This window comes from Talpa occidentalis, unplaced genomic scaffold (genome assembly GCF_014898055.3).
Source record: "Talpa occidentalis isolate TD23 unplaced genomic scaffold, MPIMG_talOcc4v2.1 talOcc4.5, whole genome shotgun sequence".
Taxonomy (NCBI): Eukaryota; Metazoa; Chordata; class Mammalia; order Eulipotyphla; family Talpidae; genus Talpa; species Talpa occidentalis.
Window position 1 is genome coordinate 89,165,135 of NW_023604861.1, and position 62,798 is coordinate 89,227,932.

At 38.5% G+C, this 62,798-nt stretch overlaps 1 pseudogene; it reads right to left on the bottom strand.

Moving 5' to 3' along the window:
- Positions 1-482: 482 nt before the first annotated feature.
- Positions 483-54,473, bottom strand: LOC119258588 (40S ribosomal protein S4-like; annotated as a pseudogene).
- Positions 54,474-62,798: the final 8,325 nt, after the last annotated feature.

The window sequence follows — 62,798 nt, forward strand, 5'->3', positions numbered from 1 at the left end:
CAAAAGCTTCTGGTTTATTCAGTCTGCAGTAGCATCAAGAGTCTGTAATTTTAATAAGCACCATAAAGCAATTTCTTCTTTTGTGTGCCTGTAGGGTAAATGATAACTTCTCAGGATTTTGACTGTGGCTGTTGGACTCTGTGGCTGTCACTTGCAGCCGTGAATGCAGGAGGTGTTTGGGAGCATGAGCTCAGAGTACACGCATGCTTGATGGTGGACACCTGGAGTATGGTGAGGACATGTGTAAGTGGGCACACCTGAGTTGAGATACGGAGTATATAGGGGTGGCGCCACCAAAGAGGGGCCCAGTAGATGGTTGTGTGGCAGGGAGAGGTAAAGGCCAGTGGGGAGACCACTAGAGAACGCCAGAGGGCCCTCCTTTGCCAGCTCTGCTCTACTACCTGCTGCCACTATAGTGCCGTAACAACTTTAAGTATTAAGACTTTCCACCCAGCTATGTCATTTAGAAAACATTTCACCCACTACTGTCTGGCTTCCAATCTCTTGTCTCTCTGCAGCAATGGTGAGGCAAAATACCTTTCTTTTGGGAAAGAAAAATCCAAGGTTTGTTGTTTTTGCCAATAGCAAAAGTGTTGGAGAAGTGGGTGGCAAAGCTGTTCCAACTGGCATCTTTGATATGGGCTGCATCAAAAGAACCAGGGTGTCTGTCTCTCAGTGATCTCACCAAATCTTCACAAGTTATTAGCACCTCCCACCACCACATTCGTGATACCAGTGTTAAATTTGATGAAATCAGAAAACTTGCCAAAGCAATCTGATTGGCATCTTTCCTCTTGATTAAAGGGGTCAGTATAGTGGATGACTGCAACATCCTGGGCCACCAGATGAGTGATTGCTTTGGTACCCATGATGATCTTTTTCACTTTGTACAACTGGTAGTTGGCCCTTCATGTGTAATGAGATGAATAGCAAAATGACACTTAGTGTCACAGATCAGATTTAAAAAAATCTCTCAGGTCTTGTCAATGTTTATTCCATTCGTAAAACCATCAGGGTAAGTTATGAGAGTGGGAACCTTGCCATCAATCTTAATGAATTGCTACTTAACAGATCTTCACCAATCTCCTGTTAGAGCATACTTAAATGACGAGAGGGAGACATTCTCTTAGGTTGTGGGAACTGGTGGCTGGACTAGGAGGAAGTACCCTGGTCAGTTTATCTAGCATCCAATGCTTTGGAGATGCTACACACATCAGATGCTTCTTGGGTCCATGAGGTGTGGCTGCATTAGGTACAGAAAGAGTTACAAGCGATTTTGAAATAAATGGCCTAGCTCTAGATTAATGCTGATGATAGATATTAAAAGTGAAGCTACTTTCTATCTGCAATGAAGCCAAGTGAACTTGGAGACAAGGTCAGGAAGTTAGATGAGATAATTAAATAGGAGAAAGGCAGGTGGTGAAACTCAAAGTTCAAAGCAGGTAATTGGAAAGTTGGAGTCAATCATAAGACAATAAATGGAGCAGGTGAGCAGGCTTTCTTAGTAGAGCACCTGTGTCCTGTATTAAGCTAGTATAGCTAGTGACTTTGATGTACTTTGCTATATGAAATATGTGGGGGAGTCTGATTGTATTTGAAACAAGGGTTGGCACGCTAACCCTAACCCCACATTGAAAAGCACGTGGAGACTTTATAAACACTGATAGGGCCTCCCCGGTGGTGCAGTGGTTGAGCGCTGGTTGCAAAGCTGCCTGCAGCCTCTGCAGCGCCGGTTCTATCCCCGGCTGCTCCCCTGCCACCGGAGGCGGGGTCCCACATGGCGCGCAGACCTCTCCTGCCACCCGCTGCTCCCCTCAGCAGTGTACTTCGGTCGGTCCTTCTGCCTGCTCTGCTCCCCGCTCTGGCTCTGGTGAATTCTCTCACCCTCCCGCGCGCTTCTGACTGTACCCAGTGCATGTATAAACAAAACAACAAACAAATAAATAAATAAAAACATGCCTCTATAAAAAAAATAAATAAAAACACGGATACCCATATGTACATATTCTGATTAATTGACCTGGGGTTTGTCTTAGGTAGATATGTCTAAATCTCTTCAGATGATTCTAATGTGTAGCCAGGCTCTGGTTTAGATCTGTAAGAGTACGAGCAACTCAGTTAAATTATCTTGATGGGCAAACAGTTCAACTGGGGACATTGTCAAAATGCACAGGCTTTTCAGTCAGTGTGCGTGGGAACTGAGAGCCTTTGTTTACCTCCAGCTGATATTGATGCTGTTGCCCCACGGACTGCACATTGAGTAGCAAGGGTAGAGACAATCCCAGTTCTCACTCTGCTTCAGGTGTGGAAACATGTTAATTTCACCTTAGAGCTACCAAATCATAAGCCTTGGGTTGGGGGGGTGCAGCAGGGAAGGTGCTGTGTTGGAATAAGCCCTGCAGGCAGTTCAACTGCATGAAGTTTGGGAACCTCTGCTCAGCTCTACAGCATTACCAGCTGCCACTATTTAACCTGGTCCAAGAACACTGCATTCTCCTAATATGACCTAATCTGTCCCAGTGGGGCATCTAGGATTTTAAAAGGAGAGGTTTTGGTTTTCTTTCTCCATCCTGGTGATTATAAGGGCATTATTCTCCCATTACCCCCAAGTGATAATGAATCAACATACTGCTCTTTGTTAAAGCACTGAGCTGCTCAAGCTCTGTAGAATGAGGGGAATGAATGCCTCTTCAGGGTCATTTCCATTTCTGACAGCCTCTGATCACACTCTCCTCCAGCTAGAGAGATTGTGATGGGTTTTGTGCCATTGTCTCTGGGCTTCCCTCAGACTACCCTGTGCTGTATTCTTTTTATTGTTAAACCCCTTTTTATTTTTTTAAAGATTTATTTATTTATGCATACAAGAGCTGGGGTACAGGCCAGAGGTGTGGGAGGTGAGAGGATTCACCAGAGACAGAGTGGGGAACACAACAGGCAGATTGACCAAAGCACACTGCTGAGGGCAGCAGCAGGCGAGACAGGAGAGGTCTGCCTCATCGTGCAGGTTTCTCTCCGGCTGGCCAGGATTGAACCCATGCTGCAGAGGCTGCGGACAGCTTCACAGTGTGGCGCTTAACCGCCTGTGCCATCGGGGAGGCCCAAGTTTTATTTTCTAATACATTCAGCAGAATGCATAGTAAATCACGTCAATGTGCTTTTAAAATATATTTCTTTTTTATTATTTTTTTAATTATTTTTAAAGATTTATTTATTTATTTATTTATTTATTTATTTATTTATACAAGCACTGGGTACAGTCAGAAGCGTGGGAGGGTGAGAGAATTCACCAGAGCCAGAGCGGGGAGCAGAGCAGGCAGAAGGACCAAAGCACACTGCTGAGGGCAGCAGCGCGAGAGGCAGGAGAGGTCTGCTGCATCATGTGGTTTGCTCCATGGCCGGCCGGGATTGAACTCATACCGCAGAGGCTGCGGACTGCCTCATAGTGCAGTGTTCAACTCCCGTGCGCAACCAGGGAGGCCTGTTAAACCCCTTTTTAAAGAAAGTAGGGCAAATGTCAACTGCAGCAGTCATGCAGTTCTTGCAGAGCCAGTAATTATTAGCAGTTGGAACCAGCTCAAGGTACATGGAGACGCAGAGGCACAAGGCCCCTGGGATACTTGAATTCTCCCTGGGGTCCTTGTTGTCTAAAAGCACCCTGAAACTCAGAGGGATGAGTGCAGGAGAGTCCCTGAGAAGTTATCTTTCCAGCTCCTCAGCCTTTATTTCACCCTGTGAGTTGTCTTTAGTCCAATATTGTTGTAATCTGAGAGCCTAGCATGCATACAACCCTATGCATTAAGATGATCAATCATCTTGGTTTATCAGCAATGTTCTGCTTTTTAGCATTCAAAGTCCTACACCCTGCCAAACACCTCAATCCCTGGAAAAGAGGATTGTAGGCTCCTTTAGATCAGAGTTTAGTAACGTTGACACTAGTGACATTTTGGTATGTGTAATTCTTTCTTGTGAAGATTTATCCTGTGCATTGTAAATGTTTATTAGCACCCTACACTGTGCATTTATTAGCACCCTCTAGTTCACCCCAATGCTCCCCCAGTTACATTAACCAAAAATGTTTTCTTACGTGGACATGTATCCCCTGGATAACAAAATCACCCCCAACTGACAGTCACTGTCCTAAATATAAGTCAGTCTGTAATCCAAATCCTCTCCTAGGAAAAGGACATCTCAAACTTTAGTATACATAAGAACCATGTGGGATTGGGATAGACATTCCTCCAAAGAATACATAAAATGGCCAGGACATACATAAAAAGATACCCAGCATCATTAATAATTAGAGAAGTACAAATTAAAAACAAGAGACCACTCCACATAAACTAGACTTGCTGAAATAAAAGACAATTATAAGTTATTGACAAGGATGTAGAGAAGTAGAAACACTTATATATTGCTAGTGGGATTATTATCTACTGTAGCCACTTTGGAAAATAGGTTGGGAGTATCTTAATGTTAAACATGGGGTTATCATTTGATCCAGCAACCCCACTCCTATGTATATACCTGAGAGAATTCAAAACATATATCCAGACAAAAATCTGTACATAACTACTCACAACATTATTTATAACCAAAAAACAGAAATAATCATAATATCCAACTGCTAACTGGATAAACATGTGTCATAGCAATGTAGTGAAATATTACACAGCCATAAAAAGGAATGATGTACTGATATATAATGTAGCATGGACAAACATTTAAAATCTTATACTGAGTGATAGAAATCAGATACAAAATAAACCATATTATATGACCTCATTTAAAAAATACTTACAGCCAGCAAATTGATAAAAACGGAAAGTAAATTTGTGTTTGCCAAGGCCTAGCAGGATAGAGGGGAATGGTGTATGGCTGCTAATTGGCATGAGATTTCTTTTGAGAATGATGAAAATGTCCTAAAATTAGATTGTGGTGATGGTTGCATACTTATGGAAACATGCTAGAATCTGTTGAATTGTACATTTTGTATGGGTGTCCTATGAATTTCAATAAAGCTATTATTCAAAACAAAGAGCTATTTGAGGATCCTGTTAAAATGTATATTCTGATCAGTAAGTCTATAGTGGGGCTTGATTTTCTGAAGGTCATTCTTGGAGAAACAAAGTGTTAGACCAGGTGTTCTTTATGTATGTTCCCTGACTGGCAACATAAAAATAATCTGTGAACTTCTTTTTTTTAAAGTTATTTTTATTTACTTATGCATACAAGAGCTGGGGCTTAGGACAGAAGTGTGGGGGTAAGAGGATTCAAAGAGTGGGCATTCACAGAGTGGGGAGCAGAACAGGTGATCTATTGAAACACTCTGCTGAGGGGAATAGTGGGACAGGAGAGGTCTGCTGTGCCTTGTGGGTCAGCTACCTGGCCAGGGATTGAATTCATGCTGCAGTGGCTGCTGATGGTTTGATAGTACTGAGACTTTAACCCTTGCACCAGCAGGGAAGCCCATAACCTGTGAACTTCTTAGACATAAAAATGCTCAGACTTGGCCCCAGGCCTACTAAATCAAAAATTCTTGGAACAGGGCCAAGGAATCTGTTTTAACAGGCTTTCTAGGTCATTTTTGTTCTTGACAATGTTTAAGGCCATTCCCACCCTGACTGGCTTTCTTCAGCTTGTATGCAGACATGCTTTGTGATAAATATTTGATATTTACTAAGAAAAAAATATTTAAGTTTATCATGTCATTACTTTAAAGAAATAAGTCTCATAACTGAAGAAACTTTCATATAAAGATGTTTTATCCTGGCATTTGGGGATCCCAAGGTGGCCCCATGACATTTTATTATGTATTACAATGTTTCATTAAAAGGTAAAATCATCTTGGTCAGAGTGCTAAGGCACACATAGCCTTTTTTGCATCTTGATATTCATGATCTAACAACATACATGTGATATTCACTTACAACAAGCTGTTTGGCATGAAGAGGGAAAGGCAACTAGAGAAGAAATTCAGAAAGGAAGAGCAAAGTGGAATTTTGGAGAGATTGAGATCTAGTCTGTCTTTGAGATACAGTCCCATCTCTGGAATCAGTGAACTGGAGAGCCTTCTCTCTCACCTTTTTTCTGCGAGTAATATCTCTGTAATTAAATATTCTTTTTAAGAGAGCTAAAGAGAGTCTCTACTTTTGTTGATAGATACACTGTGATTTTCATTATATAAAGAAAATATTGTTTTGCTTATTTTCTGTTTTCCTAGAGGAAATTGGGGCTATAAAGGCCTAGACCTCAGGGATTCAATTTTGCAGAGCCTAATACACCTAGAATCTCAAATACAGTCATTTATGCACCTATGTGTGTTCATAGTCTAAGCAACAGATCCACTCCATTAAGTCATCCTGAGTTCTTGATTCCTAAAGAGGTTTCCCTGGTCTGAAGAGAGAATGTTCTCCCCTTCATCTCTAATTTATTGCCTGATCAGGGCTAGCTTTAGCTTTGGGAATACCCAGGCACTTCTGCTGTTTATTGACTGACATACAGAATTCGGTAAGGTACAACTCAATGTCTCTGTCAACTGGCTTCATGTCTTTTCTGCCTCTCCTAGGCTCATGGCTTTGCATGGAACACCATGTCTTCTGCTTCACTAAATCACAAATTCCTTAATTCATTAAAACAAATTTTTTATTCAAGTTTATGGCAAGGAGTGGTTTAGTGCTAAGCAATATTTTCCTTAGACCCATTTCTGAGAGAAGATTCAATTCAGAGACCAATTGTTGTAATAGTATTCATACACTCCAGAATGGACCAGTTCACACTTTCTAAGCAATTGCTTTCTTGTCCAGTGAGCTGGTATAATTTAAATACAAGAATGATATTGTCTTAGGGCCTCCTTGGTGGTGCAAGGGGTTAAGTCTCAGCACTAAGAAGCTATCTGCAGCTACTGCAGTGCGAGGTCAATCCCTGGCCAGGGAGCTGACCCACAACCCACATAGCATAGCAGACCTCTCCTCTCTTACCTGCTGCTCCCCTCAGCAGTGTATTTAGTCAACCTGCCTGTTCTGTTCCCCACTCTGTCTCTAGTGAATCCTCTCACCCCGACCCCCCACACCTCTGGCCTGTACCCCAGTTCTTATATGCATAAATAAATAAATCTCTAAAAAATTGCAAAGAATATCAGTCTTCCTATCCTCTATGAGCCATTCATCTCCTCTTTTTAGATGGTGGCTAAGTTCAAATCAAGTTTTTCCCATGCAAAGCCTTTACCTTCACTGTCCCATCTCAATAAAATACCATTCCCATAGTTCTCACATGGCTTCTCGTCTTTCAGGGCTCAGCCTAAAATCTCCCCTTTAGGGGAATCTTCCTTGACCAATTAGCAATTACTTCTTATTCTCTCTCACACTGTACAGTTTTTCTTCATTGTTCTTTACTACAGTCTGCAACTGCTTTAAGTATTTGTTTACTCGTCTACTCTTTTTCCTGATATTAATATACTCTATATAGGAAAAGAGACTTGTCATGTACTTTACTTTTTTTATCTTTGATGATTTTTACAAATAATTATGATGAAATAAGCTTTCAAAAATATGTATTTAAAAATGAATAACTTATTTTTGTTCCCCATAAGCTCTGAAAGACTAGGAGCTGTTCTATATATTGTTCAGTACTCTAAGAGTATATAAGGTGCTGTAACAGGGTGGTCCCCAGGAAAGGGGGAGGTTCCAGGTTTCCTGCCTCACCCAAATGGAGGGTGGAGCTGAGCAGGGAGAGAAGAAGCTGCAGAGGAGACTGAAGAAGGAAGGAAGCAGGATGGAGAGTCAGGAGGAGCCTTGGAGGAGGCACATGGAATGGAGAGACATGTGAAGAAACTGCGCTTGCCTTTTGGTCGTGGTCTGGGTGACACAGATGTGGGTGAGAGACCCATGGGGAGGTGACAATGGCAGCTTTTATCTTGATTTTGATTTTGCTCTTTTCCTTCCAGGCTTGTCTGGTTGTTTCTGATGCTTTTCTGTGGGTCCCCACTGGAAGATGCTTTAGACTTGTGGCAGGCTTTGGGGCCTTGCTCTGGGCCAGTCCCATTTGGATGGAGTTTTACCCATGAGGGGACAGGTAACTTTGGGTGCTTGATTTAGAAACTAGATTCTTTGCCTTTCCTGTATTGTTTCCTAATTGTATTAAAGTTCCTTCCCATTAAAGTCTCATATGTTTTGTGTTGATGCGGCGGATGGCAGAACCCATTTAGAATAGGCAGGTTTGCGGGGTCTGGGCTGCTCCTTTCCCTGCCCTGTAACAGAAGGAAGCAGGATGGAGCCAGAAGGAGCCCTGCAGGAGGCACATGGAGCCCAGAGACACGTGAAGAAACTGTGCTTGCCTTTGGTCATGGACTGGTTGAAACAGATGTGGGGAGGTGACAATGGCAGTCTTTGTCTTGATTTTGATTTTGCTCTTTTCCTTTCAGATTTGTCTGGTTGTTTCTGATCCTTTTCTGTGGGTCCCCACTTGAAGATGCTTTAGACTTGTGGCAGGCTTTGGGGACTTGTTCTGGGCCAATCCTGCTTGGGTGGACTTTTACCCATGAGGGGACAGGTAACTTTGGGTGCTTGATTTAGAAACTATATTCTTTGTCTTTTCTGTATTGTTTTCTAATTTTATTACAGTTCCTTCCCTTTAAAGTCTCATATGTTTTGTGTTGATGTGGCGGATGGCAGAACCTATTTAGAGCAGGCAGATTTTCAGGGTCTGGGCTGCCCCTCTCCCTGCCCTATAACAGTACCACTCATGCAAAACATGCTAATTAATCAACCAACATAAGCATCTCTCCGTGAAGTTGTCTAGGCAATAATATAAAGTTTAATTCTCAAAGCTTGCTCAGTTCTTTGCTCTGCTTTCCCTCTTTTCTGAAAACAGTTACAAAATGGCTTGCTGTGTAGTTTTAAAAATTAATACTAGTTTATCTAACTCTGTCTATGTAGTTAAAATGAAGTAAGTAGTGTCAACATCATACATTTTAAAAAGGGGTCAGGAAACTATTAATGGTAGTAGGCAAAAATATATAACCAACCTTTTTTTTTCATCCTTAATTATAAGGTAAGAGACTCAAAAGGGACATATTTTCAGGGTGAGCATGGCTCATTTATGTAAGTGACAAGCCCTCTGGAACCCTGTTTGCTTTCTTTGAATGCTCGTATTGCTTTGTGTGAGGAATATTGGGAGAGGCTGGATCACTCCTTCTGTTTTATTTACATGTGTGTAACAAGGTGGTTCTCATGGTTTGGGGGTCCTGGGGTGCCCCTCTCCCTGCCCTGTAACATGTGGAATATCAAATACAAAATAAAGGATCAGACAAAACCAAACCAATAACAAACTCTAGAAATTTGACTGTAAAATTGAGGCTACCAGAGGAGGAGGAGACGGAGGGGGACAGCAAAATGAGGAGGCAGCACTGTGGACTGTGGTGGAGGATTGAGGGTAGCTTGGTGGTGGGTGTGGTGTGGTAACATACCCCTGAAGAATGTGATCCACCTCTAAATCATGTATTTTGTTGTAAATCAATATTACCTCAATTAAAAAAAAATAGAAATTACTCCTTCTCTGAAAGTTAATTTGCTTGTTTCTTTTTCCTTGAAGGGACTGAGGAGAAGTTGAACCTTTGAGGTTCTTCTCAAATATCAACTAGATGTACACTACTGTTACCACAGTTTCAGGTTTTCAGGCCTAGTTTCCTAGCCAGAAATGGATCCCAGCCTGCGGGGGCAGCCTGAGCCCCAGCCACTATGCTCACCATGGGTTGGTGTCTCAGGAAGCTGCAGCAGGAACTTCAGGCAAGCAAGTAAAAAGAGGCAGCTTTGTTTAGAGAAATAGATATAAGGAAAAGTTTATTAAGGAGAAAAGGAACAGAAACAAAGTGGGACTACCAGGCCTGGGAGGGCGAAGGAAGCTGAAATGGAGCCCTGCCTCAGGGAATATAGACCTTCTTTGCCTAATAATTCGAAAGCCCTGTCAGTCTCTTTATGATTGGTTAGTTCTCAGTGGTCTCACTCAACTCTGTCTTAAAGTTTCTGTGCCCAGAATTACATTTTGCATCTCAGCCCTTATCTTAGGTCATTTTTCTTTATGGCCCAGTCCTTGTCCTGAAATGTCCTGTTGCCCTTAATCTAAGGGCTGTTTGATTGTCCCCTTTGAAATTTGTTGCCCTTATCTCTGGAGCCTTCCTTATTCCTCCAAGGCATTTTTCTATTCTTTTCTCACCCTAGAAGCTATCTGCTAGCTCTATGACTCACTAGTATTCTACTGGAATAATTTAAGACATTATACTTTGCCAAAGAAAGTGGTAAATTGGTTTTGAATTATTTTTTAATTTTATTGACTTATGCCTAGATTACATAACTATATCATTTTTGATACATGTGTGAATATACCATACTTACCCTCCACCAAAGCTCCAAAATCATAATTCTCTCACCTTCCCTAACCTATCCCCTCCTCCCATGGACCTCATTCCCTCTAATAATCATTATAGTATTCATAGAGTATAAAGATTATTCTTGCAGTTTTGCCAGTTTTTTGTTTGATTATTTATATTATATAAATGAGTGAAGAGCTAGACAGCCACAGTTAACAGATTAATTAAATGTATGGTGGTTTGTCACTTCCATTTCTTTTTTTTTTTTTAAAGAGGATGTATTTTTATTTATTTATTTGTTTGTTTATTTATACATGCGCTGGGTACAGTCAGAAGCACTGGAGGGTGAAAGAATTCACCAGAACAGAGCGGGGAGCAGAGCAGGCAGAAGGACAGAAGTACACTGCTGAGGGGAGCAGCGGGTGGCAGGAGAGGTCTGTGTGGCATGTGGGACCCTCCTCCGGTGGCTGGGGAGCAGCCGGGGATCGAACCTGCGCTGCAGAGGCCGCAGGGAGCTTCGCAACCCAACACTCAACCGCTGCGCCACCGGGGAGGCCCTGTCACTTCCATTTCCACCATGATTCTTTGATACTGTGTCCTCCCCCACCCTCATGTCTTTGGAGAGTAGGGCATTTCCAAAGAGCCTGAAACACAGGTCAGAAAGTTTGAATTTGTATAACACATTTGTATTGGCTTTTCAAAGACTGGGTCAATTTGCAAGATGCATTGTCTGCAAAGCAGAGAAGTCAAAAGGACCCAAGTTTGCAAAGTTCCAATCTCTACTCTGATATTGATTTTTTTACATGGCCTGAAGCCAGATGTTGAACCTCCCACAGTTTCTTCTTCTACTTATCTGTGAAATGGAGATGAAGTTCTGTGCCTCAAAGCAATTCAGAGGGAATTAAATAATAGCTTAAAACCCTTTTGAAATGGTGAAGAGGTGTTTCCTTTTAGCTTCTATCAGATGTTATATAATTTTCCATTTATGGAAAAATTAACTTCAAATATATCAAATGTTAGGTTTGACCTAATCACCTGTTGATTAATGGTTCTGAAAAATCATTGTGGGGTGTCTGAGACAGCAAATATGAGTGGTACCCTGCAAATTCCTATCTGCAGATCACAGTATAAAACTGCCTTTGAGAGCACCTGCCCCCAGCTTTCCTTTCACAACTGCTGTCCTCCCAAGTGGAATGTATATGCAGTTTGACTGAAATATAAAAGACTGTCCTCCTTGTGATTGAATTGTTTCTTGGCCAACATTGACTAGTTATTTTGAAATTTCATTAACAAAAAAATAAAACAAAGGCAATTCTGCCTTCTATTAGCATTTTTCCTCAAATAATTGTTGGACTTACAGTGTTGAATAATTCCTGCCCAGCAGGCCCAAGTAAATTCTTTAGATGCCAGAAAGCAAACCAAAGGCAAAATGAAAACAGCTAGAAAGACTTCCAGAGCAAGTAAGGACTGACATTTCACTTAAAAGCAGCATGACTAGTTAAGCCTCAGGGTTTTGGAATCAGATTCCACTTGAACTTAAGTCTCAGATTGGTCAGTTGCACACAGTGTATACTTGGATAAATGAAACTCATTAATTTTTTTTTTTGGTAGTGTTTCTTCAGGTCAGCAAATGTGCCTCATTTATTGTCATATCTGAAGTGCCTAACACATAATTTGGACTCAGTAAGTATTTACAGATTAGATTAATTAATTTAGGACTGGGTAGCTTCACAATTGTTAGAAAAGAGAGGAGGCCAAGGGTATCAGACTGAAAGGGGCTTATTGAAAGTCCATGAGGGGAAGACTCTGCAGGCCAAGAGTTGCTCCCCAAAATAGGAGTGTGGGTCTTTATAGGGTTAGGCTACTGCCAGAGATTTTGGCTCATGAGAACAGAGGGCAGCAGGGTCTGCTGGGAGAGGGTGTGCTGGGAATTACCGCCAGGGCCAGAGGTCTCTACTGCAGGAGGGGTTTGCTGGAGTATTTACTGCTGTCGGCTTCTCTCTAGTTGAGCTTATCTCTGGGTGCAGGGGCAGTGACAGTTTTACAAGGGGTCTGTGTGTGCTCTCTTCAACAATATTCTTAGAAAAAAGGACAAATTTGTACTCTTAGACTAACACCACACTTAAGCTTGAAAGAGGAAAAGATGGTTCTGAAGTAGATTTTGGAGATGTTGGGTTCAGAGAGTGGGTCCATGGGTTAACTCAGGGGAAACTTTCATCAGAAATACCTTTTCAGCAACACCAGCAAATTAATCAGGTGAGTTTCCCCATGAGACAGAGGCATTAGTTATATTCAAATGGGCAGGTTTAATATAAAAGGAAAGGAAAGTAAGGGTAAAGGACACTTGCATAGACACAAGCAGGCAGAAAGTGATGCCCCCAAAAGGGACAGGTTTTGTAAAAGAGAGGCTTGCATGGTCGCAGGTGGGCAGCCGTGGTAGGAGAGCAGCTCTGCTAAGGAGGTCAGTGAAGAGAAGTACTGTTATGGTCACAGGTCACAGTTGGGCAGGAGGGTTGCTAGTGCAGAAATTGCACTGATGGTCTTTTTCTCTTTGGAAGAGGGCTCATTCCTTTGTGGAGTTAACTCTTATTAATTTTTATTTTTTTATTTTTTACATCATTGTTCATTTTTAAACAATGTTTTCATTACCCGCCCCCCCCCCAGGTTTAGTCTCCATAGAATTTCTTCCCCAATGCACCCGTGCACCATCACCACATTCCCTTGTGTTTATCCCTCCCTCCCTTTGTCCCCTCCCTCTCCTCCTCCTCCCCTGCAGGATGTCTCTGGTTTATAACTGTCTGTTTTTGTTTTGTTGTGTTTTGTATTATTTTTTCCCCTGATATTTTATTGGAGGTTCCCCTATATTTCTCTCCTATAAGTGAAACCATCTGATATTTTCCTTTTCCTTCTGACCTATTGCACTGAGCATAATTCCTTCTAGCTCCATCCATGTTGCTGTGAATGGCATGTGTTTATCTTTTTTGATTGCTGAGTAATATTCCATTGTGTATATGTCCCACATCTTCTTGATCCAGTCATCTATTTTTGGGCACTTGGGTTGTTTCCAGGTAATTGTCAAGGAAAGTGTAGGTTCCAGGTTCCTTCCACCCTATAACATAACTACAATACTGTTAAAATTGTAACAGGGTGGTCCCCAGGAAAGGGGGAGGTTCCAGGTTTCTTGACCCACCCAAAAGGAGGGTGGAGCTGAGCAGAGAGAGAAGAAGCTGCAGAGGACACTGAGGAAGGAAGGAAGCAGGATGGAGAGCCAGAAGGAGACATGGAGGAGGCACATGGAGCCGAGAGACATGTGAAGAAACTGCACTTGCCTTTTGGTTGTGGACTGGGTGACACAGATGTGGGTTAGAGACCTGTGGGGAGGTGACAATGGTGGGTGGCTTTTGTCTTGATTTTGATTTTGCTCTTTTCCTTCCAGACTTGTCTGGTTTTTTCTGATCCTTTTCTGTGGGTCCCCACTGGAAGATGCTTTAGACTTGTAGCAGGCTTTGGGGCCTTGCTCTGTGCCAGTCCTGCTTGGGTGGACTTTTACCCACCAGGGGACGGGTAACTTTGGGTGCTTGATTTAGAAACTAGATTCTTTGCCTTTCCTGTATTGTTTCCTAATTGTATTAAAGTTCCTTCCCATTAAAGTCTCATATGTTTTGTGTTGATATGGCAGATGGCAGAACCTATTTAGAGCAGGTAGGTTTGCAGGGTCTGGGGTGCCCTTCTCCCTGCCCTGTAACACAATGAGCAATCGACTTTCAATATTCAAAGGGACTCTAGTTTTCAGACTAATTCCTATGAATGAGATAGGTTGGAAAGGACAGTGCTCCTTGAAAAGCAAACTCAAAGCTATGATGCTATGGCTGATATAAAAAGTGAACTTAGAATTTTGATCAATTACTGCTAAAGCTGAAACTTTTCTTAAAACCTCTAATCCGGGCCTCCCTGGTGGCTCAAGGGGTTAAGACACAACCTGTGAAGCTATCAGCAGCCTCTGCAGCACAAGTTCAATCCCCAGCTGTCCAGGGAGCAACCCACATGCACTGCAGACCTCTCCTATCTCACCCACTGCTCCCCTCAGCAGTGTACTTCTGTCAATCTGCCTGTTCTGTTCCCCACTCTGTCTGGTGAATCCTCTCAGCCCCTCCACCTCTGGCCTATACTCCAGTTCTTGTATGTATAAATCTTTAAAAAAAAAAAAAAACAAAAAACCTCTAATCCTAAATTATTCCTGTTCGGGGGAAAGGATGTTCTGAGTGAACTCCACAAACACAGGTTTTATGGGCTCCACCCCTAACCCAGACCAAAGACATCCAAGGGACCAAGGACTACAAATCCCATAATGCTATCACCACCGAAGGGAGGATTGCTGGGAACTAAGGGGGGGAGTTAAGCAGCCAGGCTTGGCACATAACCAGAGGCATGTGGGCCTTGGGGGCTGATTGGTTTTCCACAGCCTGAGCGTGCTTTTGGGGCCCAGCTCAGCGAAACTGGTAGGACACATTCACTAATTTATCTTTCTCTCTTTTTCCCTGGGTTAATTCTTTCTCCAGTTCCCCTTTTTGAAAATATTTATTAACCTTTTTGTGTGTATGTCTGCAGTTGAGGCTTAGAAGTCCCTTTTAAATGCATGGGTAAGGGCCCAGGCAACCCATTTCACATTAGGGCTGCCCTGTAACAGTTCTTTACCAAGATTTGGACAATGTTGTCTGATTTTGTTTAATCTACATTTTAAGCTACTTTTAATTTCTTCTCCAAATGCGCTACAGGAAATAACCTGTCCAATGATTTGTTACTAAAATTTTATTCTCTGTCATGGCTTTGAGTAACATTTGCCTGAAAATAGATGCACAGTTTTATTTTTTTTAAGATTTATTTATTTATGCATATAAGAGCTGACTAGCGTGGGACAGAGGTACAGAAGGGTGAGAGGATTTACCAGAGACAGATTGGGGAGCAGAACAGGTGGACTGACTGAAATACACTGCTGAGGGGAGCAGCGGGTGAGACAGGAGAGGTCTGCTGTGCATGTGGGTAGCTCTCTGTCTGGTGATCAAACTCGTGCTGCAGTGGCTGCAGATAGCTTCATAGTGCTGGGTCTTAACCTCTTGCACCACCAGGGAGGCCCCTAAACACACAGTCTTAAATAGGAAAGTCAGAAAGCTACTCATGATTCACTTTTACAAAGAAATAATCTCAAGAAAAAAAATCTCAATGGGCAGTTAAAAGACCCGGGTCTGAGTCCTTCCACTGCCATCATTTAGCTAGAGGTTTTCACGAAGCTCACTGACTTTTCTTTGGGCTTAGATTTCTCATGGGAGAAATAAAGAGGTTAGGCAACCTGAGGTTAGGCCCTGTGAAGGCTGGAAAAAGCATTTCATAGAAAAGTGTTTACACAGTACTCAGCTCACTGGAGAGAGGAGCACATTAGAATCTCAGCGAAGTGGACTTGTTCCCATTACCACATGCAAACCCAATGTGTATTGTAAGAGTTTTCTGAGAGTACTGTTCTAATAGAAGGAGAAGGGAGAAGTTAATCTCTGTTTCAATACCCTTTTTAAATACCAAAAAACTTTAGTCCCAAAGGTCTTGGGCAATTCTTGGGTAGGGGTGGGGGAGGGAGGGGGAAATAAACTGACACTGAAGTCATGAAGCTAAATTTCCAGAAATGGTTGGTGATGAGTATTTCTCTAGGTTTTCTTATAGACAGTATTAATTATTTGCCAGATGTATAAATATAAGATTTCTGGCAATAAAAATAATCTTTAAAATTTTCCAAACAGTTCTGATGAGACCCTAGTAAATCTCATGTAAATCTTTCTGAATTCTGTCGCATTATGGATTGACACTGGAGTCAAGAAAAAATTCTCCATATTTTCATATTGTTATTTCATCTAAGAAAATTTACTATATAATATCTTTTGACTTGGAGTTCTTCAAGTTCTGGTAGACTTCTTTAATTGTATCTTCAGAAAATTTAAAAAGTAGTGATCATTTGAGTATAAACTGTTTTTGATGAATTTATACACTTTAAAACTTTAATAATATTGATAATAGTCTAATCAAAGTTTTTAAGTTCTTTAATTTGTGTGCAAATGATTTAGATTTTATTCAATAATTCAGGTGATTTCAAAATGACATGCTTATCAAGTTAGAAATTGACACAGAGCAGATGGCCCTAAACCTCCAGGATGACTATCAAAATTCAGACTTGTCTGAGTTTGCTTTTAAAAATTGTTGAAGTGGGTGCACTAGAGATCTATGTGCATAAACAATCAAAGGAACTTTTGAAAAATAAATTATCCCAAGAGAGGAGAATAAAAATCCCACACTGACAGTATATTATGACTGAAGCCAAAGGCCCGTTTCAAAACTGAATGATGCATCCTACTCAAGTTGGTTTTCAAGATACTTCCTATGACTCATTACTTAGTCTTATGAGAAAAGATTTCCACCAAAAATAAGTCAATAAAGGATTCTAGAATGAAAGGTCCAGTACACAAAAATCTCTACAGGAAATTGGCAGTATAGGGTGGCAGGATTTTGTGAGCTTGCTAATCAAGTGAAAAGAGAGACCATGAGATCCATTTCCCACTGCAGCGGAAGAGAAAAGATGCAATAAGACATTGAAAGTGTATCACTTTTCAGAATATAAAAGAGGCAGAAGATTTTGTGTATACAGGTAGAAATATTCCCTAAGGAGCTTGGAGTGAATGAGTCACATACAAATAGCAAGAGAAATGACCACACTGAGGAGACCAATCAGTAGCCTGAATGGGTTTATCTTCTAGCATGAGAGAATCTAAGTTGGTCAAAGAAGTCTTTTTCCACAAGTAGCAGACACTCATTCAGAAAAACACAAAGAGAAGGAATGCACTGGCTCCTATGACAGTAATTCATGAAACTTAAAGGAGGATGTGCAACTGACTTTTACTGAGTTGAGGAAATAAGAGACTTAAGGACACAAGGTTCTCAGCTTTTACATTTCTGCTCAGTATACTTGGCTTTCATTCTTTCTTCAAACTGTCCATTTCTGTTTCACCAAAAGGAATATAGAATATGAACACTAACTTGCTGTTGCACATCAGCATCTAGTTCCAGAGACATTAATGCACCAGTATCCTGATGTTTCCAATTAGCAATTCTGAGAGGAAATCTCCTTGTGAGAGCAGATACTTTAACAAGTATTCACCACATAGATATTTCCTATACCACATAGATATTTCCTTTAGTACCAGTTTATTTCCTTTAGTACCAGTTTGGAGAAAATGATGGGGGATGGGAGGGATTGGAAGTTTTGCAATTCTTGGGTGATATCTGAAACTGAACACTAAATATGACACTTATTATGGATATTAGAATGATGCCTTGGAAATAAATGCTACAAAGCTGAAGCCCAGTAAAGGTAGAAAGATCATTATTTTTTTTCCCTTTATTATCATGAATCAAAGAAAAAAGTTGATACCAGTCTTGAAAAAGTGTAATTATTATTTAGACATTAAAAGACTAAAAAAGGGAATGAATACCAGATTTAACATTAAAAAAAATGTCATGGCCCATACAAGTTAAAATAATAAAAAAATGCTCTCTGTATACTTGACAAGCCCTCCAATATTTTATATGAGTGTTCCTTGTCTTTTGTGTGTGAAATCTTATAAATAGAATGAGGGATTGTATTACATAAACATTTTCTGGTATTGGCAAGATTAGGTTTATACTTTTTTTCAGAGTATGTATTTTAAAAAATATTCCTTAAAATAGAGTTTATTTTGCTAAATTTACTTTTCATTTGAATCAAGCCATAATGGACATGATGAAATTATCCTGAAATCATAGAATACTCTGTTGTAGTGACTTATAAGATAATCTCTTAAAGTGATTTCTGAACTTACTCAAATATGAGAACCCCTTTCTCATATTTATATATAAAGACAACCTTACAGATATGTATGCACATGCTGAGAGTTTCAAATGATTGAGAAATTACATTATGAAAACTATTTACTATATTGTGACCAAGAAATGTTTTTAAAAAATGTTTTTGAATGGATTGTGCTAAGCACAATAAGACGTAAGGAGAAAGAAAAATACTGGGTGGTTATACTCATTATGTGGAAAATAGAGAAACAAAACAAAGAGTCAGAGAAAACCAAACCAAAAACAAATCTAAAAATATGACTATAAAGCTGAGACTACTGGAGGGACAGAGGGAAGTTATAGAACTAAGGTGGGAGAGATCTTAATGGACTATGGTGGTGGATGTGGTGTGGTAACATAGCTGAAGAGGTGTGCTCCTATACCTCTTAATCATAGACAGTACTGTAAACCAATAATACCTCATTAAAAAAATTAAAAATGAATATTTTTATTATTGCAATATACTTCCATGTATTATGTTTAAGTGAGTTAATCATTAGACCATTTATAAATAAAACATGGTCCCTACCTAGAATGACAGCATTTTAAAATGTTTCTACAACTCTCAGGAATCTGTGGCCCACAGATTAGTAATCACTGTTTCTTTTTTCTTTTTTAAAGATTTATTTATTTATGCATACAAGAGCTGGGGTACAGGCTAGAGGTGTGGGACGTGAGCGGATTCACCAGAGACATAGTGGGGAAAGGAACAGGCAGATTGACCGAAGTACACTGCTGAGTGGAGTAGCAGGAGAGTCAGGAGAGGTCTGCTGTAACATGTGGGTTGCTCTCTGGCAGGCCGGGGATCGAACTTGTGCTGCAGAGGCTGCGGACATCTTCCTAGGTTGAGTCTTAACCCCTTGCACCACCAGGGAGGCCCTAATCACTGTTTCTTCATACAACCTCATTTTATAGATGAACGTACTGAATAATTTTCCTAAGGTCAAAAATGTAAAAAATGTAAAAAATTAGTGGAAGAACCAGGACTGGAATTAGATTTAGCAGGCAAGCATATCAGTTCCAAGGGTCTTCTACCTGAATCAAATAATAAATTACCTCATTCAATTTATATTTAAGTATCTTTTTTTGGCTTTGATGCTATATATACACACACACTAATTTTATATATGTATATATATACACACATATTTATATATACACATATGTATCAACTACATATATTTGAAAGATACATATTTCAAATACATATGTATATATACACATAAAATTGTGTAACATAGTTGTTTTTTTTTAAAGATTTATTTATTTATGCAAGAACTGGGTACAGGCCAGAGACGCAGGAGGCTGAGAGGATTCACCAGAGGCATCATGGGGAGCAGAACAGGCAAAGGCCCGAAAACACTGCTGAGGGGAGCAGCAGGTGAGACCTCTGCCGCCCTATTTGGGTTTCTCCCTGGCCGGCCAGGAATTGAGCCTACGCTTCAGAGGCTGTGGACAGCTTCACAGCACTGTGCTCAACCCGCTGCGCCACTGGGGGAGGCCTATAACAGTTTTTTACATAATCCAAACTATCATCATTTTCCATTGTACAACATTTAGATACTCTGGTAGGATAATGCTTGCAGGCATGAATAAAACCTCATACTTTGTAAAGGTTGTTTCTTATACCCAGTATCAGGGTTTGATAATGTGATGTATTACAACAAATATATATTTGACCTTCCTCCTGTTTATGGTACTGAGCTCCTAAAACCTTTGGAATTTTCCTAAGTGATTATAATAATAAGAGTGTCTTTTGTTATATTAATGAGGTAACTTTTGGAATGCCCTGGTCACCAAAGGATGGAGACAAGTTGCCAGAGCAACCTTCCAGTAAAGAATTGTAACTTTCAGTCCCACCCTCTGACCTCAGGCAAGGGGAGAGCCACTGAAGTTTGGATCAATTGCCATGGGCTAATGATTTAATCCATTGTGCCTACAGAATGAAGCCTCCATAAAAAACCCCTGAAATCACAGGATTTGGAGAACTTCCAAGTTGGTGAACACATGGAGATTTGGGAAGCATGGCTTACTCAGAATACATGAAAACTTTGCCTTACATCTCTTCTCCCTGGGCATTCCTGAGTTATATATATTCTTATATAATAAATGGATAATCTAGTGAGTAAACAGATTTCCAGAGTGAGTCACTCTAGGAAATTAATCAGATCCAAGGAAGGGATACTTGAAATGCCAACTCCCTAGCCAGGTGACAACCTGGATTTACAAATAACATCTAAAAGGTTGCGGGTGGGGGGGATTGTCTGGTAGGACAGAGTCCTTAACCTGTGGAATAGGATGTTGTCTCCAGGTAGATAATGTCAGAATTGAGTGGAATTGTAGGGTAATCAGGTGATATCTGGAGAATTTGTAGGGGCATGTGAGGGAAGCACACTGAGCTCCTAAAACAAGAATTTGGTGACCAGGGCACCTAAAAGAGGGGCATTTTGAAACTGAGTTTACTTCTAAGAGAGGATAGTTTGTCAGTGTTTCCTACTAATTTCTCTAAATTTATTTTCTCAGGCTAGTTGATAACATTACATTTTAAAAGAAATAGAAGAAAGCAATACAGAAATAATACAAACCCTTATCACTCCACCAAAGAAGTGATTGGGCATTGAGACCTAAGTTTCATGTCATTCTCTAAAAGGGAGATACATACCCCCAGTTTGAAAGAAACTCATTGAGGGGCTTCTTAAAACCTGTTACTAGATGTCCAGCCTCTGCTTGGAGAAAATAAATATCTCAGCCCAAAGTCATATTTTCCTGCCAAAGCACTTACACACTGGTAAAATATAACTATGACACATAATTTATTCTGTTATAGAAATAATTACCTATGATAGCTAGAAGGAATTTTTTTCCTTCTTTCAAAATGAAAGTCAACATCTTGCCCCCCATATTTTTTGCTTCACTGTACTATTTGGAATCAGTTTTGCAAAAGTGCACATCATCATAATCATTTACTTCAGCCTTTGGTGAGTTGCATTAATCTCAGCAGCTTCTTTTAAAAAATAAGCTACATTGAACGGCTTTACTAAATATTATAGAGCTTTCTAACATCTGAAAGGCAGTATGGTGAGGCTCCACTAGATTGAACTGGGCATTCACATCCCATTTATAAAGATTCCTAATGTATTCTTCATTATCATTCCAGTCACTCATTGAGTTCCATTATAACTTTTATTGATTCTATTTTCAGAACGAGTCTGGGGATGAGACAAAGAAGTAATTAAGTAGTTTTTCAAAAGATAACCACTGTCACCTAAAATCTTTAAAGGAGAATAAAATACCTACCAGATTTTACCATATCTAAACAGTTTCATAACTTATCAAAGAATCATTAACATTTGGAAAATCTGGAGAATTTGGAAAATGTACCTCACTGAAACTGTTACAGATCAGGGAGAGGGGCACTCCCGAACCCCCAAACCTGTCTGCTCTAAATTCTGCCATCCACAGCTTTAAGACAAAACATCCTCTAATGTATGAGATCTTTGTGGGACCCTTGCCGGTGGCCGAGGATCAAACTGGTGCTGCAGAGGCTGCGGGCAGCCTTGCAACCCAGCGCTCAACCACTGCGCCACCAGGGGAGGCCCTAATGTATGAGATCTTTAATGGAAAGGAACTTTAATAAAATTAGTGTGCAATAAAGAGAAGGGAAAGAGTAGGTAAAATAGTTTTCAAATCCAGTACCCAAAGTTTCCCATCAACTTATGGTTAAATGCCCAGTCAAACATGGTTGACCCATGAGGGCCACTGAGGTCTCAGGGCCACTGAGACTCGAAATTTGACAGAAGTCTAAGGCATCTCCAGGTGGGGCCCATGGGTATGGGTCAGAAACTGCCAGACAAGTCTAGAAGGAAAAGAACAGAATCAAAATAGATAATATGCTATTAGATAAATAAATGCTGCCATTTGAAACCTCTCCAAAAACCTCTCATCCATGTCTGTTTCAAGTATCTCCTCCCATGTCCCCCAAGTCACTGGTACAAGTCCAAGGTTGAGAAGCAAGCACAGCTTCTTCGCATGTTCCTCTGACTCGTGTGCCTCCTCTGGGTCTCCTTGCTTCCCATCTCTCTATTACCTTTTCCTGTCCCTCTCCAGCTTCTCCTGATCAGCTGCACCCTTCCTTGGGTGGGCAGGGAACCTGGAATCTCCCCTTTCCCTGGGGACCACCCTTTTACAAAACTGATTGTTTTTAGGAATACCTGTATAGTGTGATGATTTGGTGTGAATTCACATCTGTCTCAGATATAGGCTGTATTCTAGAAATAGCTGCACCTCTGTGTCACATCCTTGAAAATGTGTACTTTAAAAATTAATGTCCTATGTAAATACTGTAAGCACTTTGGGCACATTCCTATGATAAAGCATTGTTTTGTTGAAAATTCACATTGATTTTAAAGCATTCAAATAAGTTCAACACAGGGACCAAAAAAGAGAAAAAAATAACTCTGCCTAAAATAAATGGTGAAATAGGTAGTATCTGTTTTAAACAGAAAATTCTAATTCAAATATGACCCTTGGCTCTGGTACTTTAAGTAATTGGCATGCTATACTATAAATGTGGCAATGAAATGTATAAACAGGAGTGGTAAAAATTTACAAGCTATTAAAAGTTGTTTAAAATTATTCAGTCTCTGTAGTGCTACAAAAGGACCTATCTGATTCAAAAGCAAACCTGTTCAGAGCAAATCACATGTGACCCTTTAGTAAATAAGTATGATCGGCTCTCTAGAAGTACTGTGTTTAGATATTTCCCTTCCTGGGGTATAGGTAGTAATTTACTGGACTGACAATGCATTTTATTTTACAAAAGAGGAGGGAGGGTCTCTTTAACTAATCTGTCTGGAGGCAAGTTTAGTTATTTAATCACACTGCCTTAACCTTAATCCCAAGAACAGTATAACTGAAAAAAAAAAAAAATAACAACTCTCAGATTATTGGTGTGTGATTTTCAATCCTATTCATTGGATGTGTGTCAGAGGTAATGGGGGTAGAGATAAGAAAGTGGAAGAACTTAGAATAGATGCCTTTCCTGTACCATTACTCAAACAAGAGCAGTCACCCTAATAGCAGGCTCTGTACAAGATAATAAAGACAGAATGCTGATGTTAAAAACAAGTTTCAAGATCCATTTTCATTATCTATTGATGAAACATTTCAGTCCTGGAAGGAAGAAGTTGATAAGGTCTATTAAGTTATTAGAAATAAAACCAGTGATAGAACAAATCTTAGGTCATACATATGACCGAGGAGGTGAGAGTAAGCTCCTTTCCCTCTATGTCCTGATTGTCTTCATTTGTAGAATTGTCTTTTAACTCAAAGGATCTAGTAATTCCTACCCAAATTCTCCCAATGACCAAAGCTTTCTTTTAAAGTTTGTTTTGTAAATAAATTTAATCTCATATTGCTACAAAAGAGACCGAAGTCTGATTTATCATTCACTATTCATGTAGTTAATAAATTTGAGCAATTTTGTCACCATTATAGTACTCACAATTTAAAATCTCTCACCTTCTTTCTCTCTCTCTCTCTCTTTCACATACACACACATACACACACACTTACAATTTATCATTTTTAATTCTCCGATGGCTCTTTTGTGTTAGTTGATGGCATAATGATCTAAATAAGAAATTAAAAATGTTGGAGAGTGGAAGAAATTACTTGGAAATTTTACACTTTCTCCAAAAAGGCCTCTGAACATGACCAAGAATATCTTAGGGAAATCACCCTGCTCCCGGATCCTTCTCTAGTCTTGAAGTCTCAAAATATCTTCACACTAACTTTAGAGCTATCTTATCGGAATTAGGCTCACATTAACCAAATTCAAATGAAAAATAAGTTTTCTGGAGTTTAAATAACTGAATATATGTGGCCCAACCTATATTTCTTAAATGTAAACTAATAGGAGAACACTTACCTTATTATTTTGCCATTTTATTAATTTAAATAAAAAGAAACAAGTTACTTTGATGGCAGTTTCAAATCTTTTGTATTCAGTCAAATATGTAAAGCAGATACTTTGCAAATACAGGCCTGTGAATATTTGTTCACATCTTTTTTATTGACTATAATATTAAAGAATTCATCTTGTCTACAGGACAGTACAGGGTCAGAGATGGGGTCACATTATCTCCTCATCCACAGACCTAACATATTATCTCAATCATAGATGTGCTCAGCGCTTGTCATCGAATGAGTTGATGGTAGAATAGTTGATGTGAAAGCTATACTTGATTTAAAAGGTAAAGGGGTCACCATATTGAGTGATAATGGAAAGGTCAGAGACTTAAACATAATTATACTTATCATACATTAAAAGACATAACTAAGGGCCTCCCCGGTGGCACAGCGGTTGAGCGCTGGGTTGCAAAGCTGCCCGCAGCCTCTGCAGCGCTCGTTTGATCCCCGGCTGCTCCCCGGCCACTGGAGGAGGGTCCCACATGGCGCGCAGACCTCTCCTGCCGCCCGCTGCTCCCCTCAGCAGTGTACTTCGGTCCTTCTGCCTGCTCTGCTCCCCGCTCTGGCTCTGGTGAATTCTCTCACCCTCCCGTGTTTCTGACTGTACCCAGTGCTTGTATAAATAGATAAAATAAATCTTTAAAAAAAAAGACATAACTAAGAATTTCTGAATCTAAGGCAAAAAATATTCTTTAGGAGGCATATTTACTCCACATACATAGTCAAAATCTAGAACTTGGGAGCTGTGACATTTTCAGATTGGGAAATGTGCTGAATATTTTCTTTAAGTACGTACATACCTGTTCGCCACTATAAGGCACCAGAGCGTCCACGGTTAAGTTCATTCAGTGGAGAGCAAAGGTGATATTTAGAGGAAGGGGACAAATGAGGTCCTTATTTCTATTCCTGCACTCCATCTAGTGTATGTGTGTGAAGGGGGGAAGAGTTGGGGGATTGCTGGCTGTCTTATGCCAACAGTCTCAGTTCCCATCAGGTCACCCTCTTCTAGTCCTATCTCTTTGTTTCCAGGTTCTGGCCAATGCACCCTTGTTCTTCTTTTGGGAAAATGGCAACCGTCCCTGATCAGCTCCAGGGTACTGCACTATTCCTCTTTGTTCTCTATTATCTGCATACGCCTTTTTAAATATTCTTTTCTAGTGCCCAATAAATACAGTTTGTAAATGCCTTCAGCTTCCCACTGAGGTCCCATTCCACTGAGGAATCAAGGAAATAACTACACAAAAAGTCTTGGGTGGTGCTGATAATGGTCATCACTACGCTGGACATTACTTTAGTATGACCCATAAGATTCTCAAGATTTGGTGGATTGTTTTTCCATACATCTATAATATTGTGTACTCTTAGACACTGTGACCTATTTTCTCACTGTCAAACTTTGAAGTTTGGAGAAGTAGGACATACTGGGTTATGAATTATAGATTTGCTAGGGATAATAACCAGGGCATTATTTTAAAGTATGATAACTCAGACCTTGAAATGAAGATTAAAGATGCCTTGGTAAAAGGATTACAATAAAGAGTAACTTTTCCCCTTCAAGTGAGTGAATCACTAAATCAGTCAACTCACAATATCCTCTAAGAATAAAAGACTGAAATTGTCTTTTATTCATAAAGACCTCCCTCTAATGTCTAAGGAAAAGTTGAGATTCTATATCTAGCACAAAAGCTACCCTTTTATGTTTTACTACTGGTCATAATTAACTTTTTTGTATATTCAAAGTTAATGGAATCCTCAAAATGATTTTTATTAAATTTTACAATAATTAAATATGAAACTATTAAATGCAACCACAGATCAAAGGTATTTTATGTGGTTGTGTTAAAGAAGTTCTAAAAATTCCATCTCATTTGTACTATATTAAAATACAGACTAATTGACAATTTTTCTTTTGGGAAAGATTTGACTTTACTCTGTCCAAAGCAACTTGTAGATTCTGTTGTATTTTACAACAGAGACCCTCTTTTGTCACAAATTCTTTTTTCGGTAAAGATTTATTTATTTATGCATACAGAGCTGGGGTATAGGCCAAAGATGTGGGGGGAGAGGTGAGAGGATTCACCAGAGACAGGGTGGGGAGCAGAACAGTCAGATATACTGAAATACACTGCTGAGGGGGCGAGACAGGAGAGGTCTGCTGCACCATGCGGGTCACCTCCCTGCCTGGCTGGGGAATTAAACTCGCACTGCAGTGACTGGCAATAGCTTGATAGCGCTGTCTTTAACCCCTATGCCACCAAGGAGGCCCCTTTTGTCACAAATTCTGGCATGATTTTTGGAAAGATTTTTGCCAACCATGTAACAATTAAAATGCTTAGGAGGTAAAATTGGCAATCCTGTAACCCCAATATCATGGTTCTGTCCATAACATAGCAATCTCAAATTTTGTACTTTTTCTCCATTGTGGGAAAAAGGCAAAGGAAAATCTAAATATATGGAGTGGAACACATGTGATGTTAAAGCATGTGGAAAGCTTCAAAGTGTTAAATAATCAGAATTCAAAGTGTACAGCTAAAAATAAATTTTCACTATAGTGGTGGTGAATGGTGGGTGACTGGTGGTGGGTATACTACAGTGGTGAGTCCTAATGGGGAGGATCCTAATGTTACCTCAGTGAAAAGAGTAAAATAATTTGAAAAAGTAAATATATATATATATACACATATATATATATATATTAAATATTAGCCTCTTGGGAGATCTCAAAGCTTCTTCCTACTTAACTTCATTACCTCTTTCACTGTCTTCCTAAGGGAAAAAAGAAAAGAAAAAAATAGTACAATAGGCTACCATGTTTAAGAACTCTATATGGTCCATTGAATTAATGAGAGACAATTGATGTGAAAGCAATTGATGTAAACCCACTGGCTCACTCTCCTTTCTCCCTCTTTCTCCTCCCTCCCCACCTCTTTTACTCTCAATTAGCATATGATCCCAGGAGCTATTACCCTGACCTTAAAGGGCTTGAAGCATAAGGGCCCAGGCTTGCTCTCACTACACACTACTGGCAAACTGCCTGTGTCTGACACCAGTGCCCTCTCCTCACATTGGGGAGGAATAATCTAAAATACAGTTGTAGGTTTTGTGCAAGATGTAAGCAGAACAAGTACACAGAGCAAATCTTAAGTTCAGATAACACACTTAGCCATTATGGATAAGTTCTCCATGGAGTCAAACATCTTATTAGAGACTGGTTTTAAAGACTAGGGCCAAAGCCTCAGAAGGAAATACCACATTTCTTTCTTTCTTTCTTTTTTTTTTTTGTACAATGTTTGCTTTTTTTTTAAGATTTATTTTTATTTATTTATACAGGCACTGGGTACAGTCAGAAGCGCGGGAGGGTGAGAGAATTCACCAGAGCCAGAGCGGGGAGCAGAACGAACAAGGTAAACTGCTGAGGGGAGCAGCGGGCAGCAGGATAGGTCTGCGCGCCATGTGGGACCCTCCTCTGGTGGCCGGGGAGCAGCCAGGGATCGAACTGGTGCCTCAGAGGCCGCGGGCAGCTTCGCAACCCAGCGCTCAACCGCTGCGCCACCAGGGAGGCCCAGGAGATACCACATTTCTTTACCCTATTATGTAAAGTTCTGTCTTAGATTCTGAGGACTTTGGGATGAGGTAGTTTCTCATTTCTTCATTTTGAATATTCCTGCATTCCTTTGGAAAATACTAAAATAATTTCTTATGAGAATCATGAAATTTGAGACTGCAGATACTTGCGTAAATGAGTGAGTTTTTTTATTAAAAATTTTTGATGTGATATAGCAAAATTCTTCCACTTTTTTTTTTTTTTTTTTTGGTCATGATAAGGTTTGCAAGGGGCTGGTGCCCTCTCAAGTTCAAAAGTCCAAACTTTCTAGGTAAAATGAATTTTGTCTGTAACTTTACTTATTTTATTTTCTATCTCACACCCTGCAACAAATCCACAAAAAAAAAAGTGGGAAATGTTTAGGCTCTCCTCTTGTTGAACTAATTTTTTAAAATCTATTGCACTTTTGCTCAGAAGAAGATTAATAATCAGGTTTTCAAAGTGATGTTACCCACTGTGAAATTTGTTTCCATGCCATTTAAAAAAAAAAAAAAAAAGAATGCATGCAACAGAAAAGTTTCTGCCTGGCTTACAGCTAATTCAGAAAATAATTTTCCTGACACTCCAGTTTGTGCCTGTGAAAAAGAAATGGATGGAAATGGTCGGGTTTTAATGTACAGTTAAATGCATTAACAATACTGGTAAAAGTTGTCAGAATTTTAAAATATAATTACATCCAAAGTATATTCAAGATGAAAATGTCTCACACTGATTCTATTCTAAGCAACATAGAAAAGAAACTGAATAATGAATTTGAGGCACAAAATTTTATATCTCAGAAGTATCTTCAATGATGTAAGTTCAACATCTTAGACAAACAACTTTGCTGCAAATAAAAATAATTTGGTATTATAAACTTCTCATAATTCCAGGAACAGAGAATAACCTAATTTACATTTAAAATCATTGCAAACTTACAATTTTTTTCTTTCCAGAAAAAACTAGTTACCCAGAGAATTGTTTTCCTTTATTCAGAGAAAGCAACATCAGAATATATCCATTTTCTTTAACATGGCTTGAGGGAACAAGGTTTTCCTTGTCTCAGAAATGTGATGTCTATAATTAACTTGGACAAAGTATATATGATTTTTCATACCTTTTGGATGAGTCAGTTTTACTCATGGGAACATTTTGAGAGTGAGAGATCAGAAATATGGTAAGATTTGTTTTAAAATCAGCAATCAGAATGGCAAAGCTAGCATCCCATATGCTTGCCCTGGCAGCTCTTATTGCAAAGGCAGAGCTATTGACCCTTGAATAAAATCGAGAAGAAAATTTACTGATTGTTCAAAACCTTTACTATTGGTCCTTTGAATCTTGGGTCTGTGTTTATTTCTTCTTGCAAATAAATTTCTTGTCTTTATTCAACTCTCAAATTTTAGCATCTTTTAGGAATCTATTCACCTTTCTTTCAACAGCCTCAAATTATATTACTTATGCTTTTGTCTATTTGATTATTGCTATTAGATAGATAAGCTTCCCCAGAATAGGAACCTGGTCTTTATTTTCATTATTGTATTCATTGTGTCTAGGACAGTACTGTAATCTTCGATTGGCTCATTTCCAGGCAATAATACACTGCTGATATCATACCTCATAATATATAACTTCCTGTTAATCATCTCTCTAAAATTCTAGACCCCTATATCCAATAAAACATCCAATTTAATATCTCTACCTGTCAGTCTTATATTTGTTTTAAACATAGTATCTTTGAAGAGAATTAATTATATTCCACATTCAGTCCCTCTTTCAACCTGTTGTCTCAAAATCTTTCCTTTTTCTATATTCCTTTGGATTTCAACATTTAATCTATCACTTAAGACAGAAAATGGAAATTATTATAAACACATTTTGACTATTTCTCCTAAGATCAACTGACTGCTAAATTATTTTCATTAAGTTATCTAAATCTCTCTCTAATTTCTTATGTTTTCTCTATCTACACTGCCAGGACAATAGGTCAATCCCTCACCTAAATTACAGCTTCCTAAACAAGCTTTTTCCTAGTCTTCCTTCATTCTAGCCATTATCTACAGTGTTCCTTGAGGGATTTTTCCCATTCTCTGTGCTTATATCTGAGCAGGCCAATTCCATAAAACATCTTTCATGGAAAAGAATTCATATTCCTCTCTGCTCCACCCATCTCCTGATCACTCCATGGTGTTGTCCCCCACACTAAACACACCAGGGACATTAAGCTGCACCTTTTATAATTTTTTCAATGTGTCTTTTTTGGCACTAGGAACCAGTGATTTTTTTTTTTAATTGAGAATGACCAAATGAACAAATATGGTTTTAAAATATATTCTAAATCCATTTCGAAATTACCATGAAGTTTGTCTATATCACTTAAGATTCAAGAAATGTACTTATTCTAAAAAATGGTTAAAAATAAGTAAAAGGGCAAGTCTCTTTACTGATGATTATGAATTTTATTACTCCCCTGCATTTCACTTGGATACCTCAGGGAAGGAGGGTTTTCCTGGCACCACACAGTTGCCTGTACTTTGATATTGCAGAATCTCATTTTGACTCGGCTGGTATTAATCAATCATTTTAGTGCATGGCATGAGGACTTTGATAAGCTTTCCACCAAAAGCTTGATTTTGGAGCCCTTGAAGAAGAATTGGGAATCAGGTAGCTTCTATACCTACATTGTGTAAATACCTGTGTTCTCAACACCAGTACACATGCATGCTCATTTACTCAAGACTCAGAGAGGTAATCCTGCCATAGTTGAATGACTTAGTTGGGGTCATCACACATAACTGAGGAGTACAAAGAACATACAAAATTTGTCTCTCATCAATAATCATGAATTAACATGTGGCCGTTTGGAGACTAAAGCACAGATGTGAAATTTAAATCTACCCTGAAAAGAACATAAAATCACTGATATAAAGGGAAAATATGATGGAAGAATAAAATATTAAAATACTAAGAATAAGCAAAATAATTTTAAAAGGTAGTTTTTGGACAGTTAACTTAAGAATGAACAATAGTAGATAGAGCAAAGGCAGTATTCAATGTATAGTAGCAAAAAAAAATGTTTAATTAGAAACATTTTTCTAATTCATGGGATGGAGAGACCCACCAATGAAAATGTAGAATTTGTGTATTGTGTGTTGCAATATTTTTAAAATGTCAATGTGAAAGAATCTTACAAACATGAAAGGGAAAATTAATTATAAAAGAGCAAAAAATATATCCTTTTTAAAATTTTCTTGAAAGTACATGTCAGTGGGCCTCCCTGGTGGCTCAAGTGGTTAAGACACAACCTATGAAGCTCGCTGCAACCACTGCAGCATGAGTTATATCCCTGGCCAAGGAAATACCCACATGGTGCATCAGATGTCTCCTGACTCACCCGCTGCTCCCCTCAGCAGTGTATTTCCATCGATCTGCTTGTTCTGTTCCCCACTCTGTCTCTGGTGAATTCTCTCACCCCCTACACCTCTGGCCTGTACCCCAGTTCTTGTATGCATAAATAAATCTTAAAAAAAGTACATGTCAGAAACTGTGGCAAAATACCTATGGATATGTAAAAGACAATAATTACAATTGAAGAATTCTGCATTATGACAACAGAAAAATATCAGATATGGAATAGCTCAAAAAGCATACCACTCAAACATTTCCCTGAAAACACCAACTAGTAACATGAAGAAATGCTTCACAAATCTAGTGCTATCTTCCCAGCAAGAAATTGAAATGGCAAACTTCAGGAACAGTTGATGTACTGTGGTTCACTTGGTCAGTCATTTTTAGAGAACTGAGATACAAATGATGGAAGTCCCCAGTGTACTTGATTCCTCAAAGGATTCTCTGGTTGCACAATATTTTTTCCAATCTAGATTTGAAGAAGCAGTCAAGTAGATGATATGGAAAAATAAACTGTAAGAGAAAAAAAGGTGGGGGTCCAGTTTGTTCATTGTGACAACCCACAACCTAGCACAATAGCTGGTGCCGGTATCTGTTAAATATTTTTGGTTGAATGAATTAAAGAAGGCAAGGGGTGGGGAAAACTGAAGTATATAAACTTTCTAGCAGCAAGTTCTCCTCAGTAGAGCTCAACTAACACATATTTTACATCTACTAGGCATTGGCTGGTGCTGAAAAGGCAATGAATTCAGATGCAGGTTGGTTCATGATGCCCCTGTGTTGCTAATTTGGCTTTGGTTGGCAAGATCACTGCATTGGTAATATTTTTGGTGGAAGTTGGGTGTGTCTTCTGTGGCGACAGCTTCCCCAGTTAGGAAGGACCAGTCTAAAGTTATTAAAGTAGTAAGTATAAAGTTATTAAGTAGTCTTTCCTACATAGAAAATTTTCTGTGTTTTTTCTAGTACACTTAATTTAGAGTTAGGTTGCGTCCCAGGAGGAATACTGTACTAGCATAATGGTGTAACAAATTCTACTCTTGATGTAACTGCAAATATTATGGTTAGGCATTTGACAATTTTATGGATCACCATATCTTGTGGCTGCATCTTTATACCAATCATATATTTGTTCAACTAGCCACCCAGAACATTTTTATTTGGATCTGATCTTATATGAGTAATACCATTATCCTTTCTTCTGGGCTCAGCAGTTCATTTGAATAGGTATGTGAAACCCATTTGCTGGATTGGAGGCAAAGATCTCTGCTATGCTTCAAGAAAGTGATTATTTGGAAAAGGAAACCTGTATTTCTCATTAGACCAAACTGAGGTGTAAGGAATTGAGGGGGTATCTTTGCCAGAATGGCCAGAATCAGTGTGGCTTGTGACAAAAAACCTTAATGTTCCCAATAGTCAAACAGCATAATATCTCCTATCAAGGGACAATTATGCTGTTCTCCAAATAAAGTCAGTATAGAATGGTAGAAATGGAAACATTTTTCATTGTCTTATGCAAAGAGATTATAAGCTCTGAGAAATAATGTTATCACAATACAATGTGGCTGGAATTAAATAGTTCAAGAAATGATTACATCAACATAATAAGTGAATGAACTTCAGGTGATTTGGGAGACAGGTGATATCAAGAAGCAGTAATTTATGATGCAGCATTAGAATATTCTCAAGAAGAAATTATAAATCCAAAGACCAGAGGTAATGGCAAGTTGAGAACCAAAGGAGACTGAGAAATATTTAACAAGGTGAAGGATTCAAGAGTGGAGCTGCTCATATTAAATTTTTGGATGCTTTCTTTAGAGTTGGAGATAATTCTGCATTTCATGTAAGAGACTTTATACAGGAAATTTCTATGTTGAACCAGAATTCTGATTCTCAATGGGTGATAGTTACCAGAATATGGGAGAATTTTTCTAAAATTGCTATGCTCAGTATTTTGCCTTCCTACAAATATAATCAGACTATCAGGGATGAGTAAGAGTGAAGCCTGAGTATTTTGAATTCCTTCTCATTGAGTGACTCTCCTACATCCATTTTTCTTTACCTCTGATTTAAAATCAATGGTAGTGATTGGGCTGGCCATTAGAGCTAGTTGTTATTTCATTCTCATTGACACAGGGCAGTGTTTCTAACATAGTCTCAATGGCATCATTGAGACTTGTTCTTAGGGTTTTAAAATTCTTATAAAATCTTACTTTTTGTGTCTTTGAGTGTTTGCATCTAAAAAGTTAATATAAGTACATTCGTGATGCCACTTCATGAAATACAACCATATACTTTGAGTGTCTGTGATCGTATTAATCTTTAGGATTCATGATAAAAGAATGTTAAATACTATCACAGAATGTTGAAGGATTTAAAACAAATGGGGCCTCCCTGGTGGTGCAAGGGGTTAAGATGCAACCTATGAAGCTACTCGCAGCCACTGAAGCACAAGATCAATCCCCAGCCAGGGAGGTACCCACATGGTGCAGCAGACCTCTCCTGACTCGCCCACTGCTCCCCTCAGCAGTGTACTTCAGTCAGTCTGCCTGTTCTGTTCTCCACTCTGTCTCTGGTGAATCCTCTCAACCCCCACACCTCTGGCCTGCCCCCCAGTTTTTGTATGCATAAATAAATAAATCTTTAAAAAAAACAAATAATGAAGATACTTTTTTTTAAAGACTCACCCATTTATGCATAAAAGAACTGGGGTACAGGCCAGAGGTGTGGGGGGTGAGAGGATTCACCAGAGACAGAGTGAGGAACAGAACAGGCAGATCTACTGAAATACACTGGGTGAGACAGCAGAGGTCTGCTGTGCCATGTGGGCAACTCCCCAACTGGCCAGGGATTGAATTTGTGCTGCAGAGGCTGCTGATAGCTTCATAGTGCTGTGCTTAACCCCTTGTGCCACCAGGGAGGCCCCAAAGATAGATACTTTAATTAAATTCTCATAGACATGCCAATAAATGGGCTAGCCACAGCCTGGGCCACTTTCTTATAGGCTAGACCAGCCAGATCTTCACTTACGAGCCTAATCCACACTTAACCTAAATCATCTTCAAATGTGACAAAGGCTGCTCTGGGATAACAAGATCTGGGAATCTAGACAGAGGCCATAACAGAATAAGATTTTGTGGATCTTAGGAGAAAGGTTGAGTATATTGGCAAGGGGGAGGGATTAATTTTTTTAAGCCAGAGGACAAACTGTGAAAGACTGTATCTTTTCAAGGATTCCTATATAATCATCTCCCATTTTCACAGGATCAACTGCCCTGAGATCTTAAATACCCCTCTATCAAGGGATTAGATTAATTTCTAACCTCTTGAAACCAAGAAGGAACAGTAATATTTTGACCAATAGAATACTGAAGTAATAACAATTTGATAGTTCCAGGCATGGCCTTGAACTGACCGAGCAGCTTCCATTGCCTGCTACATGGAATATAGTTGTTATCTTGTAACAAATGTAACAAATTGCAGCTACATAGTGAACACATTTAGGCACTCAGTTGCACAGAGTGTAAAACACCACCCAGCAGCCCACTGGGCAAGTGTGCTATCATGTGTGTCAAGCCCAGTAGAGCCTTTACATAGCTGGAGTATCAAATGCTATGTGACTATAATCAAGGTATTCCCAAATGAGAACTGCCCAAATCAGTCCAGTCTGCTAACAAAACCATGAAGATATTAGGAAGTGTTTTTAAGTCATTAAATGTGAGGCATTTGTAACTCAACAATATATAAAACAAACATACCATAGTAAAAAATTCTGAAAACCAAAGACTAATAGAAGATTTCTCCAAAAGTTAATAAAGAAAAACATTACCTTGATCAGAGCAACAATAAAGCAGATAGGTAACTTTAAATAGACTAGGAACAACAGTGTGATAACTTTGAAGACTTATAGGAAAATAATCCCAATCTAAAATTCTAAAGCCCATATGGTTCTGGGAAACTTGGATAGTCATATGCAACAACAACAAAATCAAGTAAAATCAGTTCATTATTTGACTCCAAACATAAGAATTAACTCAAAGTGGGTTAAAGTCTTGAATATAAGGCCTGAGACCATAAAATACATATAAGAAAACATAGGTGATACCTTCTGGATATCAACTCTAGAGATGTACTTGGGAATGCAACTTCAATAGGAAGGATAACAAAGCAAAAATAGGTTAAATAGGACTACTCCAAACTAAAAAGAAACCATCACAAAAATGAAGAGGCAAACTGTAGACTGGAGAAAAGATATTTGCACATCACATATCTTACAAGGGGTTGCTTTCTAAAATATATAAAGAACACATACAACTCAACCAATCAAAAAATGAACAGAAGATCTAAATAGACACTTCAAAGAAGACATTCCAGATGGTCTATAATCACATGGAAAAAATACTAATCACCTATTATAAGGAAAATGCAAATCAACACTAAAATGACATATCACCTCACCCCCATAAGAATGGCCCACATCAAAAACTGGAAACAACAAATGTTGGGGAAACTGGGGAGAAAAGGAAACACTTATCCTGTGTTAATGAGAATATAATTTGATGGAGCCTCTGTACAAAACAGTATGAAAATTCCTCCAAAAAATAAAATATGAATCCAATAATAGCATTGCTAAATGTTTACCCAAAGAATATGAAAACTTTAGTATGAAAAGATTTATGCACTTCACTGCTTATAGCAGCATAATTCACAATAGTCAAATCATGGAATCAAGCTAAATTCCCATCAACAGAAGACTGGATAAATAAATTGTGGGATATACACTCACTGGGAATTCTACTCAGCTATTAAAAAAGATGAAAAACTTTCTGGGGAGACAAAATGAATGGATCTTGAAGTGATATTGCTAAGTGAAATAAGTCAGAAAGTGAGATAGTTACCAGTTGTTTTAATTCACTTGTGGAAGATAACCAAAGAAACCAAACTAGAAAAACACAATAAAAATAATTTTTAAACTGTGAAAAATATACTGGTTATTAGAGGGGGTGAGAGGGAGGGGAAAGGGGAGGGGGAAGGAAAACCACAGGGCATTCAGCCTGGAGCTCTGGTGAAGGGTGATTAAAGCATGGGGTGGGGTGAAGATGTACTCCTAAAATTACATAGTTATGTAAATGATTGGCAAATAAATAAAATTTCAAAAATAAATATTTATTGAATGGAAAAATAAAATCCCCTATAATCAACAAAATATTCTTCAGACATATTTAGAAAATGTTTTCCAGGATGGGATATTTTCCCAAATATATTCAGTATAAGAAGGGAATAAAGAAAAAGAAAGGGTATATGGGGGGAAATTGAATGATATTGAGAGTTAAAAACATAATGTCTTTCGGGTTTATGATACATGTGGACTTAAGATAACTGACAGATAACTGACAGAAATTGCACAAAAGGTGAGAATCTGATAAATGGGTAAATATGATTTATACGTTACTTGGATAGTTCAGGATGTGATAAATGTGACAAATTGATAGCAATTCTGAATAAGACAAATGTTACTGTTGCAATCACTAGAATGCCTCTAACAAAAATGCATAATTGACAAGCATATGGAGAAAAATAAATGAAATAGAATAAATAAATGAAAGAAAAAGGGAAACAAGTAGTAATAAGGTATACTTAGATCTAGATATATCAATAATTTAAAGAACTTTAAATAGACTAAATATTCCAACCAAAATTACATATTGTCTAACTGCATTAATGTAAAGCTTACCTACCTATATGCTAATTATATCACATGCTTTAAATATTAGGTGACAAAAAGATTGAAAGTAAAACAATGGAGAAAATTCTTGTTCTGCCTCATCAGTAATCAGGACAATCAAATAAAACCCAAAATGAATTACCGTTTTCCAGTTTCATATTGGCCAACATTTTTAAAAGGAGAATTTTTGTATATTTTATGGTTTCAGGTCTATGTCTAGTTCTTTAATCCATTTTCAGTTGGTTTTTGTGCACGGTGTGAGGTAGTTGTCAAGCTTTATTCTTTTGCATGTAGTGACCCAGTTTTCCCAGCACCATTTATTGAACAAACTTTCTTTGCTTCAGTGCATATTCTTTGCTCCTTTGTCAAAGATTAGTTGACCATATCTGTGAGTTTATTTCTGGGTTTTCTATTCGGTTCCATGGGTCCATGTGTCTGTTCTGGTTCCACCATGCAGTTTTGATTATTATGGCTTTGTAGTATGGTTTGAAATCTGGGAGAGTGATGCCTCCATTCCCTTCTTTATTTTTTCAGGAAGGTTTTGGCTATTCGAGGTTTTCAGTGGCTCCATATGAATTCCATCAATATTTTTTCTATTTCTTTGTAGAATGACATTGAAATTTTAACTGGAATTGTCCCAACCAGCGGGATTTGAGAGGCATGAAAGAGGGGCTGGGGATGAAATGAGAGGCTGACTCTTTTATGTGCTGCAAAGCGGAACCTTTATTTCCTACTGCACCCTGTTTATATACCCTCTGCCGCGCCTGCGCTTTCCCTGTTCCCTCTTTCTGGATGGTGTGGTGCTTTCCTATTTGCTGACTGCCCTCGTGTACACTTTTCATTGGCGGTTGGATAACGATATGCATTTCAAGCTGCGCAACACCTGCCGTGGCCCCGGACAGGAATAGCATTGAATCTGTAAATTGCTTTCGGTAGGATGGCCATTTTGATAATGTTAATTCTTCTGATCCATGAGCAAGGGATGTCTTTCCATTTCTTTGTGTCTACTTCTATTTCTTTTAACAGTGTTTTATAGTTTTATTTGTATAGGTCCTTTACTTCTTTTGTTAGGTTTATTCCCAAGTATTTGATTTTTTTTGTTTCAATAATAAAAGGAATGGTTTTCTTGATTTCTTCTTCTTCAGATTTATTGTTTGTGTATAGGAAGGCTACTGATTTCTGTTCATTGATTTTGTATCCTGCCACTTTACTGAACTGATTGATGAGTTTAATTAGTTTTTCTGTGGAGTTTTTGGGGTTCTCTATGTATATTATCATATCATCCACAAATAGTGATAGTTTGACTTCTTCCTTGCCTATTTGGATTCCTTGTATGAATTTCTCTTGTCTTATTGCTCTGGCTAGGACTTCCAGTATTATGTTGAAAAGCAGTGGTGAGAGTGGACATCCTTCTCTTGTTCCAGATCTTAATGGGAATGCTTTCAGCTTTTCACCAATGAGAATGATATTGGCTGTTGGCTTGTCATAGATGGCCTTTATGATGTTGAGATATGTTCCTTGTATCCTGAGAATTTCAAGGGCCTTTATCATAAATGGGTCTTGTACTTTGTCAAATGCTTTCTCAGCATCTATGGATATTATCATATGTTTTTTATCTTTCTTTTTGTTGATATGTTGGATTACATTGATTGATTTTCGGATGTTGAACCATCCTTGTGTCTCTGGAATAAATCCTACTTGGTCGTGGTGAATTATCTTATGGATGCATTATTGGATTCTGTTGGCAAGGATTTTGTTGAGGATTTTATATCAGTGTTCATTAGGGAGATTGGCCTTTATGATTATATTCATCATAAAGGCCATCTATGACAAGCCCACAGCCAATATCATTCTCAATTTTATTTTTTTGTGTTGTCTTTGTTGGGTTTTTGTATTAGTGTAATGTTGGCTTCATAGAACATATTTGGTAGTATTCCTTCTTTTTCAATTTTTTGAAAGAGTTTGGATAGGCACTAATTCACTGCTGAATGTTTGGTAGAATTCATTTGTGAAGCAGTCTGGGGCTGGGTTTTTGTTTTTGGGGAGTGCTTTGATTACTGCTTCAATTTCGCTGCTTGTAATAGGCGAAACACTATATGATATGCACCTCAAAGACATCTTTACAGACGCATCACCCAAAGCAGTGATAGTGAAGGCAAAGATAAACAGCTGGGACTACATCAAATTAAAGAGCTTCTGCACAGCAAAAGAGACAATAACCAAAACAAAGAGAAACCCCACCAACTGGGAGAACATTTTTGCACACAACACTAATGATAAAGGACTGATCACAAAAATCTACAAAGAGCTGAAGAGACTCAACAAAAACAAAGAAAATAATCCAGTTAAAAAATGGACAGAAGAGCTAAAATGAAACTTCTCAGAAGAGGAAATACAAACGGCCAACAGGCATATGAAAAATTGTTCAACATCGCTTGTAATCAGGGAAATGCAAATCAAAACTACAATGAGATACCATCTCACACCAGTGAGAATGGCACATATTAAAAAAAACTAGCAACAGCAAATTTTGGCGAGGTTGTTGAGAGAAAGGAACTCTCCTGCACTGCTGGTGGGAGTGCAAACTGGTCCAACCAGTATGGAAAGCTGTGTGGAGATTCCTTAAACTAGTAAAGACAGAACTTCCATATGATCCAGCAATTCTACTTCTAGGTATTTACCCAAAGGACACAGAAACATTAATTCCAAAGAGCACCTGCACCCCTATGTTTGTAGCAGCACAATTTACAATAGCTAAGCTTTGAAAACAACCCAAATGCCCAAAAATAGATGACTGGATCAAGAAGATGTTATACATATACACCATGGAATATTACTCAGCATTCAAAAAAGATAAACACATGCAATTTGCAGCAACATGGATGGAGCTGGAAGGGATCATGCTTAGCAAAATAAGTCAGAAAGAAAAAGAAAAATACCGGATGGTCTCACTCATAACAGGAATCTGGAAAACCTAAATATGGATCAGGAAAGAGAATAACTATAAGAAAGAAAAAAATCAAAATCAACAAACAACTATGAACCAGAGACACTCTTGGCAGGGGGTGGGGGGGGAAATGAGGGCTTGGGGTCAAATCGGGGTTGCAATTGTATTGGGAATATAAAAATAAAAAAAATAAAGAAAAAAAGTAAAAAATAAGGGAATTCTAAAAAGAAAAGGAGACTTTTTGGAGCTGCTGAGCATATAGAGTAACTTAACCTTTTATGCTTCAAGCTTATAAAAAATAATAAGGGAAAACTGGCTAATTTGCAAAATTGCAGCTTTTCTTTTTTTACACCAGAGCTGAAGTTGTAGAGTAACCAGACTACCCAATTGGAAAGAAAGACAGGCACTTCTAACATAAACAGGGCACAAATACTTACTTACCTGCAGCAGAGAGGTGAAAACATACAAGTTGGAGGCTGCAGGGGGGCAGAATTCAGGTAAAATTGTAAACAAATGGCTAAATGCCCATATGGCTGGTATAGTTAGGGGGAAAAGGATGTCCCAAAGCTAATTCCATACAGGCTTTGTGGACTCCACCCCCACCCTAGGTCAAAGTCAAAGACACTGGGAACTCCAAATCCCATCACCACCAAAGGGAAGGTGGCTGGGACCTGAGGGTGGGGTTAAGCAGCCAGGTGGATATAAAAGGCAGACACGTGGGCTTTGGAGGATCCCCCATTTTTGGCTCTCCGCCAGCTCGCAGCGTCTGGCCAGCTCTGAGAGTGACTTTGGGTTTCCAGGTCGTCGGATCGGGTAGGACGCATTAAAGACTTTATTTCCCTATTTTCTCCCTGAGTTGTACATTTTCCTTATTTCCTTTTCTCTTGTAAATAAACCTTTTATTAACCTTTTGTGTGTGTCTGTAGTAGAGTATTCATATGTCCCTTTAAAGCGCGCGGGTGAGGACCCACAGCCAGGAACCCGTTTAATATCGGGGCTGCTCTATAACAGTATGACTACAGAACTCCTAGAAGCCCAGATGTGGAGAATTTGCATTCACTCTCAGGCTCCTAAGAAAGACTCAAGGTAGGGTGAGAATTCTACTTTCCAGATTCAGACCTGGAGGTGAGGAGCAAAAGTCATTTGCAAAGTTGGAAGCATTTTTGCCATGTCCCCTATAAACCAAATGTCTTAAAATGCTTAGGACAAGGCAGCAAACCTTGTTATCTGTAGTACAGATACACTGAAGCTGGGCAAAGAGTTACAACTCTCTACTCCCACAAAAGGAGTAGAAATATGTTCTCAAATCAAACCGCTCATTATCACCTACCTCTGGGAGGGGACAGGGTCACCTGGGATGACATACCTCTGAAATCAAGGAATCTTGAGCTCCCTTAAGACTTATGCTGAGGCAGAACAACAAAGAATACCCTTTGTTATTTGTCTGACATAACTAAACTAACAAATTTTGAGTAACAAGTAACAATAATATAATCCTGGAAGAAGATCAAAAGCATGGATGGAGACCTTCTCTGGAATACAGGCACAAAGAGAAAACCAAAATTTGAAGGTGCAACAGAGATTAAGATATACCCTTTTGCAAACCTGCCTCCATCCTAAAGACAAGATATTATTAGAAGAATTTAAAGACTGTGGTGTTCTGAGAGTAACCATAGCAACAACAAAAAATAGTAAATCCAATTCAACTTCTGACTAGTTGGACTCAATCTCCCTCTCTAAGGCCTAGAAAAAGGCAAGGTCAGTTTTGTTTTGTTTTTTTCCCCAGCTGAAAACTAATTATATCTACCAATATCCTACAAAATATTTCTGATTTTCTAAAAAGTTATGAGACACAAAAGTTTTTTAAAAATTCACATTGCTAAGATCCAAGTCAATCAATAGAACCGTATTTAAATATTACTTATATATGGGGCCTATCAAAGGGGGGGTAACTATGATTTTATATTTAATATGTCAAAGACCCTAGTGGAAAAAGATGACCAGGGCCTCCCCAGTGTCCCAGCAGTAGAGTGCTGGGTTGCGAAGCTGCCTGCAGCTTCTGCAGCACCGGTTTGATCCCCTGCTGCTGGGTGAGGGTTCCACATAGCGCGCAGACCTCTCCTGCCGTGCCCGCTGCTGCCCTCAGCAGTGTACTCCGTCAGTCTGCTTGCTCTGCTCTCCTCTCTGCCTCTGGTGAATTCTCTCACCCTCCTGTGCTTCTGACTGTACCCAGTGCTTGTATAAGTAAATAAATAAATAAATCTTAAAAAAAAAAAGAAAAAGATGACCAGAGTGATCAGATAGGAACTTAAGCAGAGAGATAGAAACTACAAGAAAGAAGCAAATTAAAAATTGATACAGATGAATTATGCCTTTGAAAAGTATATCAGAATATTCAACACAACCAAGGGAAAAAAATCAATGAATGTGAAAGTTGACACCAACAGATATTCCCAAAATGAAACACAAATAAAAAAATACTAAACAAGGCATCAACAACTATGGAGTAATATGAAATCATCTATCATACATGTAATTGGAATGTCAGAGGAAAATGAAAAAGAAAGGAAGAGAAAAACTATTTAAGGGGGAAATTGCCAAGAATTTTGAAAAACTAAAAAATTCACCAAAGCACAGATCCCACAAACTCAGAGAATACTAAGCAAGCTTACACATGTCCTATTCACTACTGACAATCAAAATAGATTAAAAATATCTTGAAGGCAGCCACATGCAAAGGATACATTATACACATACAAAAAATAAAAACAAAAATAAGAATAACAGTATATACACATCAGAAATTATATAGACCTTGTTGACATCAGAAATGAAGTAATAAAAATTTCTCAAGTTGCCAAGTATTATATATTTTCTTTTGGTTTGCTCAGTTTGCTACCCGATGTCTCATTTTATTTTTTTTTTATGTCTAGCAGTAGCTTAGAGGCCTAACTAATTTTGCTTTTCTTGAAGTTAGTCCTGTGTTTTTATTTTGATTTAAGTATTTTGGTCATTGCTGGCATCTGTAAGTACTTAGACATGTTTTGCAGCTGATGAGTCAATGGTGGTGGGAGATGACAGGGTGTTATTTGTGTAAATGAATTTGAAATGAAGGGATGCCAGTCTCATGCTTGTGGCACCAATATCTCTCTTTTCTGGGGTTTGACATTGCAGACTTGGCAATCCATGTGCTTTCATTGGGCCTCACGAGGTAGGCACCCATTTTATGTTTCAGAAAAAAGGGTGTGCATGGCAAAGTGCTCGCACTAATGGTTCCTGGTTTCTCAGCCTGTATGAAACACCTCAGTTGCTCCACATGGTTTCCCTCTAGCTCCAATATGGATATATTTGAACTGAATCTGCTCCATCTTCCCCCAAATCCCTGGCTGTGCCAACAGCCCTGCTGGCTGTGTCCCCTGCCTCTGGGCACAGCTTCCTACACTGATCTCCTGTTCAATGAAAAGTGAATCTCCTCAGTGTCACTTCTGTTGAAGTATTCACTGGTCTCTGGCACCAGGAACTGCCACTTCTGCATCTGCCCCATGCCTGCTGTGTCTGCCTCATATTCTAATTTTAATATGTATTAGTGAAATGCCTTTTTTTAATGCTGACAGTGTTTAAGATATAGTTCATTTCCAAAAGGATTATAAATACAGAATCAGAGTGTGGTTTAAAATATTATTTTACGTTTCCACCTAAGTCAATCTATCCATGTAGGTTGGAGATCTACACGTCCCTTCTTTGACAGGATCTCTCCCCTCATACACCCCCAGTTCTCTACATCCCTAATAACAGTGCCTTTATTTTCTCACTAATGGACTCCTACTCCAGAGATCAGGCTCTTTTCACCAGATATGTATGAGGTTCTCCCAGCTTTCCATGAAGAATGATACAGGAAGGAAAATCTTGCCCTACCACATCAAGATCACGGGGCCTTCTTTGTTAACCAACAAGGATGAAAATACGTGAATATTACATTGGGAAAAAGTGACCTTGAAATCTAATATAAGTAAAGAATTTGAGGAATTGCCCCATAAAGAAACTTCTTTTCTTTAGTGTGTCTCAGAGTTTCCCATACATTTTTCCACTTTGAAATTCTTTTTCAACCAACTCTTTTTTTCTTCAGTCTCTGTGGCATACACACAGTCTTACGGAGTGTCCAAGTTGCATTCTTTTCACAAGTTATGTGTAAAGATAAAAACCTCCATTCTCCTACTGGGAGAAAAAAACAGAAGTAAAAATTTATCTTCTAGCTAGAAATAGCTATTTTTTCCCTTTTTTCTAAGTTCAAGACCAGGAAAAAGATGTAAGGCAAGTGGAGGAGGAAGTGATAGAAGTTATTTTCATTTATCCCCCTTAGGAAGCACTATTACTGCCTCCTTGGTGGTCTAGGGGTTAAGTCTTAGCGCTATCATGGCTAAGGCCTGAGTTTGATCCCCGGCCAGGGAGCTGACCCATGTGGCATAGCGACCTCTCCTGTTTTCTCACCTGCTGCTCCCCTCGGCAGTTTATTTCAGTCAATTGCCTGTTCTGCTCCCCACTCTGTCTCTGGTGAATCCTCTCATCCCCCACACTTCTGGCCCCAGTTCTTCTACACAAAAATAAAAAAAAGGAAGCACTATTTAGTATTCCTATTCAATGAACTTTCACTTTGTGCTAACATTGAAATAAAGCAGATATGGTCCCTTTCTTTATGGCAGTTACAGTCTAATAGGAAGCATCTACAAGGAAAATCAAATCAAAATTACAAATTAATATGCATGAGGAAACATTATCATACTATAAAAATTTTCACTCTGAATATTGCCAATATCTTTCAAGTACTCTGATTTTGACCATACCATATTTTTCACATTTGAATATATTTTTAATTGTGTGGGTATTTTAAATTATATTCATCAAAATATGCTGCTTATTCTTATTAAAAAATCTCATTCATCATTATGCATATGTCAAAAATCATCTTGAATCAGAGTGAATATTAGCAGCTCATAATCTACCCTATTTTTCCATGAGTGTACAGGTAGTACTCTATGAGGCTATTGAGATACAGATAGGAATAGCTAAAATATGATAGATGAAGGATACTTGACAAACCCTGATTTGAATGCATTTTCTGAGTTCTATGCAATGGCAAAATCATTTCTATGAAAAAATATCAATAGCTAAGTTTGATAGCAATAGATTCCTGGAATGATGCCATTGACGTTTATGGAATTAGTAACATTGATTTTACCATATTTTTCAAATGTGCAAAGGGAATCAATGAGCAGAAACTAAGTCCAAGATTTCCCAGTGGCAAATCAGAAGAAGCAAAAGTAATGTGATTTGGAAAAATGAAGACAATGATTGGGGTAGCGATGGAGTATCATACACAGGGTCAGAAATTCTATCCAAATAATGCCAAGATGACCAAGAAGAGACCTTAGCTCTTGTGGATTACAAGACAAGACTGTGGTAGAGAAAAAAACCTAAGCATAGCCACAAGCATCTTCTCAGGTTCAGAGACCCACAGAAACAGCAGAGAACTCCTATGCACCCAAGAGAAGTGAGCAGAAGGGAGCCCAAGGTATAAAATTTTCAGGCCACAGGGCATTTCTGAAAGTCATTAGCTTGCGTTTTTATCAGTCTGTTCCAATTCCTGGTCTGTTCAAGTTCCTATAATAAAGATGCTATATATATTGGGTATTGGGTGCTTAACAGTTTTCTTTTTTTTTTTCAAAATTTTGAAGACTAGCAAGTCCATTATGACTGCAGATTCAACATTTAGTAAAGACCTGCTTCTGGATTCATAACACCTATATTCTTTTTTTTAAATATGATATTATTTTTTTATTTTTTACATCATTGTTCATTCTTAAATAATATTTGCTTCCCCCCATCCCCTCAGGTATAGTCCCCATAGAGTTTCCTTCACCAATGCACCCGTACACCATCACTTCAGTCCCTTGTGCTCCTCCCTCCCTCCCTCTGATCCCTCTCCCTCCTCCTCCCCTGCAGGATGTCTCTGGTTTATAATTGTCCATGATATCTTATTTGGTTCCCTTGTATTCCTTCTATAAGTGAAACCATCGGATATTTTTCTTTTTCCTTCTGGCTTATTTCACTGAGCATAATTCCTTCTAGTTCCATCTACATTGCTGTGAATGGCATGAATTTATCTTTTTTGATTGCTGAATAATATTCCATTGTGTATATATGCCACATTTCTTGATCCAGTCATCTATTTTTGGGCATTTGGGTTGTTTCCAGGTTTCACCTATTGTAAATAGTGCTGCAATAAATATAGGTATACAGGTGTTCTTTTGAATCAATGTTAGGTATCACACTTCCAAACTTTAAGCTATACTACAAAGCCATAATAATTAAAACAATTTGGTATCCGAACAAAAACAGACACACAGACCAAAGGAACCGAATAGAGAACCCAGAAATAAAACCACACTTATATGGACAACTGATCTTTGACAAAGGAGCAAAGAATATGCAATGGAACATGGACAGTTTGTTCAATAAATGGTGCTGGGAAAACTGGACCACCACATGCAAAAAAGTAAAACTAGACAATACCTTTCACCATGCACAAAAAATCAACTCAAAATGGATAAAACAACTGGACATAAGACCTGAAACCATAAAATATATAGGAGAAAATAGAGGCAAAACACTACAAGACATACATCACAGTAACATCTTTAAAGACTCATAACACCTATCTTCTTGCTGGAGCCTCATTTGGCAGAAGAGGGAAAAGGGCTCTTGAGTCCCTCTTTTGTAAGTGCACTAATCCCATTCATGAGGGATCCACTTTTGGCATCTAACAACTTCCCAGTGTCCCCCCTCCAAATATCACCACATGTGGGTTAGGTGTCAGCCTATGAATTTGGGAAGAAGGAGGAGTCACAAATATTCAGTCTATAGTACAGGCTTTGTTCATTCATTAACAGTAGCAGTAACAATGAATTTTTCATAACTACAATAAATTACATTTAAATCTAGATCACACAAAGGCTATGGAATGTGGAGAAATAAGTCTACGGTTCTCATGTAGATAAGGAACATATAAAATGCACAGTTCTCCCTTTGCTAATGCCACCAGCTTGACTCCTGCCTCAACTCTAGATCTTCTAAATCTTCAGAGAATAACTTGCATTATGTCCCTGATTTCAGATTGTCACACTTCTCCCTAACATTTCTGTTGCTAGTGTCTCTCTGACTTACACCAAGATAATTTTTCTAGCCACTGGCAGCCTCTCTTGGCTATTTTCTCAACTCATTCAGGTCACATTGTTCTGCTCAACAATACTCTGTGCCTTCTGGAAACACATAGATCTCATGCCTCTCTCATGCCTAGAAACTCCAAGATGTCTTTACTAACCTTGGATACATTTGGCCTTAGGTTCTTTTTCTAGTCTGCTGCCTTCAAAACATACCACCTGAGAACACAGAACAACTTATTATTTTAAACCCTTATCTCTTAAAACAGGGGGAACCTATCATGATGTTCTCTTGACAGATTCATAATAATTATTTCTTTGAGTTGCTTATAGCTCACTTTTTTCACCTCCCAGATCTTTGGGGGGAGGGGAGTGTTTGTGTGTGTGTGTGTGTGTGTGTGTAAAGCAGGAAAGAATAAGACTGTCATAAAAACATGTTGTGTTTGCATTTTCTAGGCACATTATGCTGTCTCACAGCAGGATGGTGCCTTTGGTGGCCCAGAAATCAAGAATCTGTCATCTTTGATCATTGGCCTATGAGCTTACAACTCCCTCTGGAGTTAATTGAAGACACTGGCCTCTAGACTTGAATGGGTATAAGCACAGGGGAGAGGGACAAAATATGCCAGTTACTGTTTCAAGTGAATGAATAAGAATTTATATAACCAGTATGTTAAATTTGTCCAACTGGTGGCATGCAATCACAAGGTAATTTAATCTGCTTTCTCACTCTTCTTTAACTGCTCGTGGGATTAGTTTTACCCTAGCAAAGAAAAGTCTGGCATATTCATGTCATTTATAGTTATTTTTTAAGCACTGTAAAATCCTGAGATTATTTTAGGACACAAATCATAATCTCAAATTGCTGCTTTAAAATGCCTGAACCCATATAGAAGTAAAGAAGTTGCAGTTACTCCCATGTCTTTAACTCAGGACTGCTGCTATTGCAAAGAATGAGGGACAGATATATTTTTGCTCTGTTCTTCAATTCTTTATTCCTCCCCAGTTTCAAACCCTTTGTACCTATAGCTTGGAGGCAGAACATTAGAGAAATCAGTTAGATACTTGTAAGACCCACTTCTTATTTCTGGACAAACCACTATCTTCATCTAGGCAGGCTCATGTGGCTAGATTTCCCTTATAGAATATTAAGTAGAAGTGATGGATCACTGGCAGTCTGAGGCAGGATTATGTTGGGTGGACTTCCCATGCTTTCTTTTATCATGTATTGACCTTATGTAGAAAACCCAGTGGAAAACTCCAAGGCAGAATCAATAAATGAAAGGAGACTGATTTCTCAATCATCAGATGCAAAACTGCCCACTTTAGCCCAACTGAGCTATGATGGGCGTGAGACATTAACCACTATTATATTAAATGATTTGTTAGGTTGGGACAATTTGTTAACACAGCTAATATAAACTATATTAATTAACACTGGAAAGGAGCAAAGATTAGGAAGACAGGAATATTTCTACATGGTTGAAATAAATATGATTCATAGAACATACCCTATGGCCATGCCTTTATACCTCTTTCTGGCTGTTACTTTTTTCAGATGCTACATTCTCCCCCTACTAAAAACTTACTTTTTCAACATCTTCTAGAAATCTGGGCTTGTATTTAGCTTATCCTTTCCGCTATTAGTCTTAACATCTAATATAACAACCGTCTGACTCTGTCTCCTGAACAGCATTTTGATCATGAGACGCATTTACACATCCTTTGCTTCAAAAAGTCTGAGATTGTAAGTCATCAGACACCATCATCTCACTTTCATTCCTTCATGCCCACCTTCAGAGCATCTTCCCAGCCTGCTGTTGTCTGCTGGATTTTCCAGGTAAGAGTCAGACACCAGCCTAAGGTATTATCCACTGTGCTGAAGGGGACACAGATCAAGTAAGTGTGTATGTATGTGTGTGTTCATTTGCTTTATTTTGACAATTGTTTTTGTACTGAAAACTCAAGGCCTTTAATTGCTCCTTTAAAATGAGTGTCTTGTCATATTTCATTGATGCTACCCATCTTGAAGTTCAATATAAAACATTTAAAATTATTAAAGACGCCTTGTTTTCTGCATAAACAGTGTTCATTGAAATTCTTTGACTCTTCTCCTAGACTTGAGCTGAGATAGGATCTCATGACCCTGTCCTACTGATGAGTGAGATTTGCAGCACAAAAGCAGCTTCCTCCAAAATGTCCTGTTCCTTTCTCCATGTACACTTAATCTTCTTTGACTCAATGTGAGGTGATCAAGAATCATGAAAGTGTTTTTAAACTAATTAATTTGAAAAATCTCCATTTTGATCTGGTACTTCTCTTTAGAATGTTGTATCTATTGTACTTTACTATCTCAGGTGAAATTTCAGATAGGGACTACCACACTTGCCTAGATGTAGAATTCTATAGCTCCCAGTGATTACTTCTCAGAAGTTTTTAGATGTTACAAAATTTTGTTCAAGCATTTCATATTGCAAATATAAAACCTAAACTCAGTTGCTTGATGTCTCTGTACCTTTCTGTATCTCTTTCTCTCTTTCTGTTTCTTTCTCTCACTTTCTCTCATATTTCCTTCTCTTTGCTCACTGTATGTATTTGGGGTTTTCCCTTTATAGAAATTATTTAATAAGCATTTTTTAACATGAAGACTTACTTTCTTCAATTTGGGGAAATTACCTTCTATTATTACCAATTTTATTATATTCTTTTTGGGACTATTAGAATATAGACATCAAGATTCTTAGACATATAGTCTATATTTCTTGACCTTTTTTATTTCATTTTGTTATTCATTTGAATTCTTAGGTAATTCCTCAAGTTAATTTACTAATCTGTTTGTTAGCACTATCCATCCTGTTCATTTTTCTTCTGACCAAATTCAACAATAATGCTTCATACTAAACTCTGATAGTTTATTTCATCCTCTTTTTATGGCAACAAGGTCATTTCTAAAGAAACAACCTCTTAAATTTTATTGAGCAAATGATTTTCAATTTCTTTTAAGTTTACTCTGGATTACTACATTAATCCTGTCTTTTTGAGAGCCATTTAAACTATTGTTACACTGATACCCTCCTTTCAACTGATGATTCTTTTCAGACTGATGATAAATATTTCATTGGCTGATTATATACCTACTCCCAAATTAAGGTCCTTAATGCAATTTTTTTTTAAATAGGCCCAGTGAAAGTAGCTATTATCTTTTCTTTCAATGGAAATATCATAATTAATTCCCAGAACTGCCAAAGCTACAATAATTTTTCACATGATAAAAAGTTTTTTTAAAAACCTAATTATGAATCAAGTGAATATTAAAGAGCACTTTCACCAGTCTCTGATTAAAATACAATTTTAATTCTTTAATTGGAAAAATTAGGTAGGTCATACAAAATCATTCTGGACACAGTTCCTTGAATTTTCCCTCTAGCAAAGTACATCCTAAAAGTATGCTTTCTGTAATGCCATGTTAATGAAAGACAACAAAAAGTACTTTGCTTCTCCTCATATACTCTGTCCCTTTCCCTCTTTGTTTTCTCATTTTCAATGTGGTAATTATCTGGAGCAGACAACTTTTGCTTAGTCATGAATGAATAGGAGCTATCTAGCTGTGGGGAGGCAGAGAGAAGGGATAGTAGGAGAATCCCTTTTCCTGAGATGATACTGAAGGCAAATAAATAGTTAATACTGCATTGTGCACTCATGTTACTTATTCTTACTTCACTCTCATATATATACACACACACACACACATACACACACACACACAAGCATGCATACAGAAGCACACAAGGAAACTTTTGGAGATGATACACATTTATGATTTTCATTGTGGTGCTATTGGGTCATGGTTCATTGGTGATTGCATGTGTCCAGACTCATCAAATTGTATATATTATATATGTGCTATACGTACTGGCTGTTTTTTTTTTTTTTTATATAGCAATTAAACCTCAATAAGTCTGTTAGATATGTTACAGAACAGGGAAAGAGGCACCCCAGAACCCCCAAACCTGCCTATTCTAAATAGGTTCTGCCATCTGCCGCATCAAGAAACAACATTTAAGACCTTTAATTGAAAGGAAATTTAATACAATTACTTTGCAATGCAGAAAAGACAAGGAATATAGTTTCCAATTCAAGCACCCAAAGTTACCTATGCCCTCATGGGTAAAAGTCCACCCAAACAGGATTTGCCCAAAGCAAGGCCTGAAAGCCTACCTCAAGTCTAAAGCACTTTCTGGCAGGGACTGATAGAAAAGGGTCAGAAACAGCCAGAAAAGTGTGGGAGGAAAAGCACAAAATCAAAATCAAGATAAAAGCTGCTATTGTTAACTTCCCCACAGATCTCTCACTCACATCGGTTTTAACCAGTCTAGGACCAAGAAGCAAGTGCAACTTCTTCACATGTCTCTCTGCTTCATGTGCCTCCTCCAGGTCTCCTTACTCTCCATCCTGCTTCCTTCCTTCTACAGTCTCCTCTTCAGCTTCTCTCCCTGCTCAGCTCCTCCCTCCCTTGAGGGGAGCAGGAATCTGGAACTCCCCTTTTCCTGGGGACCACTCTGCTAGAGAGAGAGAGAGAGAGAGAAAAAGAGAGAGAGAGAGAGAGAGAGAGAGAGAGAGAGAGAGAGAGAGAGATTCACAGACTTTGCAAGATTTAAAGAAAAAAGGAAAGTCAAATGGAAAGGGTGAATCCTGAGGTTTCTCTGTGCTACTGGCTCTGTTATCTGAACATACTCCAGTGCAGAGTCTGCTTGATTTGATAGATAGTTGATTAGAGTAGGCTGAGGTTTATTACATGAAAGAAACCAATATGCGTTTCCTAGAAAACCTAACCTAGATTAAATTCACAGTGAAAATGACATGTTCAGTCAGTTGAACTGAGTAAGTCAGGTTGTGGCATCAATTCACAGCAATATTTTTTTCTTTCTCAGAACTGAAAATATTATGTATTAATTAGGGAAATGCTAAACTGTTATAATGCATGCTATAATGGATTTACTTTTATGTTAATTTCAGTTGAAGTTTCAGAACAATAGAGACTATGTTCTTAATGGAAGGTCATCAAGGATTTTTTAATGAAGTGAACAAAAAATGATTTTGTGATTTTAATTGCTACCTAACATCAAAAATCTAAAAGGCTTAGAACTTAGAGATTAAAGGAGAAATATGTTTCCTTGGAGAGATAGTCCTATCCCTCTTTGCCAAACACAAAGTGTTGGAGGGTGTCTTCTTATTTCAAACTTAATGGGACAGGCTTCAACTATTATTTTTTTGATATTTAATTTTATTTGTTATTTTTAAAAAAATATTTATTTTTTAGATCATTGTTCATTTTTAAACAATATTTGTTTCCCCCACCCCAGGTGTAGTCCCATAGAATTTCCTTCACCAATGCGCCCTTGCACCATCACCTCAGTCCCCTGTGCTCCTCCCTCCTTCCTCGGATCCCTCTCCCTCCTCCTCCCCTGCAGGATGTCTCTGGTTTATAATTATTTGTTTTTGTTTTTTTTGTGTTTTCTACTGTTATTGTTTTTTTACACTGATGTCTTATTTGGTTCCCCTATATTCCTCCTATAAGTGAAACCATCCGATAGATATTCAACTATTAATACATCACCCAGAGACAGGATACCTGGAACTTGGAAACAGTATGTTGGTTGCTGGTTTGAGTCTGAGAGATGTTAAGGGGTCCAAATTGTGACTGTTCAGTTACTCTGGTTGAGGCATATTGGAATCATTTGAATTTCCAAATTGTACTTAGAAAAAAGTGTTTTATCTGGACCATATTTGGGCCACATGCACCAGAATGTTAGCATCAGATTGTTCTAGTCCTGTCTAAGATACTTTGTTGAGGTAGAAAGACCATGATAAAAAGAATACAAATGTATTTAGGGCCTAAAGAAAAAGTCATCAACAACCAGCCAGAACAAATGAACTCATTCATACTAAGACAACTGTAGACAGTGGGAATGAGGAAAATTGATCTTATCAGTCAGGATAGACTAGAACAGTGGTTATTACCCAAGAGTGATTTTGTCCCCCAGGGGATATTTTGCAATATCAGGAGATAGTTTGTGTCATCATAATTTGGGCAGATGGGGAATTGCATGAGTGTTATTTTGGCATCTAGTGTCCAAAGGCCAGGGATATTGCTAAATGTGATACAATATGCAGAACAGCACCTTACAAATGAGAATTTTCCAGAAAAATGTAAATAATGCCAGGAGAAAATCCTGGACAGGTTATGCTAATTTAACAAACAGTTCCCAAATCTTCGTGGCTTATAATGTGATGATTTATTCCTCAATTGTACTATATGCCCAATGCAGCTTATCTGTGGTTCTGCTGGGCATTTCTTCATGGCAGAATCCTGTCTGTATCTAGAACATCAGTCAACATGGCAAAATGAAACATGTTGGACAATGCACTCACATTTAAAGTTTCTGCAGAATTGACAAATATCTTCTCTTTGGCCAGTGTTTTATTGGCCAAACGGAGTCTTCCTGTCTGCTGGTTACTTATTACTGTGAAATAAGTTATCCCAAAATTTCGTGATTTGAAGCAACAAACAATTATTATCAAGTAGTTTTTGTGGGTCAATAATCAGGCACAACACAGCCGATTCCTCTTCTTTAAGATCTCTTAGGAACTGTGATCAGTGAGTCAGCCATGGTCACTGTCATCTCAATATCAAGTGGGACAGAAACTGCTTTTGAGCATCCTCAGTGTTTATTGTTCCAATTTAGTTTTTCAGGGACTCTTTGACTGACAACCTTCAGGTCTTTACTGGGTGGTGGCTAGAGGGGGCCCTCAGTTCCTTGCTAGTGTGCATGAAACACCAGAGAAAATATCAGCAAGATAGAAGTCACAGTCTTTTCTATCATTTCCATAATATAGATGTAAGGGATATATTTAGGTAATGGAAGCATTACTTAGAAAGTTCTGACAAAGTGACAGTCTCAATTAACTAGCAAAAGTTGTCTCTCATTGAGCAGCAAATCAATGGACCACCCTAAGGAGAAGAGAAGGACACTTAAAATGAAAACAGTCCACTAAAGTTATCCAGTTTGGACTGGTTCAACTGTTGGATGTATGTCTATATGTTACAGATTCCTCCCCACTCAGACCCCCACAATTCCACCCATTACTTGAAATTCTGAGCTTCAATTCTTAAGAGTTTTTAATTTATAACTCATTTTGAAACAAGAAGTTTCTCTAGTGGTTATATAGTTTGAGAGTAACCATTCAGTAAAACATGTAATGTGCTTTGTGCAAACAAAACAACCTGGGCTTACTTTGGCCTCTTCCTTGAGGGTTGGTGCTATGCCTGGCAATGTAGCCATGCGTGACCTGGCCGGTCCCAGCAGAGTCACTCTCTCCTGCATTTCACTTCCAGTTAAGTAACAATGCAGAGTCCATGCTCTAGCTCAGATTCTCTCTGAGAAGTGTTTGATATTGCTTATGTACCTATAACCATCAGAACAATCCTTGCTACTATTGTATAAAGTCATAAATGCACATAAATTATGGAAAAATAGAAGTTACGGCCTTTTATAATCTTACAAAAAAGTAAGATCATAAACTTTGCTATTCATTTCAAACAAGTCACACAATCAGCCCACAGTTCATGGCAGGGAATTACACATGAGAGTCAAAATCACTTTGATGATCCTCAACTCAATGAGGTAGGGTGTTTAATCCTTTCACGGGAAAGGTTACCACATAGGGCAAGCCTAAAATAGTGAATAAAGAGTAATACACTCTGCCCCCTAAACATTTTTCTCCCCCTAATTTATTAGGTGCAAACCGGGGCAGAGTTAAGGACCTACCTTGAAATTTTAAGTTTTTGATTATTATATTGAACTAAAAATTATATATGAATTTCTGAACTGAAAGATAAAATATGCTTTATGGTTCAGAGTCATCAGAAGAAATTATATAACCTAAAAGCACTCAGAAGGGTAATGGGATTTCCCACAAATTTTGCTCAGGGGAATTATTTAAAGTAACTCCATATTGTAAATTGAAAGAGACAATGGAAGGCAAACATAAAGTTTCACATCCCACAAGTCAAGTTGCTTATTCCTTTACTCAACAACTCTGTCTTGATTACCTATGATGTGCCAGGTTTATCCTAGACATGGGAATTCATAGTGAATAAAATAGACACAAAATTCCCATCCTCTTAGAGTTTATCTTCAAATGGAATATGGAAGTGTTAAATCCTAAAAAAAATAGTTTAGCTATATAGTATTTTAGAGGATGATAGGCCCTATGGGAATAAATAAAGAGGGATAAGATGGGAGATGGGGAATGCTGACATTTTCAAAGAAGAAAGTCCTCCCTAAAAACAAACAAACAAACCAAAAATCCAGAACTAAGTCATGTGAAGAGTTGAAAGAAGAGCATTCAATGAAATGTTTAGATATTCTTCAAAGTAGCTATTTCGAACCTCAACATAAAACTCTATAATAATAAGTCCAGCCATCCAGAGACTTCTGCTTTTAAAAACACAGGTATTGTTTGCTTGAAAATTGTGGCTGATACTGTTTTCCTGAGCACCTATGTCAATTGTTCATTCTTTTTTGCAGACTGTCTTGACCTCAGAGCATAGTAAATTAGGCTCAGTTGTCTGACTCCTATCTCTGCATGTACATTTCTCTCCTTTGTAGAGCTAGGCACAATAACATTTTGTTTGTTTATAAAGCATGTTCCTTCTTTTTGGTTTCAACATACTGGTATGACTTTGAGAATACTAGTTTCAAGTATAAAATCCAAGAGGGCTTTCTTTAAGATTTTCAGTGATTAAAAAAAAAAAAGAGAGAGCGAGAGAGAGATTATCAGTAGACAGTCTTCTCCCCAGAAATGTTGCACAGGAGTGCTTTTGCAAAGGAACTCTCCCTAAGCTCAGCACTGGTTCTCCTTGCATAGTAGTCCACAGAAGCTTCCCCAGGATCTTGGCAGACGATCATGAGTCTGTGGCACATTGCTTATCCCCTCCTTGCCCCTCTTATCTCACTCTTGCTTGAAAACCACCTTAGATTTTCATTAGTTGAATGATACCCTCCATAGTTTCTCCCCATGAGAACAGAAATATCCTCTCTATACTACCAGTGTTATCTTGAAAGAATTTGAAAAAGGGGGATTCAAAATCCTAGATAGACCATATTAATATTCTGGAACTTCTTACATGCTACATGAAAAGAGGTATTAGTTAACCAGACATGCCATATATCTTCATCCCCATTTCCATCTCTGTCCGTATGAAGATAATACTTTTATATATAAGAAGAATACTTTTGTATATAAGAAGACTTTTATAGAAATAGACAAAATGGTTAGTAGTTGCTACTTTGTGTAGTGTGATAATAGCTTCCTTTTTTAAAAAAAACTGATTTGTACATTTAAATTTTTTCTGCTTAGGTTAAGCAATGCTTTTATATGAAGGAGAAAAACAATAAAATTTTTCTTTTAATTTGTACAAATGATAGAATCACAGCATGCTATTAATCTGGAGACTGCATCTAATAGACAAGCTATTTTAAACCTAGGGGTATACCAAAAAATCAAGTTTTTGAAGATTCACTTGAAAGTGTTGCCACTCATGCTTAACAAAAATGGTTTTACCTAGCAAATTAATGTACTATGCATTATGCACAATACAATTTTATTTTGTGATAATGATGAGAAACTAGATTTTATGGTACTCTTAACTTTACAAATTACTTTGACATTTCATTTCATTTGATCATCCTAATGACCACATTAAAACAAAGTCATGTTTTTTTTTAACCCTTTTTGGCAGAGGGAAAAAGTCACAGAGCATTCCATGATGTTCACTGATAATAGCAGAGACTTCCAAACTACTGCTTTCTCTACCTGATGACCTTGACTATTGCCTGGGTAACTGAATGATGGCCTTGGAGGGCGCAAAATTCCCCAGTAACTCAATTAAGTTATCATTCCTGTGCTATAAGCAACATCTCACCTTTATTTCAGTCCCATGGACCTATTTTCAGATTTTGAAATGTGATTTTCATGGGAGAAGTGTCATGCAGAGTCCTCATTCCCCAAATAGGAAGTTAATATTTTTTTCAGCTTATATATCTAATAACCTATCTATTTCCTAAAGGAAAAAAGTATTGAACTTAGAGAACCTGATGAATTTTTTTAGTGACCATGTCATAAGTGTAGAATGGAATAATTCTTGGCAAAGTAAAGCCAGGGAGTCAATTTAGAATCATCTACTTATCAAACCAAAACACAATCTAAAATAATATTTTTGTATTGATAGGCTAAAAATTCAGCCAAAAATAACTGTAGTATTGGTAGTATTTAAATAGCAACATTTTAAGACTCCTTTTGTAGCAACAATATTGAGGAAATGTATTTCAGCAGATCATGCTATTTATAGGTAGCATCATATTCAGAAAGAGCAGATATATATTTACTTATAGAACTTCTGCTTAATTATCTAGGATAACAAGAAGGTAAAAAATACTGTGATTAAATAGACAACTATTTTTTTCATTTGTTCAAATTCCAAAACAGTTTTAACAGATGCTATCTTAACTCTTTGAAGATATAACACATCTCTGTTTATATGATCTTATAACAATAGATTTGATGATGAATGTGAAATTAGCAAGAGGCTGATGCAAGTCTAGGGGAAGAAATATTAGAACTATTCTATATATTACAAAATAACTATATTTAGTTCTTTGAATCATAAGTAGAGGTAGGAGAAGCCCTCTTCAGATGTACTTTATCAATTCCTTCTTTCACATATATATATGTTCTTTCATATATATGTCTGTATAAATAAATATATATATATGCTTCTCATATAAGAAATAGAAACTAATTTCACTAGCCTTAAGTAAAGATATCCTGAATAGCTTGCTTGATCAGCAGACTATTGTGGGTATTCTAAGACTCCTGAACCTAGTTCAAAAGAAGCTTCCTGGGGGTATTCTTGGTGTACTCATTTGTAATACCTTATCTGTGAACTCTAGACTAGGGGATTCCTATGTTACTCAAAGAAGCAATAAGCAAGTACTCTAGTGCTCAGCTCCAGATGAGTTCTCAGCTTTCAGATGGCATCATATAAATTGACTATGTTGGATGCTCAACCCATTTGTGCCTTCAGATGACTCCAATCCCAGTTACAATCTCATTATAACTGCCTAGAAAAACTTTAAGAACCACCTATTTGAGTTTAGAAAACCAAGAGAGAAAACAATAAATGGATACATTAAGCCCATGTTTAGGGGGATTTTTTTTTTACATAGCAATAGATAACTGAAAAAGTGTGGAATGATTATTAAATAAGTTAAAAATCAAAGAAAAAAATTACCATAACTTGTTGGAAAATATATCTGGGTTTAGGTTTGGAAACTAAGTAATGATTTCAGTATCAGTAACACATTCTATGGTCCTACTGATTTGAGTTTAAAGTTAAAAATTGAGATGTTAAAAGCAAAGGCAGTTCAAGACATATTTAGCCTTCTGCAGAATTCTGTCTACTCTGGCAAAGTCAATATACTGAGCAAAAATAGGATAGCTCATCAAACAGCTCGCTATTGAAGACAAAATGATCACTACAAATCTGTATAGGTTGACAATGACCATGACCTGCCAAAACTAATTCATTCAGTTGAATATCTTACAAGATTGGTAGGCTGGCAAACAGGGTCATCTGTGAAGATTATCCATCTGTAATACTTAGCTCCTTCATAATCTTGCTGAATACCGATACAGTTTTTACAAAGTTATGATATTTATACTGGGTCCTTCTCCTCAATCAGAAAGTCTTTGATAGTATGTTAAGTCTTACAATCTTCTTCTGTTGACTTGACTTCCATGTTACTGATATCATTGCTTTATTCCTCCTCAAAAACTCTCCAAACTGTCCTCCCAACTGTGTTTGGTCTCCATTTCCTCATGTCACTTCTAGCTTTTAAGAAGTATTTATAAGGGGCGGAGCAACATGGCGGTGAGGAGACGCTGCGAGTAAGATCTCCCATTAAAAAAAAGTTAATAGGGAGGAAAGCGGCAGGTCCCAGTGAGAACTGGGACACGGAAGATAAACAGGTGACGCCAGCGAACTGCCCGAAGAAGAAACTGGCCATAAAAGAGGACTAGAAGGGAGGGAAGCGCAGAACCCTGCTCCCCTCCCCCGCCCACAGAGGCGGCACTCTCCCACCGGCAGAGAGGAGGAAACAACAAACCAAAACGACCCACAAGAACAAACGACGCAGCAAGCGGGACCGTGAGTGGAAAGGAACTATTGCAGCCACCACACCCCGTGAACGGGAGCTGAGGCGAACCCTGCAGGATCCACCGCGGCGGTGAGCGAACGGCTCCGGGCGCCATTAGAGAAGAACAAAGACCCGGGAGACGCGCACACAGCCCGGGCTGCCGGTAAGCCTGCGCGGAAACGCGGCGCGCTCGGCGCGCTTGAAAAGCAAGTGCAGACCGGGATCGCGGCTGCCCAGGTCCCGCGCCTGCGACCTAGGCTTGCGGGGAGACGACCTAGGCTTGCGGGGAGACGCGCGGAGGTCCTCACTGAGGTGAAGGTCCCTCCCTGAGTGAGCAGGAACCAGGCGCCCAGGCACGGGAGCTGTGCAAAAGGCGCCATTCCCGCGCCACTGAATTGGGCTACAGCCCGCGTCCTGGAACTGAGGGCTTTGAACTGAGACCCGGGGCACGAAAATTCGGGGCGTGGTTTCTCCACGACGGTGGGGCACAAGGCAGACACAGCACCCCAAAGCTGTTGAGGTGTACCCTACCATTCCTGCTCTGTTCTCTGTCCCACGGGGTGGGGGGAGGCGAAAAAACAGCCCCCAAGGACAATAAGAGAGATCTCTGGCGCCACCTAGCGACCAGGAAAAAAAAAGTCACTAACACCCTATAAAACAGGACATTTCTTAAGACTGCTGAAAAGGGCAGGTTTTCTGGAGGACCCAGTGGCCAGCCGGGAAGTTATTCCACGCCAGGCCCCTTCCGACCAGCAGTCTGAGCCCACAGAGGGAGCAGGCACCCACGTCCGGGGCAGACCGGGTGCGCAGAAGAGGTGCCTGAAACCGGAGGCGCAGGGACTACATCCCGCTTCGCCATTTGAGAACAGGGACATTTCTTCAGTAAAAACTGCCTAAATCCAGCAGAAAGCTCCCCCAGAAGACAGAGATGGCTCCTGGAAGAGCCAGAGGGAGCGGAGAAGTTCACCCAAGATGTCAGTCAGTCCGAGCAACACAGTGTCCCAACGCATACGACAAATTAGAAAACAGACAGTAGGGAGTAGAAGAACCACACGCAACCTAAAAACTCCTCAGGGAAAGAAGCACACCACAAAAAGAAAACCACTCCCAGATTGCAACGACAGCAACTGGAAGAACTTCTGAGCCTTCCAGAAAGAGAATTTAAAATTGCCATGATTAAAAAGTGATAGATCAGAAGAAGGAAATTGAGTCCCTAAAGAGGGAAGTAAGAGAAATGCAGGAGATCAAAGAATTAATGGAGGAACTAAAGAACTCTGGGAAAAGCAATGAAAGCAGAATAGATGAAATGGAAGAACGAATAAGTAATCTTGAAGACACAGAAATAAAAAGAACCAAAACAGAAAAGGAAGAGAAGTACGAAGGAAAAGAATGAGAAAGACTTCGGGAACTATCTGACTCCATGAGGAAAGGAAATATAAGAGTTATAGGAATTCCAGAAGGAGAGGAGAGAGATGTAGGACAGAGAAAATATTCATGGATATAATTGAAGAGAACTTCCCAAATGAGAAGAAGGAGCTGAAAATTGATATACAAGAAGCAAGAAGAACACCAAACTTCCACGACGAAAGGAAAAACACAGCAAGACACATAATAGTAAAGCTCCCAAGAATCCAGGACAAGGAAAAAATAATGAGCTGACAAGAGGGAAGAACAGATAACATTCAAAGGAAACCAATCAGGCTGACATCAGACTTCTCTGAAGAAACACTACGGGCAAGGAGAGAGTGAGGGACATAGTCAACAGACTCCAAGAAAACAGATGCCAACCAAGAATACTCTATCCCGCAAGCTCTCTTTCCTCCATGAAGAAAGAATATGGACCTTCCCAGACAAAGAGAAACTCCGGAATTTCATTGCGACTAAACCCCACTCCAAAAAATACTACAAGGAATCCTAAGCCAGAACCTCAGAGGACGAATAACAACGAAAGAAGACCAAAAAAAAAAAAAAAAGTTATTAAAAGAATAAATAAATAAAATCAAAGGAAAGACAACATAATGGCAAATACAGATGCTAACATATCAATATTAACTCTAAATGTAAATGGGACTAAACTCTTCAATAAAAAGACACAGAGTTGCAGCCTGGATTAAGAAACAAAACCCAACCTTTTGCTGTCTCCAGGAAACACATTTAGCTACAAAAGATAAAAATAGGCTCAAAGTCAAGGATGGAAAACAATCCTGCAAGCAAATGGGCCAAAAAAGAAAGCAGGAACAGCTATACTTATATCAGATAAAACAGACTTCAAACTCAAAAAATAAAAAGAGACCCCAATGGTCACTACATTATGATTAAGGGGACAATACTTCAAGAAGAAATAACACTCATTAACATATACTCACCAAACGAAGAGCACCAAAATATATCAGACAACTGTTGTCCTCTCTGAAAACAGACATCAGAGAAAACACATTATGTAGTGGAGACTTCAACACACCACTATCAACAATGGATAGATCAACAAGACAAAAATAGTAAAGAAACTAAAGCTCTAAATAAGGACCTAGAGCATTTGGGCTTAACAGACATCTATAGAACACTAAACCCAAAAAAAACGGAGTACACATTTTTCTCAAGCGCACATGGATCATTCTCCAGGATCGATCACATACTGGGGCACAAGACAAACATCAACAGATACACCAAGATTGAAATCATACCAACCATCTTTTCTGACCACGAAGGCATCAAACTAGAAATAAATCATAAAAAGAAGGCAAGGAACTATCCTACCTCATGTAGATTAAAAGCCACACTACTGGAAGACCACTGGACTAACGAGGAGATCAAAGAAAGAAATTAAAAAATTCTTTGAATTGAATGACAAGGAGGACACCAATATCCTAAATGTATGGGATGCAGCAAAAGCAGTAATAAGAGGAAATATATAGCAATAGAAGCTCACATCAAAAAAACAAGAAAGAACTCAAAGAAACAAACCTAATCTCGAAGCTCAAAGATCTAGAAAAGAACAACAAAAAAACCCCAGAACCAGTAGAAGAAAAGAAATAATAAAACCAAAGCAGAAATAAATGAAATTGAAACTAAAAACAATCCAAAAGATCAATGAAACCAGAGCTGGTTCTTTGAAAAAATAAATAAAATAGACAAACCCTAGCCAGGCTCACAAAGGAAAAAAGGGGAGAAAGCACAAATACACAGAATCATAATGAAAGAGGAGAAATCACAACGGACACAGCAGAAATCAAAAAGAATAATCACGTAAACTACTGATGAACAGTTATATGGAAACAAAGTTCAACAATCTAGGAGGAGAGGGGACAAATTCCTACAACTCTACAATCACCCAAGCTAGATAAAGAAGAAATAGAACACCTAAACAGACCAATTACAAGGAGCGAAATTGAAATGGTAATTAAAAAC